General features: G+C 47.0%; 4 protein-coding genes and 2 long non-coding RNA genes across 13 annotated transcripts in view; 4 read left to right on the top strand and 2 right to left on the bottom strand.

Annotated features, from left to right (window-relative positions):
- Window positions 1–849, bottom strand: part of PATL2 (PAT1 homolog 2) — a 16305-nt gene extending 15456 nt beyond the window's left edge. For 3 of the 5 annotated variants that reach the window (XM_050967427.1, XM_050967428.1, XM_050967429.1), the window contains exon 1: window positions 701–849. In XM_050967427.1, the coding sequence (XP_050823384.1) occupies window positions 701–817 (117 nt within the window). In that variant the 5' untranslated portion in view covers window positions 818–849. Of the gene's footprint in view, window positions 1–484; window positions 602–700 lie in introns of those variants that run through there. The other 2 variants (XM_050967432.1, XM_050967431.1) reach the window with 2 other exon arrangements.
- Window positions 850–20511: 19662 nt separating this feature from the next.
- Window positions 20512–22913, top strand: LOC127058057 (uncharacterized). The gene is made up of 2 exons (XR_007776274.1): window positions 20512–20575; window positions 22534–22913. It is a non-coding gene; the product is annotated as an uncharacterized LOC127058057 (long non-coding RNA).
- Window positions 22914–23727: 814 nt separating this feature from the next.
- Window positions 23728–30217, top strand: B2M (beta-2-microglobulin). Its single transcript, XM_050967453.1, has 4 exons — window positions 23728–23851; window positions 25825–26103; window positions 27349–27377; window positions 28528–30217. Exons 1-3 carry the CDS (start codon window positions 23779–23781, stop codon window positions 27360–27362), a joined length of 366 nt encoding a protein of 121 aa, XP_050823410.1. The 5' UTR covers window positions 23728–23778; the 3' UTR covers window positions 27363–27377; window positions 28528–30217.
- Window positions 30218–36030: 5813 nt separating this feature from the next.
- Window positions 36031–55699, top strand: TRIM69 (tripartite motif containing 69). Its single transcript, XM_050967441.1, has 6 exons — window positions 36031–36647; window positions 41926–42021; window positions 47640–47873; window positions 49027–49049; window positions 50743–50867; window positions 52688–55699. The coding sequence occupies exons 1-6, from the start codon at window positions 36141–36143 to the stop codon at window positions 53227–53229; spliced, it is 1527 nt and encodes a 508-aa protein (XP_050823398.1). The 5' UTR covers window positions 36031–36140; the 3' UTR covers window positions 53230–55699.
- On the bottom strand, window positions 49839–56109 carry LOC127058056 (uncharacterized). 3 transcript variants are annotated; one of them, XR_007776271.1, is made up of 3 exons: window positions 55677–56109; window positions 52441–52626; window positions 49839–51380 (listed from the first exon to the last, which is right to left on the bottom strand). It is a non-coding gene; the product is annotated as an uncharacterized LOC127058056 (long non-coding RNA). The 3 variants fall into 3 exon arrangements; XR_007776272.1 differs by having other exon boundaries at window positions 49839–51322; XR_007776273.1 differs by having other exon boundaries at window positions 49839–51103.
- A 5695-nt stretch (window positions 56110–61804) lies between these two features.
- The window catches only part of TERB2 (telomere repeat binding bouquet formation protein 2), a 22445-nt gene continuing 14616 nt past the window's right edge, over window positions 61805–69633 (top strand). Inside the window, exons 1-3 of one of the 2 annotated variants that reach the window (XR_007776269.1) lie at window positions 61835–61931; window positions 63705–64530; window positions 65162–65759. Coding sequence is in view for 1 of the 2 variants with exons in the window: in XM_050967448.1 (XP_050823405.1) it covers window positions 61868–61931 (64 nt within the window). In the remaining variant the exon portion in view is untranslated. Of the gene's footprint in view, window positions 61932–63704; window positions 64531–65161; window positions 65760–69633 lie in introns of those variants that run through there. The other variant, XM_050967448.1, reaches the window with a different exon arrangement.

The raw sequence follows: 69633 nt of genomic DNA, 5'->3' as shown, positions 1-69633 counted from the left end.
ACGGAGTGATCAAGTCAGTCACACTGGTCATCTGGGGCTACACAACCATAGCCCAAGAAGCCCCATCCAGTGGCTGGGCATGCATGGGCACTTGACTCAGCACCACACCAGGGGATTCACCTGGGGCCAAGGGGAGTAGCTCTGCCCTTGCTGGGAGTTCCCCACCCACGAGCCTCACTGCTCTCCTGCCTGGGGCACCTGCCAGGGCCAGTGGCTGCCTGGGGGCTGGTAACTGCCCTCTGCCCTGCACAGCCAGGCACCTGGGGTCTGAGAGGCAGAGCCAAAGGGAAGAACAGCTGGAACAGGCCAAGGGGTGACTGCCAGGCAGGCCAGGGGGCTCCAGGTGGGGCAGGGCAGCTGTCCAGGAGGTGATGTCCTGGCACTACACAGAGGGAGCTCTCCCCTGCCCCAGACGCCCCCAAAGCGGGAGATTATGGGCTCCCGGTGTGGGGGAAGAACCGAGGCGGCAGTAGAGAACACTTACAGCCGGCTCACTGCTCTCCGCCATCGTCGCCGTCCCCACCCACCGTGATTTCCCTCTATGGGGCCGGGCTCCGGCCGCCTGGCAGCTTTTAAAGGGCAGAGGCAAGAAGAGTGAGACTGCGCATGCGTTGAGCGTCCTCGACCCTACAACATGGCGGCGTGCAGTCTCGCAAGCAGGAGAATACACCTGCGCAAGTGTGAGGCTGCGCTGGCTCACCTGTAGCCCCTCTCGGCCGTGACACCGTCCAGGAGCTCCCACTCCTCCCCCCCCCGTTTCTGTGTAGTGGTGCAGTCCGGGTTCCCCTGTGGGGGGCGGGCACTCCAGCCTGTGCATTAGGCGCGTGGCCAGGCTCTGCCCTGGCTCCTCGCAGGTAGGAGTTGCACATGCAGCCCCAGGGCTCCCCAGGACCCCACCTCCAGCTTGGCTGCATGGAGGACCAGGGTAGGTTCTGATGCCGTGTTGGCCTCAGTGGTACCTGTTCTGGGGGCTCCAGGGTTGCCCTGGCCACAGTGCATGGCTGGGCCCTGGGCCCCTGCAGTGGGGGACTTTGTTGACCCCAGGGTTTGAAAACACCAGGCTCCAGGGGGTTCCTATCAGTGGAGCTCTGGGTACCCACAGCAGTCAGGGTTGGAGCAGTGCTTAATTTGTGCTAGGGCTGAGCCCCAGCACCTCTGGGCTTGGCAGTTCATAGCCACAGCACCTCTGGGCTTGCTGCATCAGTTACAAATGCAAAAAATTGCTTGAGCACCGCCACCTTTTTCATTACAAATTAAGCACTGGATTGGATGCTCTTGCTGTCATTACAGTGGCAGCGGCTGCACCCATGATTGCCTACAGTCCAGCTGCAGTGAGCAAATTCACCCAACTGACTTTGGGTGTCACACAGTTAGCTACAATTCAGAACCCATCATCTCAGCGCATACAGACTGAGTTGGGGGCATCTGTTCTGTGGGTTCTAACTTGCTCACATGTAAAACCAAGGGTTTAACTGGTGAAGCAGGATTCAATTAATCATATTGTCTCATTGTTTCCTTGTACTTCCCCCATCTGTCTGTGGCCACCTCTTGTCTTATATGTAGACTGTAGCTCTTTGGGGGCAGGGACTGTCTCTTTGTTCTGTGTTTGTACCACACTTACCGCAATGGGGTCCAGGCCTGTGACTCAGATTCCTAGGCATTACCACAAAACAAACAAACAAAAGTTGTCACCCAGATAACCACAGCCAACTTTGTAGAAAGAGATGGTATTCCTAAAAATACCATTGGTAGAATAAAATACACACACTATGGATCTAAATCACAACTTGAAAATACATTCTCTCATTTAACACCCCTGAGATTGAGTAGCATTGGGCATCTTTGTCTGCCCCAGGTTGTACTGATTATTAAACTTCTGCAGGAGATGGGACCAGCGGAGAATGACTCATGTAGAACTGGAGGAGGAAAGATGCAGCAGAACTCTTCCAATAGTACTACAGCTTTTGTTACCTAAGCTTGACTCTGGCTTGTATTCACTGCCTCAGTCTTCAGCTCGTTATCTGCAGAGAGCAGTATTAAGGAAGGACTCACCAGCTGGGCAGAGTTTAACCCCAACCAGTGTTTAAAAATAAGTCACCAGTTAACAAGTGTAATCACCATAGCATCTGAGATATTTTAGTATGGTATCAGAGATAATGGATGTCAATAGTGGTATGTCTACACTGCAATGTAAGCTCAGACTCAGATTCAAACTCTACCCCCCTATCTATTCTGTCTATACACAAATCTCTTGGGCTCAAACTTGGACCCAGGGTCCTAGGACCCCACAGGGGTGGAGGATCCCAGCCCAAGTCCAGCTAGGACCCAGGGTTCAAGCCCTATTGTTGTGCAGCGTGGACACAGCAATGCCAGAATCAAGCCCTGTGAGTCTGCCAACCCTATCTCACAGTCTCCTGGTTCCGTGTTCTTTGTCCCTTCTATCCCACCAGTCACCAAATGACTCCCAGACAACAGAGGCAACCCCTTTTGTTCACCAACAGCTCAGTGCTTAACCCTTCCATTTTATTCTTACTGCTGAGCTGCAAACACAGTGAACCTTTGCCTGCATTTGCAGTGGCCACCAACCAGAAGTCCTTTGCTAAGTGCACTGCTTTCTGATCACGGAAGCACAGCCAGGTTTTGGTAAATCTCTGGTGTGAGGTGAGCAAAACATTCAATTTTAGTAAGAAACAAAACAATTTTAGTAAGAACCAGGAAACTCAAGTAGACTAAGATGGGATATCTTATCCAACATGTGTTCAGCTCTTTAATCAGCAACACTAGTGCTTTATGGGTAATACAGACTTTTGGGGTGTATTTAAAATGTCATGTTTGGTAAATACAAGAAATGTCTTTAAAGCATATTGACTTATTTGCAGACAGAATCCTTTCAGAGATTCCATATCTGGCAAATTAAGCTACTGTTCAAGCAACCTTCACTTGATACTGACAATTATTGTCTGGAATCTAGTCTTCCATTTTTTATTATTATTTAAGAAGAAGTGGTGAGACAGCTGAGTCTCTGCTGCCTCAGATCTCCCTGAACTTTGTCAGTCAGGGATCTGATCTAGGAATGCCATGGAGACTGCAGAGGTTGGACTTGTGGATGGTCTCCCACTACTGATGGAGGAAGAGGATGTTTGAAGGGTGGGCAATTTTAGGGCTTTATTTTCTGATTCGTAGTTTTTGGTTTGGGATGTGAGAAGAAGCTGCTGTTCTCACAATTTAATATATGGTAGAGCCATTTCTTGTTTTATATAGCAATCAGAATAAATACAAACATTAATGAGTGAATCAGAGTGGTACCCATCAGTTTAGGATGATAAAGATTTTGTTGCAGACAAATCAGGGGGCATGGTCTGCCTTGGTCTCAACATTCCATGCGGTATCACTGGTGATTATGTTTATGAGATAGGTTGGATGCCTTGCCCCTGATCCTGCAATGAACTTTGCACAGGTAGACCTCTGCAACTACACAGAGCCCCATTGGTACGGAGCAGGCATGCTGGAACCGGGGAGCCAGCGGGGAGAGGGTAGAGCAGTGTAAGGGCAGGGGCTCGGGGGTGGGAGGGGCCATGGTTTGGGTGCCGGTGTTCCCTCCACACACACACTTTTAGAGAGATTCCGTTGCCCCTGGTGCTGGGGCTCACCCACTGAGGCTCCACATGTCTGCCAGGGTCTGGTCTTCACGGAGCTCACTGCAGGGCTGGGAACTTTGAGGCTATCGGATAGCAGGGTGATAAAGAATGTCCCTGGCTCCTTGCAGTGTAGCAGGCCCACATGCACTGTGATTTTGAGGAATGCAGCTGGCATTAGCATGTGGAATGAATCCCTGGTGGGGCAGGAATTCATCTTTTTCCTTCTGATTACATTAAGAGTTGGTCTCGGTGCCCCTGAGCTGTGGAAGGGACACTGTTGGTAGCAGATCCTCTTCCAGGGCTAGAGGGATCCTGAATCTTCCTGGAATTCTGTAAACTTAAAGCAGAGACTTCAAAGTAAAAAGGCAAGAATTAGTGAGAGAAAAAATGGGGCACCTTCCTTATTCCCATCATAGGGCAGGGCAGGAAGGAAGGGGGTGAGCTAGTCATGGCATGCAGGTGAGTTTACATGGCTAGAGTTGGGATTGGGTTGGGAAGGGGCCTCCTCAAGGAGTGAGAGAGTTTGGTAGCTATAATGAAAAATTCATGGCATGAGTCAGGTTGGGATGCTTGTTAAAAGTGATGCTCTGTCAGACTTTCTCTGCTACTCACTGGCTTAGCCCCTCGATCTTGACTCTTCCTCCTGTGTCCACCATGGCTTCCTCAGCACATCAAAGAGACCAGAGCTTGATGTGGGATGGCTGGCTCAAGTGGCTTATACTGAAACTGGGCCTCACCCACAATACTGGGCATCTGGTCACCATAGTGTAAGGCTTTGTCACTTGCCCCAAGGAAGCTTCTCTCTGCACTATGTCAGACGGACACAGGATGCCATGTCAGAGTTGGATACTCCTCACTTTCAACTGATTCCTCCTTCTGCTATCAGGGTTTGGTGCCAATATACACAAGAGTTTCTCAAGGCTTGTCTACCCTGGCAAGTTTTGTTGCCAAAAACTGCCTTTTGACGACAAAACAGCGATAGCATGCACACTACAATAGGACTTTTGTCGAAAAAAACGCCCAGTTTTGGTGTCAAAAAACTTCCACCCCTGCAAGAGACTTTGTCTTTTCTCCTCCCTTTATTGTGGACAAACAGCCAGTGTAGACACCACACCTTATTTTTTTTATTTGATTGGCCTCCAGAAAGTGTCCCACAATTCCCATGCTGCTGCTTTGGTCAGCGGTTTGAACTGTGCTGCCCTGCAGCCAACCTGCCCCTCCCCTTGCAAGTCCTGGGAACGTTAAATTCCATTTTCTGCCTGCTGGCTTCCCAGCTGAGCATGTCTGGCTATTGAACCAAATGCGCTCTCACTTGGACCCCAGCTGAGCTCTTGGATCTGATCAGTATATGGGGAGAGGAGTCCGTTCAGTTGCAGCTGCAGTTGAACCGTAAGAATCAGGACACATATGGGCAAATTTCTCAAGGCTTGTGTGAAAAGGGCTATGATCGGGACACGCAGCAGTGCAGAGTGAAGATAAAGGAGCTGAGGCAGGCGTACCATAAGGCATGGGAGGCAAACCATAGCTCCGGTGGTGCACCTAAGACCTGCTGCTTCTATAAGGAGCTGAATGCTATCCTCAGTGGTGACCCCACCTTTATCGCCGATAGCTCCATGGATACTTCGGAGGCAGCAGAAAGGGGGAGGAGGGTAACCCAGAGGCTGAAATTCTGGATGAAGAAGTGGCGCTAGAAGAGGATGTGGAGCTCCCAGCGGGGTTGCCTGGTGGGACAGGCAGCCAGGAACTTTTCTCCACTCCAGAAGTGCTCTGTGGGGAGCAGGAAGCAGATAAGACACTAGGTAAGTTGCTGTGGCTTGTGTAGGGAATCAAAAAGTGGGAGGCAGGCAGTGTTTTATGTGAGCTAGACACAGGCCCGGTGCAAGGAAGTTTCGCGCCCTAGGCGAAACTTCCATCTTGCGCCCCCCCCCAGCCCTGCAGCAGCTCCTCGCCCTGAAGTGTGCCCGCCACCCCCGTGGCAGCTCCCCTCCCCCTGGCCCGAGGAGCCCTGCGGTACCTCCCCACCCCAGCTCACCTCTGCTCCGCATCCTCCCCGAGCATGCTGTCCTGCTCTAATTCTCCTCCCAGGCTTGCAGCGCCAAACAGCTGATTGGCGCCATAAGCCTGGGAGGCAGGAGAAGTGAAGTAGCAACTGTGCAGTGGAACCCCTGGGCTGCCGGTGGCACGCTGATCCGTGGCAAGTTTGTAGAAATTTTGGTGGTGCCCAGAACCTGCCCCCCAAACTCCGCCCCCACTTGCCAAAGGCTCTGGGAGGGGCTTGGGGGGAGAGCTCTGGGGTACAGGACCTGAGCTGGGGATTAGGGTGCAGGAGGGGTGCAGGCTTTGGGATGGAGTTTGGGTGCTGGGTGCAGGCTCCGGGCTGGGGCAGGAGGTGGGTATGCAGGAGGGGGTGAGGGGTGCAGGCTTTGGGATGGAGTTTGGATGCGGGGTGGGGGTGTAGGAAAGGGTGAGGGGTGCAGGCTCTGGGAGAGAGTTTGGGAGTGGGAAGGAGTGTGTGGGAAAGGGGAGGTGGTGCACGCTCTGGGAGGGAGTGCATGCTCTGGGAGGGAGTTTGGGGATAGGAGGGAGCGCAGGGGGATGAGGGTTGGGGCTGAGGATGAGGGGTTCATGCTGCAGGGGGGGCTCAGGGTTGGGAAAGAGCATTAGGGTGCAGGAGGATGAGGGGTTCATGATGCGGGGGGGCTGAGGGCTGAGGAAGAGGATTAGGGTGCAGGGGGATGAGGATTGGGATTGAGGATGAGGGATTCATGATGTTGGGGGGCTCAGGGCTGAGGCAGAGGATTAGGGTGTGGGGGGCTGAGGGGTTTGGGGTGTTGGAGAGACTCAAGGCGAGGGCGGAAGCACAGGGTAAGGGCAGCCTGCCCTGCCAGTAGGTGGTGGGGGGCACTAGGACTCTGGGACAGCAGACAGCAGTTCTGCCAGAAGCCGCTCTACTCCAGCAACAGAAGCAGGCAGGGGAGAGGTGCTGCGCTGCTTTCTGTGAGGCACGGACGCGGCGGGGCGTGTGGGGGGGAGACCCGGGGGGTCGGGGCCGGGGGAGAGACCGAGCTCCAAATATTGCTGGAGCAGAGCCCCCGGCCCTGAATATTGCTGGTGCTCGAGCACCGCAAACAGATAGAACCTGCCCCCTATAAACGCTGGGCTGCTGGCTGCCCCGGCGGCGCCCTGACCCAGGGGACACCCTGGGCTGCCGGCTGCGGATGCTGCCGGGAGCTCCGAGTCCCTCTCGATCCCAGCAGCAGCGGCCACTCAACCACTTAAAAAAAAATTGGGGGTGCTTTTTGGCGGGTGTTGATGGACATCGAAACCTGCAGGGAATCCTCCAGAGAGAGGCTCTGGAAAGTTTCCAAGAAGTACCTGCTAATCCTCTGCCACAGATTTCAAGGGATTACAGCCTTGTTAGTTTCCCCATTACAGGAAACTGTACTATGCCATTTAGCATTCACTGGAGCTGGGACCAAAGTGGCACATAGCTGAGCTGCATATAGACCGAGGTAAAAGCCGCAAGCATGCAGTAGTTGTGCCCTGGTTTCCCTGCTCACCTGCAGCAGTGAGACATCAGCCAGCAGGTCGGCTTCCTGTGAAAAAGTGTGTGATAATTTTAGAATGAATTACCTGCAGATCTGCCCTGCAAGCTGTGACTGTTTTGTCCGTATGCACAACTACCTTGTGCCCACTCCTGACACTCACCATGACTGGGGTGCTCGTGGAGCTGTGTGCCTGCCTAGAGTCAGTGAGAAAGTGATTGCTATTTTGCAAAAGGCCCTTTTTACTGAAATGTTTCAGTCATTTGCTGGAATGTAACAATCCCTCTTCTGTGCATTGTCCACAGCAGCCAAGACCTTGAGGAACATACCACGCACCCCTGCCAACTGTCTTCGGACGATAAGGAAGAAGCCAAGATGCAGCAAAGAAGACATGTTTAGGGAGGTGCTGCAGCAGGATGAGATACAGACCAGGGAACGCAAACAGTCCTGGGAAGCCGAAAGTCAGGACAAAAAAGAGAATGCAGCATTTGCTAGGCAAGTGACAGAGCGGATGATAAAAGTTATGGAGGATCAGACAGAGATGCGCAAGTACTGGATACAGCTGCAGACTGAGCAGATCTGTGGTTGACCTCCAATGCAGCACATGCACAATTCTTTGCCATCCCCACCCCACCAGGGCCGGCTCCAGGCAGCAGCTCACCAAGCACGTGCTTGGGGCGGCACCTTGTAAGGGGCGGCCAATCTTCAGGTGGCGGGGCGGCGCTCGGGTTTTTTTGTTTTTTGTTTTGGTTCAGCAGGGCGGCGCTCAAGGGTTTTTTTTGTTTGTTTTGGCTGGACGGCGCTCGGGCGGTTCTTTGTTTCAGCGGGGCGGCATGGTGCTCAGGGGGTGTGTGTTTCGGTGCTGCGCCGCTTGAGGTGATTGCTTCAGTGAGGCAGGGTGGCGCTCGGGAGGGGTTACAGCAGAGTGATGCAGCACTCGGGGGGGTTATTACAGCGGTGCAGCACTCGGGGGGGTTGTTTCGGCAGGGCAGGGCGGTGCTGGAGGGAGTTGTTACAGCGGGGCAGTGTGGCGCTCGGGGGGAGTTGTTACGGCGGAGCGGTGTCTTTTTTTTTTTTTGCTTGGGGTGGCAAAAAAGTTAGAGCTGGCCCTGCAGCCCCCTCTGTGCTCACAGATTCTTTCTCGCTTCACAGCACTCCAGAGTTTCACTATCACTCCACCCCCTCTCACAGCTTGCCCAATGATAGCTGGAGCTACACACAGTTGTGAGGTTTTACGCTTTTAAACTATATATATTTAATGGTACAGCGTTTTTATTTTGTGTTCTACAAAAGTGTATAATAATCAGTTCACTCTTGGGAATAGGCTTCTAAAGGATTTTGTTGAATGAATCTTGGGCCCCAAAATTGTACATGGATGTACCAGGGAAGCAACTCCAAAGCAGACACGTGTTACTGCTCCTCATTGTCAAAGTGGTTCCTCAAAGCCTCTCTGATGTTAACAGCAGCCCTCTGGGCTCCTCTGACAGCCCTAGCGTCTGGCTGTCGAAACTGTGCAGCCAAGCACTCTGCCTCAGTGTTCCACACCTGAGCAAACGTTTCACCCTTAGATTCACAAAGATTATGCAAAGTGCAGCACGTGGTTATGACTACTGGAATATCCTCAGTAAAGTCTAGCCTGCCATTGAAAGCTCGCTGGAGGTGTCTTGAACGGCCAAAGGCACATTTGACTACCATGTGGCACCTGTTCAGCCTGTTGTTAAAATGCTCCTTGCTGCTGTCCAGGTGCCCTGTGTAAGGTTTCATGAGCCAGGGCTGTAAGGGGTAAGCCAGGTCTCCCAGGATTAACATGGGCATTTCCACATCCCCCACTGTGATCTTGTGGTCTGGAAAGAAATTCCCTGCCTGCAGCTTTCTCTACAGGCCACTGTTCCTGAAGATGTGTGCATCATGCACCTTTCCAAACCAGCCTGCACTGATGTCCGTGAAATGCCACCAGTGATCCACAGCACCTTCTTCTGGGAAGGCATCGATGGCTCCCAAGTTCTGACCCATTTCCCGCCTGGCAATTCCTATGACCTAAAAGGTCGAGTGGAGGAGGTGAGCGATATGACATTGTAGGCAGATGGGTATGCTTCTGTCCCTCTGTCCCAGTGTACCCAGCTTGCAAGGGAATGTCACCGCCATCTGGGCTGTAAGCAAAGGCTGTTGGAGGTGCGTGCCACATAGCGAGTAGGTGGGGAAAGGTGATAGGACAAGCAGCTGGGGGTTTTAGATGTTTGGAGTAAAGTCCAGATTTGTCTGTCCATGCAATGTGTCAGAGCCTTGAGTTTCTATAATCAGCTGCATTTTAAAGATAAATTCACGGGTGAGTAGGGAGCTGATGAGTCACTGCAGGAAGGCTCTCAACTTCACCAGATTCTCCTGTCTCCCTGGGCCCTGGTGGATGTATCCAAGGAGGCAGAGCTGAAAAGAGAATGAACATAGTGGAAAAGACAACAAACTAGTGCCTGATCTTTACACCTGCAGGGCTCTCCTTGGCTTGACTATGTGAGGGCCTGACACTATGTGTCGTGTATACGTAATCTTCTCTATATGCTGAAAACCATGAACAACAACAAAGACAAAGGCCGTGTGAACCACAGCGCCACTCTCTTTGGGTTTGGAGATGGAGGAGGTGGCCCGACCCAGAAGATGCTGGACAGGCTGAAGAGAATGAGTGATACAGATGGGCTGCCCAGGTCTGGGGAGTCTCTGCTCTCTCTCCTCATGTGTCCTTCAGAGCTCAGTGCCAACTGCTGACTCTTGAGAGATTTCTGCTAACCCCTTTGGTCCTAGCATTCTGCAGAGTGGGGCTGGAGGGAGCTGATGATTCACGGCTGGGGCTGTTGCTTTCCCACTTGCAATCCATTAACTCATGCTCGGGAAGAAACCACAGGGCTCCTCGTTCCCTCTGCAGTGAGCAGCAGCTGCTAAGCCTGTCCTGTTACTATCTGCATTTCTCCCCCATAGGGTTCAGATGTCCACACCTGACCATTTTTTCTCTATGCTGGAGAAGGAGAAGACCCAGTTGTTCACCTGGATAGGAGAACTGTTGCTGGAGCTACACAAAGGCACTTATACCACCCAGGCCCAAGTTACCACTTCCCCGGGATGGGAAGGGAGATAAGGCAGTGGGTGGAAACTATCTAGATCAATGTTAACTCTGACCAGTAGGGAAGACTTCCACTCTGAATCCATCTTCTTGGTGTGCCATCATTGGTGCAATTTAGCGCCATAGTAGGACCCGATAAAGACCTTGTGATTCTCTAAAGTTTTGAGCCCATGTAATTTTCCCAGTTAGTCCAATATAAGTTATCAGTACAGAGCCCTATGTGCTACAATGATTGGTGCTCTGACTGCACCATGAAAATTAACAGAAAACTCCCATCGTCTAGATCCCTAGTGTAGACAAGATTCTTGCAGATGGTCCGTTTTGAACGCCATTTCTGTTTAAGCTCTGTTCCAGCATAGACACACCCTGTTTCTAGTCGGTCCGCTTTCTAGGTCTCATGTACTGGCACAGCATTGGTGGGTTGGGGTTTTTAGCACTGCTTTTGGTTAATTCAGGTTTTCTTCTTTACAGGCCTTAAGTCTCAGCTTTAAACTATTGACAGGGTCTCTTTGAACTGTGTTTGAAAACAAGAGGGATGCTCTTGTTTGAGCCAGAGATGAGCTAAAGCTGCTCATTGGCTCTCGGTTTGATTGCTGAGCCACCGGGGGTTTTCCCCATAGTAGGAAGGGGCATTCAGCCCTCAGTTGAGGGTGTCTCTCTGCCTGACCTCTGTAAACACGGTACAGAGAGGCAGCCACCCAAACCCGGTTGTTTCCAAAACTGACACAGCAGCATTGAGTGCTGCTATTGATTAACAGAGCATTGTGGGAAGTACCATCTTTCAGAACAGTTAGCTGATTTCTGAGCGACTAATCTCTGCTGTTACAGTGGGAGGGGCTCTGGAGAAGGTACCTGCAGGGAAAAGAGAATCTCATTTCTATTTGTGAATACTTAATAGAATATTAGGGTTGGAAGGGACCTCAGGAAGTCATCTAGTCCAACCCCCTGCTCAAAGCAGGACTGATCCCCAGACAGACTTTTACCCCAGTTCCCTGAATGGCTCCCTCAAGGATTGAGCTCACAACCCTGGGTTTAGTAGGCCAGTGCTCAAACAACTGAGCTCTCCCTCCTCACTGCCCCACCCCTGCAGTAATAGATACTGTCTACATCCCAATGCCTGATATAATGTTTTGCTACTGATGGCAAAAATCTCCTCTGATACAGCTCTTCCTGTTTTCTCCTACTTTGGGATCGGATAAAGAAAGGGAATTGGGAGTGCGAGGGGATACTCCATGATGCTGAAGTGCTGATAGTTTTGCTCTGACCTAGAAAAATACTTTCCAGTATCCTTCCATCAAACTGCAGCATCTCTGGAGGTAAAGTAGTTTGTCCGAGTGCCACCATTGATTGGATAAAGCTGCAGTGATAATTGGAGCCTTGTACCGATACAGAAATTTGGATCTGCATCCATGATAATTAACTTGCATCTGACCTGCAATCCCCACTCCCCCTTTTACATGCATCTGCACCTGCACCCTACCTCACTGGTAGAGCTCTGCGCACATACAAAAATTTGGATCAGCATCCAGTCCACAATCTGCAAAGATGGTAAACAATGCAACCGCATCCACGGATGCAGATATCTGCGGATATAAAGTGGATAACTGCAGATTTGCAGGGCTCTAGCGTTAAGCACACTCAGGTATATAGAAAAAAAGCGGACACAGTGTTTTCATTAGATGAGATTGTAATAAACAATATATTAAGTAGCAAACCAAAAAGTAGCCTCATTCATTTATAGCTTAGACCAAACCCCAGACAGTCTCTCAACAGACTGATTTAGAAGAATTCATTTTATGGACAAGTATGTCAGTTGCCTGTATATCACAGGCTATTAGAAATACCCCTCTGGTCCTCAGGAGGCTGAACTGTTGTGTGCCACAGGCAGAGACCAGGAGACACTGAGGTGCCACCAATGCCCAAGGTTGCTGTCAAAGCAGGAAACTGAAGGAACAAGTATATTTGTTTCTGTGAATTCCCAAACCTGTGCCCAGGGAATCCTCCCAGAAAAAGACTAGGAATATCTGGCTCAGGTGACTGCTAAGAGAGCTCAGGGTCTTCGAGCCGGCTGCACTCTCTCTTGTCTCCAGTAGCAGCAGAGCAGGGTCCGGCAGAACTGATGTTTTTGATGGATGGAGTGAAAGTGGTGACCTGAAACCAGAAGGCCACAGTTACCATGTGCATGTGAGAACTGCCTGGCTGTTGCAGTCCCCATCAGCTGTCGGCAAGATACAAAGGGCTTTGTCCTCTGGAATGAGGGTGGCATAGTTCTTTCATAGTGATACTAATCCATAGCTGTCTTCTGGTTCTTGCCTCTGTTCCCCGTGCTCAGGCTGCTGCTCCTGAATCAGTTCCATGACGTGTTGCCGGGCAGTTGTATCCAGTTGGTTGTGGAGAATGTCATGAGATACTATGCAGGTGAGGAGTGATTTGTACTAAGAGGCTTTTCCTGCCAAGTGGGTTGGGTTCATTGTAACACCCTCTGTCAGGTGGGTTTTGAAAGGTGGTGTTCCTGCTTTCTGATCTGACTCCTCGCCAGGTTTGGTTGTGGTCTGGTTTTGTTACAAGCCCTAGAGGCACTGGGGACTCCATATTAATAGGTGGTGCTCTTGGTGTTGGTAATAACAAATGGGACCCAATCTGTTTTCTTCCCCTGCGCATCCTGCTTCCGCCGAGGCTGGTAGGCGGAAGGATGCCCATAGTGCCCTGGGCCATGGCCCTGCTGCACCCAGCCAGTCTGCATTATGCCATTTGTTGATACCCAGAGAAAACAAGCCGCAACTATGTGGTTACACAATCAGAATCTGGCAAGCAGAGGACCCCCCCTCCCCCCCCACAGGTGGAGACTCCGTGACCCCAGGAGCCCTGTGAGACTGGAAGAGAGCGTGCATGTGAAGGATTGGTTTGAGCAGTGGGGATGGGGAGGATTGTTGGGAGGTTGCTAGAAATGGCTGCAGAGATGCATCAATTCCAAGGATAGACGGAACCATTGTGATCACCTCACTGACTCGTAGACTTTAAGACCAGAAGGGACCATCATGATCATCTAGTCTGACCTTTACATTTCTGGCCACAGAATCTCACCTATCCCCCTCCTGTAGTAGGCCTCTAACCGCTGGCTGATTTAAAGACTTCAGGTTACAGAGAATCCACCATTGACAGTAGTTCAGCAAGTGATCTATGCCCCATGCTGCAGAGAAGGCAAAACCCCTCCAGGGTCTCTGCCAATCTTACCTGGGGGGAAAATTCCTTCCTGACCCCAAATGTGGAGATCTGTTAGACCCTAAGCAAGTGGGTGAGACCCATCAGAGTTGGGTTTGAATTGTTTGATTTGGCCAATGTTGGTTACCCCCTTGTGTTCTGTGCCCAATTTCAGCGTTGGTCAGACTACGTAGAGCAGTACGTCAACTCTGATTCTACCTCTCCTGAACTTTGGGAACACCTGGCCCAGAAACTGGTTTTCCTGCCAAGGTGATGAACAAGCTGTGGCTGTGAAAAGTGACACACAGGCCAGAAGTACCCATGTCAGCAGAGGGAGAAAGATCTTACTCGGTCACAGTGTTGGCTGTTGCAGTCTCTTGTTTGTTTTTAGTACTCTGCCACTTCAGAAGACATTAACCTGGGAGTAGCACAGAGAGACACAGTGCTGCTGTTTATTCCAAGAGCCCACCCTTGGCTCCTGCTCTCCAGTGACTGAGAGAGGGCATAGGCTACAGGCAGCAGGGAGGTCAGAGGTTTGGGGAGTCACCAGCCCTAGTTTTTGGCAATCGTGCCTTTGCTTACAGAAGCCCTCTAGCTGAGTGCGGAAGGTGCTGAGTCAGTGCTTTTCACTAGCAGGGAGCTGGTTGCAAAATAGCTGTGAAAGGCTCCCACTCTGTGTAAACAGCTGAGATCAGTGGGTTGGCTTATGGTAGGCACATGAGCCTAAACGAGTTTAATTTGTGACCAGTCCACTCTGAGCAACACTTTGGGTTCCGAAGGGCTGGCCTGGAGCCACCAGATACGTCCAGCCTAGTGGGCAGAGGCTGAGCACTAATCCCAGCAGCGATTCTCTGGTTTACAGGAACCTGCGGCGGATCCGTAAGTGTCAGGGTGGTCGGGAGCAGCAGGAGAAGGAAGGGAAGGAGGGAAACAGTAAGAATGTGGAGAATGTGGAGAGCTTGGACAAGCTGGAGTGTAAATTCAAACTGAACTCCTATAAGCTGGTGTACGTGATCAAATCGGAGGATTACATGTACAGAAGGACCGCTCTGCTGTGTGCTCAGCAGGTAGGAGTTGAGTGAAAGGAATGGGATGAGCAGCTGGTGTTTCCCTGAACCTCTTGCTCCCAAAGGGCGTCTGGGGAGAGTCAGATAACGTTTCTGGGGTGGGAGGGGCGTTGTTCTCCTGTAACATTTAACACTCTTCATATTGCTTTGAGGATGAGACGCAACACGGTTTAGTCCACTGGGCTCTATAAACTTCCTCTGAATGCTCTTGAGATGTAACCTTTCCTTTTCTCCCCCTCCATTTCCCAAACTCTCCTGTTAGAGTAGGCAGCTGTTAGCATCCTTTTATTCATCAGTTCCTTGCCTAGGGGCACCTCACATTGGTTGCTAACCCCCTTGTCAGGGTGGGCCTAAAAAGGGGGATAGCAAAGAACTGAAAAGCTGACACATGTTCAGACATTGCCCTCCAAGCTCATCACATCAAGGAGCTGTGCCTTGTCCCTGTAGTCACTGAGAGTGGGAGTCTAGGGTTGTTCCCGGGCAGCAGAGCACTGCAAACGAATATACCAGCTGTTTGAAAGTGCTGGGTCTGTGACTAGGATAGCCGCAGTGATGTCATAATTACAGAAAGGTCCAGGGTGGATCAAAATTGGAAGCCTTCTTTTTTTTTAAATTAAATAAAATTCCTTTTTAAAAATTTTTGTTACTTACAAGTTTTTCTTTTTAAAAATGAGCCAGTTTAAAATGAAATCAGAATTTAATACAAAACATGTTGGGGCCTAAACTTAGAAGATTGTAATAAGACATTTAACTAACAAATAAATATGCTGAATCCATGACCCTCTCTTAAAAACAAAAACAAAAAACCACTTTGAATTAAAGGCTTCTTTTCTATATAAAGAAAAAGTCAGGGAAAGCATCTAACTTCTGAGGTCAAGTTTCAAAAATATGGTACAGTTGGTTAGCCTAGGTAATTTAGGAGATTGGAAATTTAAGCCGCAGTTACTTCCATTTAGGCATATTTGAAAATTTTCTCAGACCAACCTGAAATGATCAGTTTAATTCACTGACTGTAGTTAATCCCTCTATTTAATAAATTATTTAATTGTCAGTGTGAAGCATCTTTTGATAAGATAAGTTTGTGTCTAAAACATTTAAGGTTGTCTTGTCTAATACAAATACATTTTATATACTGTTTTGTTTGTTTAAATTCCAATTACTGTTCTAAAGCAGATTGACACAAAATCTGAGCAAAAATTTAATTATCTAGTAAATAAGCAATATATCATTCACTATTTTCTAACATACTGAAAGTGTTTGGTTAATAAGAATCTGAAAATATTAAGCTATATAATTGTTTTAATGTATATAGTTATGGTGTACACTTCTAGGTAGCAAACAGATGTACCGAATCTACCGTAAAGTGTTTATTTAGTTGTAAGTCAAAGAGTTTTAATGGTTATATCAACTAATGAGTGCATCTTACTTTAAAAAATAGCTGAAATACAAATGGAAATGCTGATTTAAATCAGCCCACCCTGGAAATGTCTCAATGCATATTTTCCCAGGACTCAGAAGTTCTGGTTCTAACAGAATAGCACAGCTATGGGAATATGTATAGTAGTTACTGGGACTGACCACTGTAATTAAGTCAGTGTTAAACTTCAACTAACCCTTTATAAATTACTCATACCTTTACTCAGATTCCTTTTTGGTTTGCAATTTCTTAGGCTCTCTTTCAGTCCCAAAATAACTTTATTTTAGTGGGGTGCCGTGTGCATGCACGCGTGTGCTGTGAGAGGTTGGGAACAAATATATGCATCTCAGCATCTCTCTCTTCTAATCCAGCTGGAATTCTTGCATGCACGTGAGACTGTTTCTGTATTGTTTTTTAATAAACACCTGCATTGAAGGCTGACTACAGGCTTGCATCACCTGACATTGCCATTAATCGGGGAAAAGATAGGAGAAGCTTAGCATTATTGCAGCATTAGGGTTATAATCAAGCAGTCATGTCAGAAACTCCTGGAAGTTACTTCTGTTGAGTATTTAATTCTGCTCTGATGCACATGTATTTTTGTGTGTCACTGTTTTGATCATTAACACAGCGTTGAATCCATGTAATAAAATATACAGGATAGACACTGTGGCAGAGTTAACATTCTAGTTCAGAGTTCAAACTCAAAAATCATCAAATGTTTGTTGATGACTTCTGAGCACTTGATTTCACAGACTTAATTTTCATTAACACTAGGCTTTTGGGGATTTCCAGTTGGGGAATAAGGATGGCTGTGCCTGCTTGTTCAGACACTGCCTTCAATTTACTGAGGCTTTCCCTTGGTCAGTTGGCAAGGTCAGTGTTTGTATTGCCAGTTCCCCAGCAGAGCTAAACGTCCCAAATCTGTTGGCCTAGGGAAATGGATTTGTTTTCGCTTTTTAAGTGTTTTGTGATCCTGAATGTTGGTGGCTGTAGCCTTTTATTTTTTTGTCTCTCCCGTTTCTGTAGTCCCATGAAAGAGTGAGCAAGTGGCTGCACCAGCAGTTCCAAGCCTGGGCGGACAAATGGACCAAGGAGCATGTGACCCATGAAATGGCAGCTGAGACAAACAAGTGGCTAATGGGAGAAGGGTTGGAGGGTTTGGTGCCCTGTACCACTACCTGTGATACAGAGACCCTGCACTTTGTGAGCATTAACAAGTACCGTGTCAAATACGGCACAATATTCGAGACACCGTAAAGTCGCTGAGTGAGGGAAGATCACGTGGTGTGTGTATGTGTGTGTGTATCAAGGAAACGAGGAAGATGCCTTTCTCTCTTCACTGTGTATCTCTGTAACTTGGCCAGTTGACTAGCGCGAAGCTGCTGCAGTCTGTCACCAGCGGGGTTGGGTTTCGGAAAACGAATCTCTACAAACCTAAGCTGGAACTGTTGCCATCAGGCCTCTGACTTCAGCGTGCACTGTGGAGGGAAGGACCCTTTTCAGAACTGAGTGATCCTAGAGAAATGCAGCTTGCTCGTACTCACCAACAGTTTTGAGACTAACTCCTCAATGGCCTGAGCTTCAAGGGAAGAGAACTGGATGTTGCGCACATCCTAACCGGAGTGGTGCATTTAAAGTTACATGCTCAGATATGTCATCAAACCAGAGGTGCCTATCCCAACTGGATTCTCCTCTGTTAGGCTGCTGCAGGTTTGCCAGGATCTGCAGGTTTGCCAGGATCTCACCTGGGGTCACTCAGCTCTGCAGTCCGGCTGTCGAGAACACCATCTCCTGGATCTGACCCGTGACTCCTCCCTCCTTCACCCTGCTGGACTCCTGAGTCAACTCCTGATTCAACCAGTTCAGATTGGTCTGTCCTTTCTAGTGCCAGTGAGATTGTTTTGTACCTGCTTCTTTACTGGTCTCTCCTAGTGCCATGCCCCAGCTTTTCACACAGCAGAAACAACACAATTTTAACATGTTCCCCTTCCTTTTTGTAAATAAATGTACATATTGTCATTTTTTTTGTTTTTTATTAAAGGAAGTTTGCTTGATGTGCTAGCATAACTGTACCAGCTTCTTGTGTACCATAGTACCAGGTGGCTTGAGAGTTAGTACCTACAAACAGACCTATGGAGACAAAGGGAGTTATCGTTGTAGTGCTTTTGTGTGGAAACTTTTCTCTCCTTTCTTTTGTAAATAAAAATACGTCTTTGTTCTTATTGAGGAAGACACTCGCTCACTCACGGCTCTGTTCCTCTTCTGAAAGGCACCATGCAGCATGCAGTTGGCAGTGCGCAGAGGGGACATTTGACCATTTTATTATTGGCTTCACAATCTGAGAGGAGAAGGCGGAGGCAATGTGTGTGTTTTGTGGTGAACATGACTATGTTCTAAGCAGCCTGTTAAGATATATAAATATATAACTTTGAATTTTTTTAATTATTTTTTTGAGTGGGTAATTTTTATCCACCTGGTGTTCCAACGCAGAGAACCTTCGCTTTTGGGAAGTGTTGCTGAGCTACCTAGCTGGGGTTGATTGTGCTTATGTATTTTCCCTCTCAGTATTGGAGAAAACATCAAAAGTACCGTGTGTGTGTGTGAGTGAGTGAGTGAGTGAGAGAGACAGAGACAAGGCGGGTAGGCTGTGTGATGCATTTCACTAGTGAAATCCACAAATGGGATCTATATATTTTTTAAGTATAGAAGTTTAGTGCTGGTAGATATTTAAGCATTGGAAGATTTTGGTTTTCAGCCACGACAGACCCAACTGCACTGTCTCTCTTCCTCAAAGGAGGCATCTTTTCCTTGCACAAAACAATGCTGCCAGTTGTGCCCGAACAGCTTCCGTTGTCTCAGCTGGAGAGCTGTGAATGCAGCTCTGCTGCTTTTCAAAGTCCCCTTCTGAAATCTGTTGCAGGGATTTCAAGACAGCTGGTTTCCCTCTCAGAACTGAGTTCTCTTACCTTCCCTGGCAGAGAGATGGAGAAGTTGGAGAGAGGGTTGAGGGAGGGCAATCGCGCCAGCCTTTGTGCAGCCTGGGAGAGCAGAGTGGTGAAAATGCATGGCCTATAAGGGTCGCTAGTCATTGGCAGCCAATGCACAGAGAGTAGTTCCTGCCATGGTGATGAATGGGAACCTCCTATGGAGAGAGGAAAAGAGAGTACAGAGCCCACGGGGGAGTTTTCAGAGTTTGCCAGCAAGAAGTTACCTGTCCCGTTTCTCCTCCTTTTGCTGTGTTCAGACAGGAAGGGGGTTTTATTGTGTCCTCTTCCATTTCAAAGGTTTTACACATACTCCTCTGTGCCTCACCCCACCCTCAGGTGTTTCTTTTCAATGTATCTTAAGCTGACCTGGAAGTGGAAGTCCGGATGATTTAGACTTTACCAGCTTGGAAGTAACAGCTGCTACTGCTTTGTGGGTGTTTTGTCCAAGAGTCTGTGCCTGCATGTTGTTTGAGCGGAATGGGGTTAACATGGGATTCCTGCTGTTCAAGGTACCCAGGGAAAAAACCCAATAAAACAAGGAGATCTCCTCCAGCAGCAGGGTTTTCACCTACAGCTTTCATCCCTCCCGATGTCTGACTTCTGAGCTCCAAGCTCTGATCCCAGCCTGTACAATAGCAAAGATGTCTTTTTACTTTAAATTGTTTTTTGTATTCTGTAATGTGATCCTTGGCCACCTATCCATGTGATGATTTCTATGCAAATGTTGTAAACTTGAGGAGTAATGGTCTCAAGTTGCAGTGGGGGAGGTTTAGGTTGGAGATTAGGAAAAGCTTTTTCACTAGGAGGTAGGTGAAGCACTGGAATGGGTTACCTAGGGAGGTGGTGGACTCTCCTTCCTTAGAGGTTTTTAAGGTCAGGCTTGACAGAGCTCTGGCTGGGATGATTTAGATGAGGATTGGTCCTGCTTTGAGCAGGGGATTGAACTAGACGATCTCCTGAGATTCCTTCCAACCCTGATATTCTATGATTCTATGATAATTCAAAAGAAGAATGGGAGGCCTTTCCTTGAATTTCAAATAAACAAGATTCCTTTTGCTTTCTAAATATCTCCTATGCAGGAGGTTACAGTTCAGTTTCTTTTTACAGGAAACCCTTTCAGTCCGGGTTGTTTACTATGAGATCATCACCGGGAATCCCCATCTGAACAGCTTTAAGCCTGTGGAACAAACAGGCAGGGCTGGACCTTTATTGCAGCCAGAGAATAAGAAGCCAGAGAGAAGACATGTATGTGAATAATTCTTTTGAAATCATTAGGACTGTTTACCTGCATGAAGTTCAACATGTGAATAAAGCCTGCAAGATCAGGGCCAAAGGCAGCAAATCCCAGCTGAAGACTGGCTGTCTGAAGGGACTGGTAACAGATATGGAGATTGGCACTCAAATCCTAAATCGAATGAGCTTGTCCCTGCTACTGTTGAGATGTGTGAGAAGACTCTCATTAATACCAATAGGGCAAGAGCAGCCCTTATGACCTCATTACAACACAACTGTATCTCCTAATATCTCTAGGCTGGAATGCTGTAGCTCTGTAACAACACACAGCAATGCAACACAAAGTAAGGAACAATCTTGAACTCATGCAATGTAAGTGACAGTAATAGCAACCACTTAATTCATAACTTGTTTTTCCCTATTGATATAACTTTGGCTAAGGTTTTTTGGTTTTCCACAGGCATATCCCATCAGCCTGCAGGGTGTTCTGTGACAAGATGGGGTGGGAGTCACAAAGATATTTAGGTCCCTGTGATTCCAGCAATTGCTTCCTAGTGATGCTGCCCACTGCAAAGTTTTCCCTCTTATAGGAACTTTTTCCTACTATGTGTGTCTGTCTGCATGTGGTCCTTTAAGCTTGGCAGAACTGCCAAGCTACTGTGCAGCTGGCCTCTGTTTGCTGCATTTCTCTTCCAGCTGGTGAGTTCCTGATACGTTTTTTCTTTTTTTATTGCTGAGGAGAATGACAGGTTCTCAAAATCCCACTGAAATTATATGGGGCAGAATGTAAGTAGCCTTGAATGTAGTCACAATGCTCCGGCTGACCCACTAACCTCTGTGATAAGTAATAGGGGAATTCCTAATAGTCGAAATGAGCAGGATGTTGGTTTTATGTCTCTACTTGAAGTGGTATCTCCTATAGCACAGTTTCCCTAACACCAGATTAGGGCATTGGTTCACTGCTGTACAGCCATTTTCAGGGAACCAAAATAGCTTCTTGTTCTGGTGCTGCCCATCAAACTCAAACTATTAAGATAGGTGACTAGCCAGGGTTAACAAGGCACAACTGTGTCCTGTGGAACTCCTTGCCAGAGGATGTTGTGCAGGCCAAGATTATAACAGGGTTAAAAAAAAAAAACTAGATAAATTCATGGAGGACAGGTCCATCAATGGCTATTAGTCAGGGATAGGGAGGGCGGGGATGGAATCCCTAGCCTCAGTTTGCCAGAAACTGGGAATGGACAACAGGAGCAGGAGGTGGATCATTTGATGATTACCTGTTCTTTTCATTCCCACTGGGGCACCTGGCTTTAGCCACTGTCAGAAGACAGGATACTGGGCTAGATGGACCTTTGGTCTGACTCAGTGTGGCCGTTGTTATGTATTCTAATTGTGGGTGAAAAGGAGGCAGCTATGTTTTTACCAGGTCCCAAGTGGGAGTATGTGGCACTTATAGTTTTACCAACCCAAAGTGGTAAAAAATTGTGAGTCAGTCAGCTGAAAACTAGACTGGCCTAAAAATCATAAGACTTTTAAAAAATAACAACAGTAGAGTCTTTTTTTGTTTGTTTTTTTTAATTTGGTTTGATTTCTGAGCCTTTACGTTGCCTTGTGCAACATTTTCAAACTTATCTCCACAACTATGAGGGCTAGAAACTTGCTTTAAAAAATGAAAAAGTTGAGATATTTGCATATTCACATGACTAGCACTTGAAATCCAAATATGATAAGACTTTCAATCAATTCACAAGAGTTGGTAAAACTGATCTCTTTAGTGAAAGGGGTAGAAATATAGGGAAGTAAGGTGAAAGGCTGGCTTACCCTGAGAAATGTTGCTTTGTATTGAATTGGCTGTAATCTTGATTCTTGCCTAGAAAAGGGAGGCTCTGTAATCTGAGGCTCTTGCTGTTTGGGAACAAACTATGCTGCTCTGGTAAAGGCAGATGGACCATGACCTCAAAAGGAATAGAATTTTTCTGCTAGAAACTAAAAATGGATGAGTAGAGGATTTTTATGATTCTGCCATGAACGTTACATCCCCCTTCACCAATTAGGAAAAAGAAGTGACTAAGCAGGGAAACCAGGAAGTAACTTTCACTCCCTGAAAGGGTCAGTCTTGGGCTAGTCTGGAGGGACCAAAATGTATTAAACTAAAAGCAAATCCCAATAAATTTAAATAAAAAAACAAAAACAGGGGCCCAATTCTGCCCTCATTTGTAATCATGTGACCTTATGCCCTTGATGAGGGGCTTGCTTGGGTATAACTGAGCGTGGACTCTGGTTCTTTGTTACTCTATTTTCTAAGAATCTCTCCTTCTCTTTGTTTTCAGTTCCATGCATAGGTAGCATTCTGCACTGCAGGGAACAGCAAACCACACGCACACACACTCCAGCGACCAGTAAACCACACAGGAAGAGGCTAGGAGCTATGTCAGTGTCATGTGACAGTTAATTTGTCATAAAACTCATCCTGGCAATAGGAACAATAATGTTGAATCTTACTTTGTATCTGGAAATATAAAAAGTTAAACTGGAGTTAAGTCTGTGGATGGATGAAGAATTTAATAGTAAAAATTGTTTGATGTGATAGACTGACAATACCCTGGACAAATCTTCTGGAATTAAGATAAACTTTACTGAATGACGTTTAACCTTATGCATTAGGTTTAATAGCTTTGGGGTCTATTGTATTAAAAATGCAGTGACGGTGTGTTATTGTGGCATTGTATGTGCTTTCTCTAGTAGGAGGGAACAGTAATGTAATTCCTATTACCAGCTCTTTGAAGACACCCCCCAAAAGGTGCACATACACTAGTTCACAGGGGGACTCTTCAGGAGCTACCAGACCAAGAATCAGAGGGGTAGCCGTGTTAGTCTGTATCAGACAAAGAAAGGCATTTTGGATAAATAGCCAGGTTTTAAATTGGCTCGGGGCCTTCTTCCCGATCCAGAAAACGGACAGACCCTTGGCCTATAGATGCCCCAATCCTTAGGGAAGGGCTGTGTGCTCGTGCTGTTGAACCTGTAACCAAGGGCACCACCCCTCCTTTATGGGGTTTTAAAAGACGGCTCGAAGCTGCCATCTGTAAAAGGGGCTAAGGAGACTGCCTGCCTGCGCACTGCGCTGTGAGCCCCCGGGCTGCGCAGTGCTGGGGAGCGGGCGTTTTTGCAGAGATCCCAGGTGCAGGCGCTGGAGGAGGGGCTAGCAGCAGGTGAGGGGGCGGAGGCGCTGAGCAGGGGCCCAGCTGGGAGAGAGGCGCTGGAAGGAACGCCCAGAGCCGAGCCCAGGCTGTTCCGCTAAGGGCCAGTTGCTCCGAGACTGGAGCCTGGAAAACGAAAGCGAAACGGGAGCTGGAGCCCCCGGGAGGGGGGGCTACGAGCAGCGCGCAGGCGCTGGAAAGCCCCGCTCTGCTGGGATAACCTGTCAGCGACATGTCTGCCTGGTGACGAGTGATGCAGGAGGCCTCGCCCGGCTGTGATTGGCCGGAGGCCGGCAGGGTATAAAAGGCGCTGGCTGGGCACGGGCGTGCGAGTCCGCTGAGAGGGAATTGGAAGCAGCGGGTGTAGCTGGAGCCATGGCGCGGGGTCGCGGCTTGCTGATGCTGGTACTGATACTGATCGGTCTCGGCGGCCTGGAGGCGACCCAAAGTGAGCCCCGCTCCCTGCCGCGCCGGGACCGCTGAGGGGAGGGGACGGGCGCATAGAGCCCCGCTCCTGTCCGTGCAGTGTCCGAGTCAGCTGGGGGGGTCCCGCTAAGGGGCCTTAGCCGGGGACAGCTCCCCGGGGAGCCGGGCCCTGTTCCGAACCGGGCGGCGTGTCGCGCCCCAGATGCGCTGGGCGCGCTGAGCCCGCGCTGCCCGCGGTTCGGGCGGGGGCATCTCCCCAACACCGGCACGCCTGGCTGGGTTGTTGCGGGATCCGCTGGGGCTGGCGGCTCTGGCTGGCTGTGCGCCAGGGGCTTTCCGAGAAGGCGCCTGATGGTGCTGCTCGCCTGGCTTTCGCTTTTGGTCGGGAGGGGGGCGCGTCTCCTGCGGTGGTGGGAGGACGCTGGGTGAGCCCCAGCACCGGGGCTAGCTCCTGGCGGGAGCCCCCAGGGCTGCGCTCATACTGGGGGTGCCCTGCTGGGGCGCGGTGGGGGATTTCGCCTCCCTCCGTGACTCAGCCTGGGCCAGCAGGAGCCAGGTTCTACTGCCCTGCTTGCAATAATAGGGTGACTAGTCTAGATAGTGTGAAAAATTGCCCCAGGGCAGTGGGGTAGTAGGCACCAATGTAAGGCAAAGCCCCAAATAACGGGGCTGTCCCTATAAAATCAGGATATCTGGTCACCCTAGCAATCAGGGAGGTGATGGTCCTACCTGCCTGCTCTGGGGCTGTGCTGGCCTAGAGACTCTAGCTGTGTCTGTGCTGCGGGGATGGCTGGCATGTTGGTTGGGCTAAGGAGTTTTTCGCACCCTGATGGAAATAACTAGACTGATATGTTGTAAGTGTAAACCAAGCTGTGCCCTTATTGTACTGCAGTGCCAGTCCTGCTTGCGCTCCAGTAGAACCTCAGTTATAGATACCGGAGTTTTGAACTGATCGGTTAACACACACCTCATTTGGAACCTGAAGTATACAATCAGGCAGCAGAGTTTTTTTTGGGGGGAGGATACTGTATAGTACAGTACTGTTAAATGTAAACTATTAGAGAATTAAGGAAAAATCTGATTTTTTTTTAACAAAGTAAGGAAGCTTTCTATGCTTGTTTCATTTACCTTAGAATGGTTAAAAGCAGCACTTTTTCTTTTGCATAGTAAGTTTCAAAGCTATATTAAGTCAACGTTTGGTCCTAAACTTATGAAGGAGCAACCATAACATTTCAGCTTGTGACCAGCCTCCATTCATGTGGTGCTGTAACTCTGAGATGCTACTGTACTAGAGCTTTTAAAGGAGGGATGGGCAAACTTTTTGGCCTGAGGGCTGCATCTGGGTATGGAAATTGTATGGCAGGCCTTGAATGCTTATGAAATTGGGGGTTGGAGGATGGGAGGGCTCCAGCTGGGGGTGCGGGCTCTGGAGATGAGGGGCTGGGTTGAAGGAAGGGGCTCTGGGCTTGGACTGAGGAGTTTGGAGAGTGAAATCAGGGATAAGGCAGGGGGTTGGGGGGCAGGCTCTGTGCATCGCTTACCTCAAGCAGCTCTCAGAAACAGTGGTATATTCCCCCTCCAGCTCCTGCATAGAAGTGCAGACGGTCAGCTCTGTGCACTGTCGCTGTTGTGTCTGCAGGCGCAGCCCCTGCAGCTCCCATTGTCTGTGCTTCCTGGCCAATGGGAACTTCAGGGGCAGTGTGCGGAGCCCTTTGGCTGCCCCTGGTTCTGGGAGCTGTCAGAGCAGGGCAAGCTACGGAACCCACTTCCTGGCAGGAGCTTGAGGGCTGGATTAAAACATCTGGCAGGCCAGATGTGGCCCTTGGCTGTAGTTTGCCCACCACTGTTTTAAAGGCTCAAACTCTAGCAAGTTGCTGCTGTTCCCTGGTTTGGCTCTTTGAGTCATTAGTGTGCAGCTGGTGGAGTCTCGGTGGGGTGAGACAGTGACAGCAGTTAGGATGTCACTCAGCTCTGTTCTTTTCTCAACCCCTTCAGGGGCCCCCAAAGTACATGTGTACTCCCGCCACCCAGTGGAGAATGGCAAGTCAAACATCCTGAACTGCTATGTGGAGGAGTTCCACCCGCCGAACATTGAAATCACCCTGCTGAAGAATGGAGTTAAGATGGATGCCATGGAAATGTCTGACCTTTCCTTCAGTGACGACTGGACTTTCCAGCGTCTGGTGCATGCCCCGTTCACACCTAATGGGCAAGATTCATATGAATGCCAAGTGGTGCATAGCACCCTTACAAGTCCCAAGAAAGTTAGATGGGGTGAGTATTTCTCTACTTGCACCTTGTTCACTTCATCCTTCAGGAATTGTACACTGGATTTGGATTCTCTTTCTACTGAGATCCTGCACTCTGCCAGAGAATGCAGCTTGTCTGCTTAGTCACAAGTCCAGTGTCTTTATTAAGCGTAATATAATAGGGTGAGTTCCTGAATTCTTGTTTCTAGAGGCCTTTGGCCTCTTCCTAGGCTCCAGTGAAATAATTTGTTTCTAACTGCCAAAGGGAACATGTAAATGAATATACTGCATTGGAACATCTGATAGTAATGGAAAGAGGGAGGGACTAATTTCTGGAACAGTCCCTGGAGCTGTACCACTGTAAGGTTTCCCGTGTAGCCACTCTTTGCTGGCAGGAGAGTGCTCTTCTGCTGGCATAATTAACACCACTTGCTGGAGGTGGCTTAGCTAGGTTGGCAGGAGAGGCCCTTCTGCTGACAATAGCACTGTCCACACCTGCACTTTCGTTGGTGAAACTTATGTTGGTCCAGGGTGTTCTTTTCATACCCCTGATCGACCAAAGTGCTAGCGTAGACATAGCCCCAGTTAGCAGAGCTCTGGGGAAGGTGTCCACAACCCTGCCTGCCCGCTCTGTACCTGGTTTTCATGTTATCATAGTGACTTAATGGTATCTTATTCTCTTATACTCATCTGTTCAGGCAGTTTATTTAGAGAGATACCAGATGTAACTTTTTTATGACTTGCCTGTTGAAAAAGGGTAAGTTATTAATAGAACTGTTTTTTGTCAGAGAAAGCATTTTCAACCCCAGCCTGGTCTTCTACTTTGTCCTGTTTGCAGGCTTTTCCCTATGTCTTTTATTATTTATTTATTTATTTATTTATTTATTTGACACGTAATCACTAATAGTAAAAGGTCCAGAACTTTGAATTTGCCTATCATGCTTGTGATGCCAAGGTGGAACAGAATCCAGTTGACTTCTGCTTGCTAGGAGGAGGAGAAAACCCAATTAGTTTAGGTAAACTAAGCAAAGATGCTTAAGGCAATTGGCAAGAAGATGGGGGGTGGGGAGTGTCAGTTTCTTTTCTGGCCTAGTCCATAATCCCATAGCATGAGCAGTGGTGGCTTATCACAGGGCATCTGTTTGGCTGCTGGAGTGATAGAACTCTCCCAGCTCTGCATTAGAATTGTTGTGATTGGTGGGAGGGTTATTTGTGCAGAATAGCCACATCTTGGAAGTGAAGTCTAACATCCTGTCATCCTCTTTTGCAGACCCAGATTATTAACCTGCTTCTTATATGGTAAGTTATGGATCACTTTCATTTCTTGCTGTCAAAGTGAGTTTGGTGCTAGACTGATCCTTGGGGCTTGTCTACATTACCTGCTGGATTGACGGGCAGTGATCAATCCAGTGAGGGTTGATTTATTGCATCTAGTCTACACATGATAAATCGACTGTCAAGCACTCTTCCGTGGACTCCAGTACTCCACTCGGGCGAGAGGTGGAGTCGATGGGAGAGTGTCAGCTGTCGACTTACTGCAGTGAAGACACGGCGGTTAAGTAGGTTTAAGTAACTCGACTTAAGCTACGTTATTCACGTAGCTGAAAGTTGCGTAACTTAGATCAATTTTCCCCCTTCTCCTCCCCCCCCCCCCCCGCGCATCCACTTCCTTCCCCTGGGCTTCAGCCTAAGGCCTCATCTACACTGGAACACCTGCCATGCTGAGGCATAAAAGCAGGGAGAAGATGAGCAGGCAGTGCTGTCTCTGGCATATTAGGCGGCATGCATGTGGCCTGAAATTGTTCCACTTCTTAGCACTGGTAACAATATCATGCCTGTACGGAGACTCCACTTGCTTGTCCAAGGATTAGAGAGCAGTGTTATTTTTGTAAAGCGTATGACTTCACTTGGCACCTGGAAAGAAGGGTTCTTTATATGTCACTAGATCTGCTAGTCACCAGACCCGATGGTGTTTTCTCTTGATGGGTGGGAAGAGGTGGATTTGACATTTGGCAGTCCTTGCTTATGGTCTAGCTATATCTCCCAGGAGGGCTGGCCAATACTGCATTAGAGTTAGAGGGACAGTAGTCGCTATAAGGCTTCATTTTGGGGAGTGGAGGGGGGCCTGGGGCAGTTTCTTGCCAGGCAATGCTGAAGCAGCTTTGAGTTGGTGAATGATAACAAATGGCTTAATGTACAGCACCAGCAAATGCAGTACACCAAATGTCAACAGGTAAGAGGTTTACTGCCTCAAACTGTCTAAGAAGCTTGGGCATGTGATAAAACAAATCTTTGGAGGTGCAGCTGCTCTTAGGTTCTGGACTTTATCGATTCTGTTAAGGTTTATACTAGTTGTTTGCAGATGGGATCTCTGAGCCAGGTTCTCCCTTTCAGATTGCTTATTATTTGTTTTTTTAATTAATACATAATCTTTTCCCCCTCTTTTCAGGTCTGAAGAACTCTGCCTTTCAATCTGAAATCTGCTTAAGCCATAACCTGTTTTCCTCTGTGCTCTTCACCCGCACACTCATTTTTATATTGGAGCTGAATGTATAGCTTTAAGATGATGCTAAATAACTTGTTTGGGGGTGGTCTTCTGTAATTAATAGTGTGAAATGTTAGATTTGAGCCTGGGGGCCCTCTGTTTATGGCACTGTGACATTAGAGCTGGCCTCACACCAAAATTCTCAATGCTCTGTCTAGTTAGGTGGCGGGGGGAAAAAACCACTTGGGTAATCTGGTGGTGGATATGTTATAGAATCAGGTCTTGTGCAGAGATAAGCCAGTCTTGTAGTGGGCACTCTGGCAGGTGTGCTACTGCTAGTTTAAACTGGCAGTTATAAAGTAAATCCTAAACATATCTCAGGATCTTTAAGACCCACGGATCCTCCTCCTAATCTAGACATGCTGTGCTCATGGTATTGAGAGAGAGATTGAACTGCAGATTTGGAAGATTTTGTCTTTCCAGTAGCTTGAGAACATAAGAGCTATAACAAGGTCCCAGCACAACCTATCTGTAGGCAGCACCAGTCCTTGCCAAGCATGTGGGTAGAATTGAGGGCTATCAGCTTGAGTGCAACACATATTGCCAAGCCCTTTTAGGTGAGCAGTAGTAGAGCTTTCAAGAACAACTCTTGGCTACAGCATTTCTTACTATAAATGCCAATCAATAAAATTATTGCCAGTTTAAAGCAATAAATCACTGTATGCAAGTCTGTTAAATGTTTTTGGACAATCTATATGGATCTGTTTTACTAATTAAAAGGAGAGAGTAACACTTTGTATGGTTCTTAATTGTATATAATGTTTTGTCTTAAATACATTTAAAAAAAAATCAACCCTGTGGAAGTTGTGATTTCTTAAGTTGGAGAGGACACTTCTCACCTTGCATTGGGTACAGCAAGGCATGCAATATAACCTGTCAATGAACTAGTGTCCCTGCTGTAAGAGCAGCTGCTCAGTTTTTTTTCCCCTTACTGATAAAAGTAAAAGGAGGAGATTGTGTTCCTGATCCATATGATCATTGACTTCTCAGACTCGCCTTCAAATCCAGCACAACTCTGCTCCCAACAATCCTTTGCTTTCTCCTGGCACACTTCCCCTTCTCATCCTCTTTGCATCTATTGCCCCTTGTGACATACATGGCAATTTCCTGCAATACCCTTAGAAAAACTTCTTTTAATTTAATACAATTGACTCCAAATGTACTAAATCCAAATGTTCTGTTTTTATTGTGGATCTGGATAATCAATAAACTATATTGAATATTGTAGTAGACAAGAATGGTCTTTGAGGTCCGTAGGAGTGACATGGAGATCCTAGGAGCTGAATACAAATACCATCTAAAGGTTGGGCTTCAGGGGAAAAGGGCAGAAGATATGCTCTGAGGAGGGGGCACAGTTGTCCACTGATTATCAGACCCTGAAGGCTGAAGATCAAAGTCCCAAGTTGCATAAAGAAACAGGGTGATCTATGCTGTCTGGGTTCTTATAACAGCCTCAGCTCAGAAGGACGGACTCCAACCGCAACACCTGTGGGAGGTGATCTCTGGTATGTTTTATTAGCATGCATTTAGGTTCTTTTATTATTTAGTATATTTTCTGAAGTGCTTTTACTTTATTAAATATGCTTGCTTAGAATGAGCTGTGTGTTAACTTAATTGGGCACTTAGACTATTTTATCACCTCCTGAAGAGAGCAAAAATGCAAACACCAATCTATTTGAAGCAGTCTGGCTTGTTGGGCATAACAGTGTAGGCAAGGAACCGTGCAGTCTGGAAAAACGCTGGTTAGGATGGGAAGAGGTATGGGTTTGTACGTACAAGACATGACAGCTGAGGAGCCAGAAGCCTGGACTGAGAGGGTGTGCTGGACCATGGAGGGGAATACAGGTGCAGTTTCCAGCCTCTGCCCTGGCACAAACCCCTATATGCTGCCCTCATGCCCATTCTTCTGGGCGAGTCAAATGAATCATGATCCCTTTGTTTCTGGAACACCGAACCTCACTGTAGGGAGGGACAGTAGAGTTACCAGACAGCAAGTGTGAAAAATTGGGACAGAAGGGGTGGGTGGCGGGGGGTTAATAGGAGCCTATATAAGAGAAACACCTAAAAATAGGACTGTCCCTAAATGTGGGACATGTGGCTATCCTAAGGGGCAGAGCTGTGGGAAGAAGAGTGGCTCAATGGAATTGAGAGACTGTCACTAAGGATGGTCTTCAGACAACTTAGAAGAACTCAAAATCCTTCTGAAATGGAAAGAAGAGACTTGTTTGAAGACAAATGAAACAAATACATGGTGAGTTACTTAACAAAGTCTCATTGTTGAGGTTGCCCCAGATACTACCAGAGCAATACAAATGCCCCACCTATAGCTCTGAGAAGATGTTATGTTCATACAGACTAGCAGATACTCTACTTTAAAGCTGTTGCCAGATGCCACTGTGTAGTTCAGCTGCTTTGAATTTCTTGTAGGGGACAGGAAATGGGGGTGTGTGGATGGGGCAGGGGTTGGGGGGTGGAAAGTCAGGAACGGGGAGTTGGATGGGGCAGGAATCCTGGGTGGGACACAGATAGGAGGTGAGGATTGAGCCACCACCCCCACCCCTACAATTTACAAAACCCAATGTGGCCCTCAAGCCAAAAAGCTTGCCCACCCCAGATTTAAGCAGTTGGGAAAGAGACAAAAATAGAAACTAGATAAGAGAAACTCAATTTCTCTCAAGTTTTATTCAAATGAACAATCTACTTTATAGAACTGTTTTTTGCTTTAAGATGACTTGCAAAAGAACACAGCATATATGCACACTTGTGAGAAAGTATAAGTTTAGTTGTGCTATGTGATAGAAAGGCAGGCTGGTCCAGGCCTGGTGAGCTCATTCCACCAAGAGTTCAGGTATGTCAAGAAACAAGATCCTGGAAGGAATGGCACCCAAAACAGAGGTTCTACTCCCACCAGAAGTTGTTTGGCTTGAAGGAGAAATTACTGGGTGAAATCCTATACCTATTGTGATCATATTGCCCCCTGCTGGCCTTATTTTCTGAAAAAGCCAATATTTTTGTCCAGTGTATATTTAAAAAAAAAGGGGGGGGAGGGGAGTGCCCAATAAGGAACTAATATGGGGCAGTGCCAGAGACCAGGATGCAGGGCACCCTAGTGATTGCAATGTTTTCCATGTGATCTGACGGTGTGACTCTAACAAGCTTGAGGCAGAACAAGCATGTATGAAAGACATGGAATTCCATCCTTCTGGCTTGAAAGGATGTGACAACTTTTTCCCATTTAATCATGAAATTATTTTTAATAGGCAAGGAAGACAGACATTACTTTAAGGTTTTGTACTTGAAGACAGTATTTGCTTAAAGAGGCTCTCTAATTAATGGAAATTTTAACCTCAGGCTGGGTAAGAAAACTTCCTGAAAACATGGGAATAAAGAAGAGTCTGGTATATTCCAGTTGTCGATGGTCTATAAGAGACAGGAATGTATCTGTATTTTAAAACGAAGAAAAGTGTATCAAATGATTAAACTCCATTCTACTTTTCCAGCCACCTAAATTAGCAGGGACAGAGTGAGTATAAATGTACACCTCTACCCCAATATAACGTGACCCGATATATCACTAATTCAGATATAACATGGTAAAGCACCGCTCGGGGGGGGGGGGGGCAGGGCTGTGTGCTCCGGCAGATCAAAGCAAGTTCGATATAACACGGTTTCACCTATAATGTGGTAAGTTTTTTTTGGCTTCTGAGGACAGTTTTATACTGGGGTAGAGGTGTATTTGGTTACCAATCACTTTCCTGCATTCTCACACATTAGCAGAGGTGCTAATCTTTGGGTAGCAAACACTGTAGGGAAATATTTGGCCTTTACCAATAAATTGTATCCTTTGAAATTTTAAACAAAAAATCCACTGGAATGTTTCTACTGAGATGCGAGGCTTAGCAAAAGCTTGTTTTTACTGCAATTACATTTGGGTCTAAATTTATCTGAAAGTTCACCTTTAATTACTTGATATTCAAGTAACACTTTTATTATTATGTAAGTAGTAAGTATGAATATGGTACTACTACTGCCCATCTCTCTAGCTATAACTTTCCTCCCCAGGTTCCTGTGACCTCACAGATTCTCACCAAGCAGTTTGCACAGCACTTTTAGGATATTTAAGATTGTAGAAATGCTGAGAATTATATTAATTAATTACTTTTATTAGAAAAAATGCTATGTGCCCATATGCCTCCCACTGACTAGCAGACTTACCAATAGTTGTCCCAGGTTTAGCAGAACTGTCCTGCTTTGACACCCACCCCCCTGTCCTGGTTGAAGTGGGTCCTGCCCCACAGGGCTTGGCTCCCCACTTCAGGTATTACAAAGTGACCCCTGTCACACAGAGTCACAGTGATGGTCAGGTTTGGCCTGGCCTGCTGATAGGATGACCGGACAGCAAATGTGAAAAATTGGAATGGGGTGGGGGGTAATAGAAGCCTATATAAGAAAAAAACCCAAAATTGGGACTGTCCCTATAAAATAGGGACATCTGGTCACCCTACCTGCTGATGGCATATGTATGTGTGCATGTGTGTGCCCAAGCTACATTTGAGTGAGTGGCATTGTGCCCTGCTGCACGGGGTGAGGGGTCCAGGCCAAACCTGAGCAGTGCTGTGCACTTGGGCCTGGTCATAATGGTGGGGGGGAGGGGGGAAAGTTGAGCCCTGCCAACCCCACAGGATAGGAGCCCAGGAGTTGCCGCTGTGGGGTGAGTGTGTAACTTCCCTCCACCTCCCCACCCACAGGGCTTCCCACCCCTCCCTGCAGTTAGGACCCATCCCAGACTAACCACTTGAAATGTTGGGCAGTGTGAACTAGTGTGTAGGGTTGCTACCTCTCAGCTACAAGAACCCAGGACATCCAAACCATTTCATCCAGGACAGCTACCCCAGCCAAGGGGCCAGCCTGGGAAAACATGGATAGGGGAAGCCCTACCTTGCGGGTCCTGTTTTTTAGAACCTTTCCCTCCATGGGAGGGAACTGAGTAACTGCCATTCTGCCTCTCGCTAACTGTCGTCCTCTCTCAGAAACCTTCCCTGCACTTAGGGTGACCAGATGTCCTGATTTTATAGGGCAGTCCTGATTTTTGGGTTTTTTTCTTATATAGGCTCCTATTATCCCCCATCCTCTGTCTCGATTTTTCACATTTGTTGTCTGGTCATCCTGCCAGCACTCCATGCACTCCTCTGAACACCGCCAGTCTGCTTCAAAGTCAAACTCCTCAGCTCTCCCAGTGCCTTCCTCCCGCAGCCACCCTCTTCCAGCATCTGCCCCCTGGTCCCTGGGGAACTACCTGCCCCTCACCACATGCCCACCCTCTTCCAGAACCTTGCCTGTGCCATTTTCCTGTGGCATGGCTCACTAAGGGCCCTGCTGGGCCAGAGCCGGTGACTTGACAGCTACCTCGTTCACAAGTCTCCTGAGTCCTCCACATGGGCCTAGTCTAGAGTTCACCAAGTGCCATCTTCTGAGGGTAAAACTCCTCCCTAGTTCCTAGGATTTGTTGATACCAATTGTGTTGGGATAAATCTCCACAGACATAGAGACCTAGATTCTGGGACTCATGGACATCCATCACCTTGCTGAGGGGTGTGGTGGGGAGCATGTGTGCAGTATATCTGGGTGGGAAGGGGGCATCTCCTGTGGAATAGCTGGATGTGGGGGGTAGGCTGAGTACCCTGAGGTGTCTCTGGATGGGGTGATAGGTGTACCCTGGGACTGGGGTGTCTTTTCAGCAGAGCTGCTGACTTTTCAGACTGCCTGAGGCTTCCTCCAGCCTTTAGGCTCGTCACACCATTCCTTCTCTGCCATTGCTGTTTCCTGCAGCTCTGCACCTGGTGTGCCATTCACACAGTCTGGCCTGAGTTTACCTTCTCCTTAACTCTGGGACCACAGAGCCATGGTGCAGGCTGCCGACAGATTCAGGGCTCTGCTCAAGATGGCTGCACAGCCTGGGGCTTGCAGCTGACTGGGAGTAGGCCCTGGGTAAGAAAAGATAAGAGCAAAAGAGGAGCCCTCTCACTTCCTTTCCACAGTGCTGGAGGAAGAGGAAGCTCCTCTGGAGGACTAGGATGAGGAGAAGGAGGGGGTGGCTGAGAGAATGGCTGAGGAGCTAATCCTTTGAGCCTACCCATGGCTGGGGGTAGGAGGAGCAGTGAAGGGGATGCATCCTTAAGGGGCCATGAAGCATGGAGAAGTACCTGAGAGTGATTTCTCCTTGTGAATCTTGCCAGGGCCTAGGGTAGGAGCAGCAGAAGACCCAGTGCCTAGTACAGGATTCTCTCTGTATGTTGAGATTCTGCAGAGGATTTTCAGTGAGTCCTAAAGTGTTGGTGTGTGTTGAAAAATCCTGAGTGGCCAATAGCAAAGTGTAACCTACTGGTTCCAGATGTTTTTTTAGTTGTCCATTCTGGCTGTCCTAAGAAAGATGATAAAAGCCTACTAGTGCAAGCGACTAAAGGCAGTGCTACCTTAGTTCGAATAGCTGTGACTCATATTTTGAGTACTGAAGATCTGGGATTCAGTCTCCATCGCTGACCAGTGTGGAGTGGAAGGAGTCATTACCATATCAGAGATTATTGGTTAGGGCAGTTGAGCTACAAAACTGAGGATTGCTAGTTTAAGACTGTAGAAAGATAATTTAGATTGGCTTTGCTTTTAAAATGATTTCCTCACTGAAGAAGCAGTGAGAAATACATCTATGGACCTACATTTCCAAATGTAACTTTTGTGTGCACAGCTGGTATATGATGGTGTCTGGGGTATATCTGGAAACGGGCTTCTCAGATCTATGTGTGGATTGTAGCTGTGTAGTGGTGAGTTGAGGTGTCAAGGACATACTTAGGGATAGTTGTTTCTGTTGCATATTTCTCTGATATATGTAGGAGATATGAGGTGTGTGTGTGTTTGGGGTATATCTTAGTGCTGGGGAATATCTGAGGGGGTCTGAAGCGTAGCTGGGACATGCATTTGTGTGCAGTAATACATCTGGTGAGCAAGGTTTTGTCGGTACTGGGGTCAGATCTGTGAGGCCGGGGGTTGGGGAATGGTTGTGTGTATGTGGTGATATACGGCGGGGCTATGTGTGCTTTTATTGGTTGTGTTACTTTGTATGGTTGTTCCTGATTGGGTGCACATCTCTGGGTTGACTGCTGTCTGCAGTCTCAGATGTTTAGTGGGAGACCGGGGAGTGAGCCTGAGGGCTGTCTATCAGGTAAATTTGATTACTCCTTATGTAGCTGCAAGGCTTGCCCAGTGTCAGTATGTGCACTATGCTGATGCGCCAATGTGGGTGGCTAACACGGTGCTTGGATGTGGGTGCGGCCTTGGTCATAGAGTCTCACCCCAAGGCCTCTCTCAACAGGAGAGTTTTGCTGAAGATCCTCCTCATGCCTAGATTACCCTTGATGAGGTCTGTGCCCTAGGCTAGAAAGGGGAGTCTCATTCCAGTCATTTCCCTTCTGACAGGATGGTCTTTGCTTGGTAGTTGATCTAAGACATTTCCCTCCAGCACGATGTCATCTTTCTCCAGTACAAACGTCTCCTCTTCCTCATCCACTTCTGTAAGTGACAATGAAAGCAAAATAAACCTCTTACTCAGCACCAGCTCCTCTGAACTGCCCTCAAGGCCACAAGCTGAAGATTTCACCAAGGAGCTGACCTGCCCTCTGTGCCTGGAATGGTTTAAGGAGGCAGTGATTTTGCCTTGTGGCCACAACTTCTGCAAACCCTGTATTGAGGAAATCTGGGGCAGGGCGGAGGTCTGCCTGTGCCCAGAGTGCCAAGCACAGTCCCCAGATAGGCAGTACATAGGGAACATAGTGCTGGAAAAACTAGTGGAAAAGATCAAGGGCTTTCATGTAGGGAAATGCCAGCAGAAATGCAGCAAACACGGTGAGCCTCTCAAGCTGTTCAGGAAGATGGATGGGAAACTGGCCTGCTTTCTCTGCAGAGATGCCCAGAAGCCTGAAGATCAAAGCTCCCAATTCCTACTCCTCCCAGACGCCGTGCAGCTCTATGCGGTAAGGCTCAGTCAAAGGCAGGCGTGAAACATTCTCTGCTACTTTAGCACATTTCACAGACAGTCCTTTCCACTGAAGAGAATGTGGAACATTTGATACGTCATAGTGTTGCCAACTCCTACAATGTTATTGAAAGTCTTGCCATATGAGATATTATTCTTAAAGTCCTGGCTCCTGGGATTCTGTGATCTTGTGAGACTCTCAGCTTTCATTTCAAAGTAATAACAGGATCCTAGCCTTCATGGTTCTGAAGAAACACTTGAAAACATGACCCAAGGGAACCCCAAAGGCTCCAAAAACCAGGACGTGAATAAAAAGAACCCGACACTTATTATTTTTTAAAAAATAATTATTTTAAGCCACTCTCTTGATTTTAGGGATCTGAGTTATGATTTTTACATGTTAAGCACTGTCCATGCTGCAATTAAAGCATGAATATTTATGCAGTATGTCACTAGCCAGAGGATTTTATCTTCATCACCAGGGCTTGAAGTGCTCACAGCTCTGGAGGTGGGGTGACAGTTTAAGCCTCCTAGGTTATAGGGCAGCTTGAAATTCTGAGGGATAAAAGCGAGACCCAAGGGCTGCATTTACATTAGTAAATTTCATAGCTGGAATTCACTGCCAGTGGTAGCAACAGTGGAAGCTGTGGATGATGCAGGTATTTTTACCATCATATCATACAGCTGTACTAGGTGATAAAATTGCTTGATCCCTGTGCATATTCTAATTTCCAGCAGTTGCACTGTCCCAGTGCTGAAGGATGGACTATGAAGTGTGTCAGTTATGAAGTGGAGTTAACACTCCACTGTGATGAACACTACTGCTCTTGGGCTAAATTTTGCCTCCTCTTTCCATGGCAATGGAAGTCTCTCTTGTAGTGGCCCAGAACCAGCATAGTCTGTCTGTGCAGGGGACAGAACAGGATTTGGAGATCCCATGCAGGATAGGAATATCCCTGCACAGTATGAGGCCTAGTTTCAAGTGGGGCTCCCTCTGGACCCCACTATACCAGGAATTTGGGAGTAGGGTGATCTACTTACCAAAAGCTAATAACCATGTGCTGCTCAGGCTTTTAAGATGATTGGCTGATATCCTCAAAGGTTCTGAACCCACATTGTACTCTGAAGGAAATGTGACTCATTATCAGTTTTATTAATGGGATTAAAGCTATTAACTAAACAAAAATAAACTGAGAAAACATCTAAGCTACTATCGGTACTTCTAAACTAAACTAAAAATGGTGCATTACAACAGTCAAATCAAAATCAAATCCACATATTAGTCTCAATATTGGATTGGAATTGAATAGTTGAATGCAAAAAATAATCAATCCTTATCAATTCTAGAGAAGATTCTAAGAAGGTGGTTCTCTGTTTTGTTTTAAATCCCAACTAAAGAATTGTACCTAAACCAATCATATCAAGGATTTAAAGCTCATCAAGAGCTTAACATGGAAGCCAATTACAAAGCTACCTTCTTAGAATTCCTTTCTTATGTGGTGGCTAACAAGATCCGCTTCTTTTATAATACAGACTGTAACACAACACTTTTGTACACATCCCAATAAGTAATTTTATGATCCACTATTTAGAGTTGTTTAAACCAGGGGAACTTTTCTTTCTGGTGCCTTCATTGTGTGAACTTTCTGAGGGTGCTTAGACACACATGCATGGTCATAACTACACTTTCCCACAGTAAAATTAAAAAATATTAAGCAGCTGGGATGTCTTCCAGCTATTAAAAGTACAAAAAGGAAAAATAAGATAACAGGAGCTCATTACCTCTCATTCTTGCAGTCTTATGGATTCTTGCAGGCAAAGAGCCAGACGGTGATGTTTTGCTGGTGCAGCGCTACACGTTAAAGGGCCTTATTTGGGTGCTGATCAAAAGCTGTTTGTTGATGTCATTATTTCATGTCCCCAAGGTGGCCAGTCTTGGAGATTCTGGAAGGTCAGCCTTGCCTCATGTGGCTTGTTGACCCGAAAGGCAAAGCTCCTTGGCCTTACCCTTGACCCTTATAGTTTGAAAATTTTGCTTGCTCAGTCTTGCAAGGCCTCCCTCCAAGTTCTTTGGACAAATCAAGTTCTGGGCCAACCTTGGAGCCATGCAACTTTCTCCAATGAGGTTTCAGTTGAGTAATTTCTTAGCAAGTATCAACCTGGAAAAGTCCTACTTAAATCAGTAATTGAAAAAAAATGTGGTGTTTTGCATACCACAGAGACTGACATCTGTGATCCCTCAAAATTAGCAAACATCTGGATTCATGAGACCACTTTGGGGAAGCTGGCCTGGTTGTAACCAGATGAAAAGGTCTTGAGGTAACATTGTGTCACCAGTTTACAGGAAAGTTCAATATCAAAATCATATAAAAATAACTGATTGAAAAAAGAACCCTAGTAACAACCAATCACTCAACATTCACCCAGCAGCAAAGTTAAAGATAAATTCTTCAAACCTATGTCCAGTTTCATCACCTCCAGTTCCTTTAGAACTGATGCATGTACAGTAATTTTTTCTATTTTAGCCCTGGACTATAAGTCAAGCAGCTTATCTTTTGGCATCTTCATCTTGTACACAAAGGGAAGTTACTTTAAAGCCTGTCAAGATGAAAGCCATTTAAAACATAAACTGAATTTGCACAGGATCTGTACTCTCAAGCTATTCCTTTCACATCTTCATGTAGTGGGAGCACAGGTTCTGCGGATGCTAGTCTAGCCCTAAGGCTGGAGTGTCAGACACCAATTGGCTTCATTGAATGACTTGGGGTTTCCAGTAAGTCCCCTGCACAGAGCAAGCTGCTCAGGGTGTATACTAGTGGTAGGATTTGGGCCTTTGGCAGTTCACAATTATCCAGTGTGACTGCAGACTCTAGAAAACAATACTGCAATTGATTACATAAGGCCCATTCAAAAGGGATCTTCCCAACCATAAGGGCTAAAACCTTCGTTTAAAAAAATCCTGAAAGCTGAGGTTCTTTAGATCCTAATGGGTAAGATCCATTCACCAGGGCAAGTTTTTAATTCACAATTCATCAAACCCCGATTCAGCTTTCACTAATCATGTTTTGATTTGCACAGATGTTTGCCCAGGAAGAGACATTTGTTCCTTCTCAGATTTGTCCAGCAGGGAGGTCACAAAAACTCAGTGTGTGATGTCATGATAATTTTCATGACAACAGACTGTGATGCCAGAAACCCACAGTAATGACTGTTGCCGAATTCATCAGCAAGAAGACAGAGCATGAGAGGGATGAAAAGCTCCTCTATAGATACATTTGCATTTAAAGCAAAGGGATCTGAGACATATACTGGCTGAGGCACTCGATTTGTGTTTAATTATTCAAGATTATTCAGCTGAAAGTCTCTCTTTAAATTCTGTTCAGGACTCTAGTTAACTATTGCAAAGTGATTGAGATGCTAAGGGAAGTTGCTGGTATCACCCCAGTGAATTGAGCTCTCCGGAAAGGTGGGCTGTAGGAATCGCCTCCGCTTCCTACCTTTTGTATAGCCTCAGGAGTGGAGGGCTTGTGCTCTCTGGGATAGGGGAGAGGTGGAGCCCTAGGTGAGTGGCTCACTTGTCTCAGAAGGCAGAGTGATCTGTTCTTGGAGCACTTCAGGGAGACATTCAAAGTGAGTGTGGAGTAGATAGCATGCATGATGCCCTTCTTAAAGGGGGAGAGGGAATGCTACACTGATCCACAAGGACAGTAACCTGGGTTTGGCAGACAGTAACCTGAGTTTGGAGGGCTACCGCAGCCATCAAAGAAATAACATTTTAAAAGAGAAGTACCAAATATGATCAGCAATGGGTTATGTATTTATGGGCTAGTGTCTGCCATTCTCTCTTCCTCCACAAGGATTCCACCGCACAGCAGCGCTCCTATCTGTGGCGAGGCTGTGGATTGAGGTCACCTAACCCAGTGGCTCTGAACCTTTCCAGACTACTGCACCCCTTTCAGGAGTCTGATTTGTCTTGCATACCCCCAACTTACACCTCACTTAAAAATTACTTGCTTACAAAACCAGACATAAAAATACAAAAGCACTCTGCTATTGAAAAATGGCTTACTTTTTCATTTTTACCATATAATTATACAATAAAACAATTGGAATATAAATACTGTACTTACATTTCAATGTTCAGTACCTAGAGCAGTATAAACATGTCATTGTCTGTATGAAATTTTTGTTTGTACTGACTTTGCTAGTGCCTTTTATTTAGCCTTCTTTAAAGTTAGGCAAATATTTAGATGAGTTGATGTACCCCCTGGAAGACTTTTGCATACCCCCAGGGGTACATGTACCCCCGGCTGAGAACCACTGACCTATTTCCTGCAGTTTCTCTGTCATAAACAGACAGTTAAGGGTTAATGCCTCTTTTACCTGTAAAGGGTTAAGAAGTTCACCTAGCCTAGCTGACACCTGACCAGAGGAAACAATGGGGGAATAAGATGTTTCAAAAGAAAGGAGGGAAGTTTTCCTTTGTTTAGAGCTTCAGTTTCAGTGGGAGTGAAAAAGATCAAGGAACCAGCCTCTTATCAGAGTAGTAAGTTTTAGAAAGGGATAAATAGGTTTGTGTTTATTTTCTTTGTAACTTGTCTTGGTACCATTAAGGGAATTATCAATTTTGGGTATTCTTGTGTGTATTAAGATTTTTGCCCAGGGGAACATCCTCTGTGTTTTGAATCTGTTGTCTGTGAGAGTAGCTGGTATGCTAATCTCTCCCAGAGGGTTTTCTTTTACCTCTCTTTTCTTTAATTAAAAGCCTTTTTCTTAATACCTAACTGATTTTTTCCTTGTTTTTAGATCCAAGGGAGTTGGATCTGGATCCACCAGGAGTTGGTGGGAGAAAGGAGGGGGGATGGTTAATTTCTCTTTGTTTTAAGATCCAAGGGGTTTGGATCTGTGTTCACCAGGAAATTGGTGAAGTCTCTCAAGACTACCCAGGGGAAAAAAGTAGTGCTTGGGGGTGGTGGCAGTGATACCAGCTCTAAACTGGTAATTAAGCTTAGAAGTGTCCATGCAGGTCCCCACATCTGTACCCTAAAATTCAGAGTGGGGAAAGAACCTTGACACTCTCCATAGATTACAGAGAATAATCTAAGTCCTTCTGGTACTCCTAATCTCAACTGATTTCCAACATAACAACTGGAAAAGTGCAGGAGAAAAATTAGGTCTCATTAGGGAGGCCCATCTCCCAGACATCCATTTAACTTCAGCTAGTATAAATAACTAGATACGTTACAGCATAATGCCTGTGTTTGTCACGCCAACAGGAAAAGCTGATCTCCACCAGAACTCAGCTGGAGGCCACAGTGCAGGAATTAAAGATTCTGAAAAATGCCCAGCAAGAGAAGATCTCTTGTCACAAAGTGAGTAGCATTCATTCAAAAAGTCCTGATTCTAATGCGCTTCAGGTGGCATTCTTGATGGGAACAGCACTCAGGGGTTTCTTATTGGAACAAAAAGTCTAGAGTGACTAGTCAGTTTACTACTAAGAACAAAATGATGTGCGGTCAATATGTGGAGGTATATATTAAGCATCTTAATGCACATTGAAATGTGCCTGCATTAAAAAAATCCTTTGCTGCATGGGTGTTCAAAGAAAGCTCTTGGAGAGAACTTCATTGGCTTTCCCCACTAAGTCCCTCAACAGCCCATTTTCCAGAATCCAAAATGCATGTTCAGCTGTTTTGGGCATCCTCGAATTGTAAGGCTGGAAGGGACCTCAAGAGGTCATTTCATCCATCCATTGCACAGAAATCCCAACGGTCTGGATAAGTCTGATTAACATCTGAATGTTGGGGCCTTACCTGAACCAAACCTCTGTGGGTTTGAGGTTTTCCCATCACTGCTGAAGGCCTCACACCTGACAATGCACCCAAGACATCCTCTATTACCCACAAAAACTGCACACTGTGTTAATCTCTTAGCAATGGAGCTAAATGGGAGGAGAGTTTGGATCATTAGCTTCGTGAATGTGCAAAATAAAGAAACTGCTCCATCAGGTCTAACCGGGAGACAGTTATAAATATCTACCATTCGTCCCAGATCTACTTATTTCTAGAGCCCTGCCAAGTGTACGTTATCGGTTCTAGAGCTGGATGGGAAATGTTTTTCTTGTCCCACACATATTTTCAAGACTTCAGAAATTGTTCCCATTCCAGAGCAGGATGAAACCAAGACTTCTCACAGTGTAATATTAGGGGTCAGGGCATTGCCTGAGATGTGGGAGACCTAGGTTCTTGTCCCTCCTGTAAATCAGGCAGAGCAGGGGATTGAACCCAGGTCTTTCATATCCCAGCAAGTGTCCTAATCACCAGGCTGTTGGCTAGCCTGAGGTACAGGTTCTCTAGCTCTTTCGCTTTGCCCAGAAATTCCTTTCTGGGCCTCAGAAACCTTCCCAACAAAATTTTCACCAAAATTGACCCTTTTCCATTGAAAGTTTCAGTTTTGATGAACATGCATTTTCTGGCAAAAAACATTTCATCAAAAAATTCCCGACCAGCTCTAATGGGTTCAAAAAGGCTTGTGGAATATTTCTTTGGTTATGATTCGCAGTTCAAACTAACTCAAAGTGAAGTCATTCAGATTCACTGAGTTTCACCAGGTCTCACCGGAAACCACAGTTGCTCCTGAAACAACCTTACTTTTATTGAAATATTAATGAGTTTCAAGACAGCAGCACAATCAGGAAGCACCTGTTGAAGATGGGTCAGACTTTTGTAACATGAGGTTAGCTCAGCTCTGCCTCTTTTGCATCCTCTTTTGCTTCTTGAGGATGATGCTTTGACCACTAGTAACATTTGTGTTTTGCTTTAATAGGGTGCCTAAATATAATGCTTCACAGCATGAATGGATCACTATAGGAGTCAGGAAGGAATCTGCAGCATTTCACAATTGCTCAGGGGCATTTTTCTTTCTTCCTATGAAATATCAGTTCTTCTTTGAGTGATTGCACATGTCCATTCCACTCCAGGAGTGTGTGTTTCCAGTACACAGTTGTCAGAAATCTTTGTCTCAGCAGTACCCATGGGGGGCAGTGGATGCACCCTCTGATGCCTCGTGCAGGTGTGCGATGGCATAAACGGTAGAACTATCCTTGACCCCTCTCAGTTCCTTCTTACCGCCCATGATGGTTGTTAGAATCTGTGGTCTTGCCTTCACAAGTTTCCCCCTTTTGTATATAGTTGATGCCTGTTTACCATGGGGTTAGTGTTTGAGTGTTAAGTTTTCTTTCAGAGTATTTTTACATTTCAGTTCCCCCTTTTTGGGGTTCTGCTGCTGGTACCTGGACATGCCTGAATCACTGGGCTTCAAGCCCTGATTTTCTTGTAATAAGCCTATGCCCATGAATGATCCATACTCCAGTTGTCTAAAGTCTCTTGGTGACTCTCAGGTATGAGATCGGTGTTGGATTTGTAGCAACTTTAAACTGAGGAACACAAAAGACAGGAAGGCCAGGCTGAAGATTTTGCTAACAGAGGCAACTCTGCGACCCTTGGAGCCATCCTACTCAGACCTTATGCCAAGCACTTCAGGTCTTCTGTGAGGAACACTCCCCCTGTGCTGGTCGAATCCTGGAACTGTTCACCCTCCCCAACACCGAGGAAGAAACATAGGCCCTCTAAGGAACTAACTGGGAAAGGGAGTCCTCTGGGTCCTAAATCCAGCAGACATGCGGACAGAGGTGCAAGTAGTGTACACTCCAAACTGAAGCACTCCTCGAGGCAGTCACCAGATCACAGGGTGGTTGACTCCAGCGCTGATGCAGTCCTCATTGAGTTTGGCCCCAGAAGCAGTTCCTTTGTCCTCGTCAGTGCCCTCGTCAGTCTAAGGCTATCCCAGGGTTGTACATGCCAGAGGCTTATGTGGTAGCCATGTGTGTGTGTTTGTGTGTGTTCTCTCAGTGTGCTGTCTAGCTCTGTGCAGACAGGGGGTGCAGCAGACCTCGATAATACTACCCAGAGTTGTTAAGTGCGGAGGATAGAGTGTCATTGCTTCGGTAATGCTGTTTAGTCTGCTCCGTGCTTCTGACTTTGGAGTTCCAATGTTATTAATAGATAGCTCAGCATGTTAATGTAGCAGACTTCAATGTTACCTATAAAGGAGGACCACAGGCTCAGTTCAGTGGCAAAGGCTCTCAGTCAGGTTTGTTGTCAATGATATGGACTGCTGCATTAGATCTGAAAGCTCATCCAAACATGATAGTGTGAAATTGCCTCAGGCTTCTAAGGTGTATGGGCTCATGGACATATATAGTCCAGCACATCGGAGTGTGTCTCAGGAAACTGCAAGGATGGCTGACTTTGGTGTACTCACAGACCCGTCTCTCCCTGGACATGTTGGTGCAAGTACTTTCTCAGATCTTAGCCTCTCTGGACTGGTGAACAATCCCTGCCAATGTGTGTGTGGGGTTCCCTTTGCTCCTCTTCAGCCAACATTAACCTTAGTAACAGACACTTCTGCTCTTGAATGGGGAACCCTCCTGGGTTCCCTGCAAAAACAAGGTGTATGGTCCACTCAGGAGTTAGCTCTGAGTATAAATGTCAGTGAACTGAGAACCATTTGGCTGGCATGTCAAACCTTCCTTCCTCATATCAAGGAAAGAAATCTGCTTGTTCTTACAGGCAATACAGTGACCATCTATTATCTCAATAGGCCAGGAGGGTCCCGGTAATCTTTACGCTGCTAAGAGGCAGCAAGCAATGGGACTTTTGCATTGCCAATTCAATTGACCTCAAAGCTTCTGATCTTCTGGCTGTGCAGAACAGCTATCAGACCAACTAAGCGGCTCATTTACGAGTCACCATGAATGGTCTCTCTATCTGGATGTCACTTAGGGCATTTTCCTCCTGTGGGGAACTCCCCAGGTAGACCTATTTACAATAAAAGCCAACAGGAACTACCAGCAGTTTTGTTCTCGACAAGGTCGCCGTCTGGGGTCCCTCACAGATGCTTTCCTGTCACCCTAGGCAAAGAAGCTCCTGTAGGCCTTTCCTCTGATCCCACTCCTACCCAGAGTGTTGTTGAAGATGGGGCAGGAACACACCTGAGTCATTCTCATAGCCCCATTGTGGTCTCAGCAACACTGGTTCTCCATTCTCTTGTCCCTGTTGGACATAGCACCACTCCCTCCACCATTGGACCCAGACCTAATTACTCAAGACCATGGTTTCCTGCTCCATGCCAACCTGCAGGTTCCCCACTTGACAGTCTGGAAGTTTCATGGCTAGATCCTCAAGAAAAGGAAACGTGTTCAGGATGTGCTTTTAAATAGTAGAAAACTATCTGCTAGAAACACTAACCTGGCAAAATGGAAGCGAGTCTCCATTTAATCCTGATGAAAAGAGGTTTCACTGGTCTGATCTTCAATACAGCATATTCTAGACTATCTGTTATTCCTAAAACAGGTTGCTGACTGTTGGTTCTATCAAAGTCCATCTGGCAACTATTTTGGCTTTCCACCCTCCCATTGATAATTGTTCTGTAGTTTCCAATTCTATGTCAATGTGGTTTTCGAAGTGGCTTGAACAAGTGTAGCCATATGTACAGATACCCTGTTCCTCTTTGGGACTTAAATCTGGTAGTGTCAAAACTAATGAATTCTCCCTTTGAGCCTTTTGCTACCAGTTCCTAACTACATCTCTTGATGAAGGTAGCCTTTTCGGTGGCTGTTACATCAACTAGAAGGGTAGGAAAGCTACATGCTCTAATATCTGGCACTGAATACACTATTTTATTTAAAGACAAAGTTTAGCCATGTACCCATCCAAGTTTGTTTCAAAAGTGGTGTCTAACTTCCATATCAATCAGGTAATATGCCTTCTTTCTTCCCAAAACACATGCGCATAAAGATGGTAGAGACTTCACACTTTGGGTATTAGGAGAGTATTAGCATTCTACCAAGACTGGACCAAGCAGTTTAGATCATCCTAACAGCTGTTTGTGGTGATGGCAGATGGATGAAAGTGCTCCCAGTCTGATCTCAGAGGATATCATCTTGGACATCCTCATGTATTTGCTTGTGACATGACTTGGCTAATATATCTCCACAAAGCAGGGTAACACCACATTCAGCAAGATTTCAGGTGACTGCCACGGTCTTTCTGGCTCAAGTGCTAGACATTTGTAAAGTAGTGTGTACTGGTCTTCAGTACACACCTTTGCCTCCCATTATACAATCTCCCAGCAATCTAAAAATGATGCAAAGTCTGGATGGGTAGTCCTTCAGTTACTATTATTCCAATCCCACCTCCAGATTGAACTGCTTGTGAGTCTTCTAAAGTCAAATGGACATGTACAATCACTCACCCTCCTACCCCTCTATATCAGAGTCTATCTGGTAAGAAGGAACTGAGAGAGGTTGGAGGTCATAGGTGCCGACTCCATGGGTGCTCTGGGGCTCAAGCAACCAATGAAAAAAATAGGGGGTGCTCAGCACCCGTGAGCCAACATTAGGTGACAGGAACATGTACATGGCAAACAGTGAAACCAGAAAGCAGAAAGGACCCTCTGGGAAAAATGTAAGTCAGTGACTGTATTGGGGTTGGCTCTGCCTTTATGCCATTGCATGGCAGCATGAGGCAGCAGATAATGTATGCGCTGCCCCAACGGGTACCTCTGAGGAAAAAATCTTTTATAATAGTGCACTGGGTGTGCACACATTTAAAGTGGAGTGGACATGTGCAACACATCTCGAAGAACAAAAGTTAAGGAACATGTTAGTAACCATTTTGTATTTGTCCTGGCTAGAGCTCAATAGCAGACTTGAAGGACCAAGGGTCTGTCCTTGTAAAGCAGGTTCTACAATCCTCTGAGAAGGTATAAATGGTTCACAGGATACACTGGCAATTATAAAACATGAAACAAGTGATTTGTCACTTGTGCTTTATGAGCTGGTAGCAATTAGTTATCTTAGTAAATATTTTTATCTGAAACTGCTCAGTACAAGATATTTCTTGTTTAACAAACCGTGTGTGTTTTCCAGGAGAACAAATTTCATCTTCAGCATCACATCTCCTTAGAGTTTCTGAAACTCCACCAGTTCCTTCATGGAAGGGAGAAAAGATTAATGAATGAGCTGCAAGAGGAGGGGAAAATCCTCCTCCAAGAAATGGAGGCAAATCTAAACAAGCTCCAGGAAAAGTGGAAGCGAGCCAAGGAGACGGTGATACGCATTCAGTCCCGACTCTACCAGCACAGTTCTATCGACTTCCTTACAGTGAGAAATCTGGACTTGAACACTAACACAGAGTGAAATGTAGACTGACAGAGTAATAATTTGGGGAACATGAAGTTCTATCTGCAGAGCACATGGGAGGGAGAACTGGAGAAGGGTGATCCAAGCCACCATCAGTGGTTTTTACCTCTTGATATTTCTAACCCCAGATGATTCCTAATGTGATGCTTTAAAATATTTATTTAGAAATATTTGTCAGCTAATGCCTGGATTTTATTATGAAGGAAATGTACATGAAAATAGGCTAGTTGTTTTTGTTAAGAGTTCTGCTTACTCCTCACCTGAAAACCTGATCCTCTGTGATAATCCTGATACCAAGACCTGCATTGGGACAGACAATGGATTGTGATTTTGGTTGGGGAATAAGTAATAGGAGCAGATGAAACCTCAGGAAGAAAGGATTCTGATTGACTTGTGCTGTGTAATAAAAGCTGAGAAATTCAAAGAAGCTAAAATGTGCCCAACTCCTATGGACTTTCCTTGGTATTTGGGTGCCAAATTCCGTTTGGCTCCTTTGACAATCCCAGCCAAAGAGCACAGGAAAGGAAATAGAAAAATTAGGATATATTCATGGAGCTGTTTCTAAGCATCACATTTCCCATAATTCCCTCTAAGGGATTGGTTGCATCTCCAGTATCAAAACCAGAACAAGCTGCGAAATACCAAATACACCTTTACCTTGATATAATGCTGTCCTCGGGAGCCAAAAAATCTTACTGTGTTATAGGTGAAACTGCGTTATATGGAACTTGCTTTAATCCACTGGAGTGTGCAGCCCTGCCCCCCTGGAGCACTGCTTTACCGCATTATATCCAAATTCATGTTATATTGGGTCATGTTATATCGGGGTAGAGGTGTATCCTGAGAAGAATGTTTGCTGAAATCACCCCTCAGACCCTGGCCTGGAGGGAGAAATGGAACAAGCTCTGGAGGAAGGATAGAGACAGTTTCAGAGGAAGAGGCTATGGCAGGGCAAGGTCATCTCCTTTGAGAGTTCAAAAAAACTGTCAATTTCCGTTCCACTGCAACAGATAGCTGCCTGGGGGGGGGGGGTTCTCAATACTATTAACATGTGCCATGCGAATTAGAGAGTTAATAAACGTCTCTACTTACCTTTCTCTTTCTCCTTTGACAGGGCATAAAAACCTTCATGGAACAGTAAGTACGAGTTTATAGTATTCTTCAGTTTCTGTTAGAACTGGGCAAATAGTTCGTAACAAATCATTTAGTTGACAAATTTTGCTTCTTTCTGTTTGCAAAACCATTTGTCAACAAATTGTGAAATTCTCAAATTTAGCAGTTCATAATTATTCACAAATTTCTTCAACACATGATTGCTGGTCTGCAGATTATTTGCAAACAGCACCATGTGAATATTTAGAAAGTGGAATTTGTGTGGGGTCGGTACCATATGTAAGTCACGTGGTATTGTTCTCATTCCCAGATTGGATGATTTATGCTATTAATCAATGAAAGAGTGTAAATTCTGAATTGCATGATTGGGTGTGAAATTGCACTTTCTATTGCTGTTGATGAGTTTCACCACCTGACATTTAATTTTGGTGAATATTCAGGTTTCAGATTTGCTTATTTTGAGTATTTGTGCCTGTCACAATGTCTGGTATGGGTCACAGCTGAGAGGGTCAGACTGTCAAAGAACTGGGCAGACACTCCCTCACTGGCAGTATAACCTATAATTAGATTTAACCAAATCAGCAACAAATGTGTGCTTCTAGATTACTATATTAGCTTACTATGGAGCCACAGACAGTCCCCCTAGAGACACTCCAGACTATGCCACCATCAAGATGAACTGGATGTCTGTGATGAAAGCTTATTAAAACCCCAAATCACCATCTCTAGGTTCTTACAGCCACCCTAAAGAGACTGTCACTTACTCTAGGTCAATGGATGCTTAAAAGCTCACTCCAAAGACAATGCTGTCAGTCAATTTCTTTGTAAACTAACCAGAGATTTATTAGCTAAGAAAAAGAAATGAGAGTTATTTAGAAGTTAAAGCAGGTAAAATGTGTTACAGAGGAATTAGAGTTTGTAAGTCCAAAATGATAGCAGGGATGTTCAATCTGCTAGTTTTCTATATGTCTCTCTGGCTTTCCCAAATAGTTTTTGGGGACCTCCATCCTTTTGTTCAAAATTTCCTTTGTCAGAATTCATCAGTCCAGAAGTAGGGCAGGAAAGAGGTGGCCAGGGGCCTTTTTCCCTTTTATATATTGACCCTTTTTGAGGGGAAAAAACTTTGCTGAGTCATAGGGTCAGGCAGTTCAGTCGTGTCTGTGCTTTGCCATTGGTCCTTCATATGAATTGCAAATTTTTGCTTGCACCTTCTGTGCACGTGCCCATTTGAGGTGTCTTCAGGAATGACATGCAGAGGCTCTTGTTTACAGTTCCTTTGTTATTCCTGAAGAGCTAACCTGTGGGCATTTCTCAGACTCACAACATGTTTGAGTTACAAATATAGAGCAAAATGTCATAACTACACACACAATGTCAATACACACAGTATAATAAGATAATAATACTCAGCAGATTATAACTTTTCCAGTTATACCTCACAAGGCATACTTTGTACAAGATGTATCACAATTTTGTAGAAGTGGTGACCATATTAGATTAGACATAGCAGTCTAATTAATCACAGTGCCGATACAGCTTGTTTGCTAGAATGTTCACAAAAAGGGGAAACAAAAGGGCTTGAATCCAGTCAAAGAGACTTTCTTTAACATTTTACCAAAGACAATGTTTTCTGCAGCATTAGTGCACCTGTAGCCTCTGTATTTACCGGACACTGTAAACACAATCTAATGGGCAGGGTGCTTTGTGTCCTGCACAGCTTAGAGGAAAAAACAGGCACCTTATCTCTGGGAGCACTTGTCTGTCATGAACTGAGCCTGGGACAGTTCAAGGGTCCAATTCAGTACAACGCATGGAAGGAAATGAAATCCATCCTTGGACCAGGTAATGAGATATTGCGTCATTATTTGCTACAGCCCATTTGACCCATTCCTGTCTTTTTTCAGTCCTGGTTTTATTTTTCTTTTTGTGTTGCTGTTCCATCCTGATTTTCAAAATAATAATGAGCTATTACATGCAGTTTCCCCCCTAGTTTCTAGTCTATTTCAATCTGTAGTTCACATGCAATAACAACATGCTGATATGCCTGGAGTCCCAGGACTAGAGGGAAAGGTTTAAATCTAAACAAAAAATAATAATTTAAATTTAATTTTTGAAAGTTATTAAAATATTTCTAGTACTGTTAGATTTTGTAAAACTCAGATGGATGCTGGGAAGATAAATTCATTCGTGTGTATGATCAAATACTATGATGAGAGCACCACAGAAATGCCCAGGAGGGAATTAATAGTTTTGGGATTTGGATGATGTGCAATAAATATAAGACCTGGAGCCACACCCTGAATGAGGAGAATGAAAAACAAAAATGGAATAACTAGTCATTCACTCTATGAAGTCCTGTGGAAGAAATAGCACATGATTATGTACTTAAAAACAGTATCATGATGCATACACACAATGGAGCCAAATGAAGATTGAACAGAAACCTTAATTCTGATATTTCCTAACATCTGGGTGGTTGATTTTACAACCTTAATGTTTTTTTAACATTTTTTGAAGGATGAAAGGGCATATATAATAATATCTTTTACATGAAAAAAGCACCATAAAGAAATGTTAAGGTTGCAAAGCTATAGTAAATTCAGGAAATGACAAACCTTAACTTCGCCCTTTTTAGTCTATGCTTTATGATTTAGCATTTTATTATGTGGCCGTATCCTGCGTCTCAAGTAATGCAATATAATATCATACTTCCACCTTGCCCCCTCCCCGCTCGTGCCCCCGCCCTGAGGCCCCCCCCGTGGCAGCTCCCCCCTCCATCCTGAGGCGCCCCCCTTGCAGCAGCTCCCCATCCTCCACCCTGAGGCACCCTCCCACCCCAGCTCACCCCTGCTCTGCCCATGAGCACGAGCAGCCCGAGCATGCTGTGGCTGCTTCATTTCTCCCGCCTCCTAGGCTTGCGGTGCCTAAGCTGATTGGCGCCACAAGCCTGGGAGGCGGGAGAAGTGAAGCAGCTCACCCCTGCCCCGCCTCCTCTCCGAGCACGCCATGACCGCTTCGCTTCTCCCACCTCCCAGGCTTGCGGCACCAATCAGCTTAGGCGCCGCAAGCCTGGAAGCCGGGAGAAGCGAAGCGGCCACGGCTTGCTTGGGGAGGAGGCGGGGCAGGGGTGAGCTGGGGTGGAGAGTTCCCCTGCGTGCCGCCCCCCCTTACTTGCTGCAGGAGGCCCTCCCTGAGCTCCCCTGCCCCAGCTCCCTCCGCCTAAATGCTGATGACAACCTGAGCGGCCGAAGATCTGTCCGCTGCAGTCGCTGCTGAAGAAAATGGCACCCCCCAAATGCTAGTGTCCTAAGCGACCGCCTAGGTCACCTAAATGGTTGCACTGGCCCTGTCCCAGAGTGTCTCTTCCCCAAATAGATTTTCCCCATAGTTTTTCCTTTGGTTTGGTTGCACCTACCTTGCTGGGTCTTTTTGGAACTATTTGGTGATGAATCCTGCCATGTGTAGAGCTCTGCTTCCTCTGTTTGCTCTGCAGTGCTTCTTAGGTCTGATTCTTCTGCTTGCTGATGAGAGGCCTCCAGGCAAAAGGAGAATTTCTCAGTTCTGGGACAGTTTTGGCAGCATTCCCAGGGCCCTAGTTACTCTGTAGAAAGTACCATGTTAAAATGCTTTCTCTGATAACCATGTTTTCTCTTTTTACCAAGGCCTTTCCTTGGTAACTCTGGACCCGAAGACAGCGCATCCAAACCTTGTTCTCTCTGAAGATCTGCGCTGTGTGAGACACGTTGACACAAAGCAGATGCTCCCAGATACCCCAGAGAGGTTTGATTCCAGTGTTGCTGTCCTGGGATCTGAAGGATTCACTTCAGGGAAACATTATTGGGAAGTGGAGGTGGAGAACAAGACCAAATGGACTTTGGGGGTGGTCAAAGAGTCCATCAACCGGAAAGGGAACAACACATTATCACCCAGGGATGGATACTGGCTTATAAGACTCAGGAACAGGAATAAGTTTAAAGCTTTGGATATACCTGCGAGAGGTCTGACCCTGAACACTAGCCTGTCTAGGATTGGGGTGTATCTGGACTATGAGGGGGGACAGGTGTCCTTTTATGATGCTAATAAGATGTCCCATATCTACACTTTCATGGACACTTTCACAGAAAAGCTTTACCCGTACTTCTGTCCCTGCTTGAATGACTCCAGTGAGAACAGTGAACCCCTGAAAATCTTCTTCAACATGTAGGAGCAGATTTGCTGATGGCTTCCCCCATGAAGCAGGTTTCCCTAGACACCAGTAGGTCTGAAACAAGGCTCATAGATTTAGTAACTGATGTTACTAACAATGTGTTGAATATAGCAGGGTGTTTCCCTTCCAACACACCCAGCATCACAAATGCTTTTTCTAGCACTTGCTTTGACGGTTTCTTAGGGTTTTCCAGGTTTAGGGGCAGGAGTCTGGGGAGTGGGGAGGGTTTCTGGTAGTGGCTTGGTGAGAGGTTGGGACTTCTGCCATGAGTAAGTCCTGATTCAGTCTCACTCTATTTGTTGATGGAAAACGTTCTTGAGGCCTGGCAAATACTCCAAACTTGACCAGGTCCACTGGCTGGGACAGGATCCATTGGGCTGGGATCATGAAAATGTGGAAGGTGAGTTGATCAAGTCCAGGAAGGACTGGGTAGGAAACCAGCAGGGAGCCAGATCCGAGAGAGTAATAGAGCCAGCTGCAGGGAAGGGTGATATTTGGGCTGAGCTGTCTCCAAGGGGTTACCTAAGGGCAATGGAGTTGGGGGAGGTATTTGGGAGAAGGAGCTGAGGATTAGTATACTTTTCTTTACTTGTTCTAAGGGTTAAAGAGATCCTCTTAGGCAAGAAAAGGGTCAACATTTCCCCTCTAAATAATACAGGCTCAAATGGCCAAGGCTGGGAGAGAAATGTGCATTGGGACTCCTTGACTGTAAAAGTTGCTCTTTTAAACCAAATTTTATTCCATTCAGTCTCCTCTTGTCCACCACAAACCAGTACAGAACTCTGCATAGCAACCAATACAGATAGATTTGTTTTAAAATAATACAATTAGAAGGGGGCAGGAGCAGAAACTAATGCAAAGAACAGCAGTGAATTTCTGACAGCTGCACAGAGGCTATTGCTAAACATAAAAAGTAGCAAATGGAGACCAAGAACCGTACTGAAGTTTGAACAGCTAAGAGGTCACTGAAGTCCATTGGCATGAGCCAGTTTTTTAAAGGAATTTAAAAGAACATCTTTTTTCCAATGGAAACAATCTTAAGGGATGAGTAAGGGAGCACAGAAGCAGTCAAACCATGTCATGACTAAAATACAGGGCAATGAGAAAGATATTATAGAAAAGAAACACGTTCACTTGAGGCCTGACCCTATTCTCATTGAAGTCCATAGCAAAACTCCCATAGTGCTCAGTGAGTGTAGATCATGGCCATGGCAAGTAACAATTGTAGAGCCCTCTAAAGAAGTGTGGAAATATTGGAGAACATATGAGAAGTGAAAATGTCCAGATTCCGGACATCTATGAAGGAGCAGAAGTCTTTGATCTAATTAGAGCAGAGGTGGGCAAACTATGGCGGGACCATCCTGCCTGGCCCCTGAGCTCCTGGCCTGAGAGGCTAGCCCTCGGCCCCTCCCCTGCTGCTTCCCCTCCCCCACAGCCTCAGCTCGCTCGCTCCGCCGCTGGCGCAAAGTTCTGGGCGGCAGCGCTGCAGAACTGGGGCCTGACCCAGTCTCTGAGCTATGTGGTGGCAGCAGTTGCATGGCCCAACTCCAGACAGGTGGCGCGGCTGTAGCGCCGTAGCCACCAGTGCTCCAGACAGCATGGTAAGGGGGCAGGGAGGGTTGGATAGAGGCCAGGGGAGTTCGGGGTGATGGTCAGGGAGTGGGGGTGTGGATAGGGGTTGGGCGGTTGGGGGTGGGAGCAGGGGACTGAATGGGGGCAGGGGTTCTGGGAGGAAGTCAGGAAGGAGGGAGGATTGGATGGGGCAGCAGGGGGCAGTTAGGGGTAGGGGTTCCAGGGACAGGGAGGAGTGGTTGGATGGGGCAGGGATCCTGGAGGGGCCATCAGGAACGAGAAGAGGGGCTGGATAGGACGGCACAAGTCTGGGGGTGGTCAGGAGACAGGGAGTGGTGTCTGTGGATGGGGCAGGGGCCCCGGGGGAACCGTCGAGGGGGTTGGATGGGGCAGGAGTCCCGGGGGGGGGGGCAGATAGGAGGTGAAGGCCAGGCCACAACCCTCTCCCCTAACTAGCTCTCCATACAATTTACAAAACCCGATGTGACTCTCAGGCCAAAAAGTTTGCCCACCCCTGAACTAGAACCACCTGTCAACACATTACAATTTTGTAGTCATTAACATTCAGGAAGCCCATAGATATAGAGCAGTGCTTTAGGGTAGCAGTTTTATCAAATCTTAATGACAAAGAAATAATTCTCATCCCTAAAATTGCTAGAGGAAGTTAAAATGGACCCCTACAATTCTGCCATGAACACTTGGTTTGATACAAGTGTTACTGAAATGTTGGGTCTGCCTAGCTGAGAGCCAATGACAGCCAGACAGGGATAAGGAAAGGTTGCTTTATTTTGCAGAAGAAAGGAGAGTTCTATACCTTGGTACAAAAAAACTTTACTTCATACAAAAACCAAGAATCTTTTATACACACTTACATACAGGCTTCGGTCGTGCTAGCATTTGATTGGTGGTTAGCAAATCCTGCACTTTTGCAATCTGCTCAGCAAAATCCAGTTTAGGACCATCTTCAACTGCCTCAAAACCAATAAGGGAAGACAGTTCAAAAGTTCAGGCTACTGTGTCCGTGAGATGTTTAATTTCCCCTAATGGTTGCCAGCTATTATAAAGCTACTAGCAGTTAGGGAGTCGCTGCTGACTGTCACAGTCCTCCCTTTGGGCCTGATAATCTAAATTGTCAGGCCCGTTACGCAATTTGCGATTAAGCTGGAGGGAGAGATATTGGGTTTTTTTACGGACAGTAGAGCCCTTAGTAACAGCACTACACAAACATTTTGCACATTGCAACATTACCCAAACGACACATAGAAAGAAAAGAAAGAAAATAATTCATTTGACAATTTTACGGAAAAGGTCAGTAAACCATGACCTAAGGTCTGGGAGGAGGTCCTTAAAATTAAGATTATGATCAAGAGATACAGTGTGGAAAACAACAGCTGCATCCTTGATGGCCTGCAAATTCTTCTCAATTAAACCAGAGCGATTAATATAAAAACAGCATTTTTTCCCAATGAGAGCACAGGCCCCCCCTACTTTAGCATTTATGGCATCTAGCACACGCCTATTTTGCAGTGTTACTTTTGCTATGTCATTAATTTTTTTGTTGTAACCTTTGGAACATGTCCAAGGAAGCATTAGCTGCTTTTTTAAGTTTTGCAGAAATGTTTACCACTGCTCTTCCCAGCTTTGCTACCCTCAGTCCAGGAATAAGTCAATGTAGAAAGGAATGAAATTCTGTTTGCCTGATTGCTAGGGGGTTTTCGGCATGTTTAATCCAAGCCCCTTTCAAGGGTGTGAAGAGCTTGTGAGAATAAATCCCCAGGTTGAGGATTTGACGTGAGTCCAGTGTGGTGTTTACTTGAAAGTCTGGTAATACTCTGGCCACACCACACCAGCCATGCCAACTGGCGGGAGAGCTTTATAAGCATTATGGCCACAAATAAAACACAGACCAGGGCTCTGTAAATAAAGGATGAAGAAGCTTCCTGTTACTCGGTGGCGCCAATTTACCCTAACATCTCGATGTTTGGAGTTGTCAAATACCCAGCCCTGGCGCCACCAATGGAATGCATTTAAATGTCCCATGGTGTGGGTGTTGTTTAAGATACCCCCACAGTATGTAACAGCAAACAAGTGTGATGTAAAGCTTACTAGTGCCCCCTGGCATTCAGAAATTTTTACAAGGGATGAGTGAGGTGATAAAATGCCAGAGGAGACGTCCATATAATATGTATGGGTCTCATTTATGGGACCCAAGGGAAGGAATGAAGGAAACCACTCCCCTTGATAACGTTTGCCTGTCAATTTTGCAATATAGGCCTTTTGAAACTGGCAGGGAGGTCTCTGGGTGTCTACACCAATTTTTAACGGGCAAAAGGTTCCATTTTTAACACTAAACTTAAGGGTTTGATCGCAGACTTCTAAGGGGATGTAACCCAGTTCCTTCCCGGTCCCGTCAACAGCCTTAAAACATAGGGCCAGCTTATACCCAAACCCAAGATTATCGAAGAGAGGGACCCCTTGGGCCTCCCACCTATGATGCCAAACCTCAGACATTTTTTCATACTTATTGGACTGGTATTTTTTTTTTACCACCACTTAGCTTTTCACACCACTTGTAGGGAGAGAGTTTCAGAGAGGTTTAAAGGTACAGCCCACAGTCCTATTTCTTCCTCAGAACGAGTTCGGTGACACGACCAACAGTCAGACAAGTGTCCCAGCGTGGCCAGTCGCTGAAGAGGTTTAGCTGCTGGGTGTGGGCTAGCTTGTACAAGGGGCAGGCTTAGAAATAATAGCCACCGCAGCACTGTCTGAGAACCCATAGTCACAAAGACTCAGGATTTTGTTCATCAGAACAAAAGCTTTAGTTCCTTGAGAGGTTCAGTTTTTCAGGTATTGTTTGTTCCTGGCTCTTACGGGTTGCGGTGGGAAGAGCTGGCAGTGCTTCCTCGAAGTCCGATGTTGTCTGCTTTTGGCCCCGGTCTAGGGGCTAGCTTGATTCGGGTGTGGTGGATCCAGGTATTCTGTTTTCTTACTCGAATTGCAGTGTGGGAGGTAAGAAGGACTTGAAAAGGGCCAGCCCACCGGGGATGGAGAGGCTCGATTTTTCACTTTTTTACATAGACCCAATTCCCTGGCTGGATCCAGTGAGCAGGTACATCAGCGGGTAAGGACTGAAATTGGGCTGCATACCTGCTGCCAGCTCACATGCTCGGGTGAGGGCTACCAATTCTGCCGCCTGGGCTGAGGTGGAGGGTCCCAGGGGTGCAGATTGTAATACCTCAAACTGGGTAGATACTGCAAATTCAGATATTCGTTGGCCCTTTACGACCTGTGCTGAGCCATTTGTATATAGTTTTAGGTCAGCATTTGGAATGGGCACATCTGAAAGATCTAGTCGAGGTTTTTTTTGATAATGCACTACTTGAAGACAATTATGTGAAGGCTTATGATTGTTGTCCGGAAAAGGTAAAAGGGTCGCAGGGTTCAAGGTATGGCATTGCTTAATTTTTAAATTGGTTCTGGACAATAAAGAAACTTCCAAATGGGTTAGTCTTTGAGAGGTTAAATGCTGAGTGCCCTTTTGGACTAGCAGTAGTTGGACCGCATGTGGAGTCTGTAGGACCATCAGACGGCCTAAAGTAACCTTCTTTGCCTGGGGTACCAGAAGGCCAGCAGCAATCACCGCCAGAAGGCAACCAGGAAAGCCTTGTGCCACCGGATCCAATTTTTGGGAATAGTAGGCCACAGGTCGTTCCTTGGGCCCAAAAGTCTAGGTCAGGACACCCGCGGCCATCCCTAATCGCTCATGCACATAGAGAATGAAGGGCTTCTGATAATCAGGGAGCCCAAGTGCTGGGGCTGAGGCCAAGGCTGTTTTAACCTCCTGAAAGGCTTTGATAGCCCCAGAATTCCAGTGCAGGGGTTTCTCGGCATCATGGGTTATCTGCTTATAAAGGGGCTTTGCCATTTTTTTAAAACCTGGAATCCAAGAATGGCAAAATTCTGCAAGGCCTAAAAATCCCCGCATTTCACGTTTAGTTTTTGGCCGTGGGATGTTAAGGATTGACTGGATACGGGCACTAGATAAAGCTCGATGTCCCAGGGTCAGTACATGACCGAAGTAGGTTATCTGGTCCTTGGCAAGCTGAAGCTTAGAAGGGGACACTTTATGTCCCTTATCTGCCAAGCAATTTAGCAAGTAAATAGTGTTTGTTTCGCATGTTACTTGATTAGGAGAAAAAACCAGGACATCACTCACATACAAGAGATAAGTGGACCCACCAGGTAGCTTAATATTAGCTAAATCCCGTGTCAGGATAGAGGAGAAAATGGTTGGTGATTCAACATATCCTTGTGGTAGCCAAGTCCAGGGCAGCTGTTCTGCCCTCCCGGTCTCTGGTTCCGTCCATGTAAATGCAAAGATATCCCAGCTGTCTTGATCTAGGGGAATACTGAAAAAGGCATTACACAAGTCTATTACTTGCTAGAATGGCAGTCAGGATAGTGTGAGGGTTAGGTACCAGGTTGTGTCTAGCCTGAACGACTCTATTCACTGCATACAAGTCCTGGACAAATCGGTATATCGGTTTTTGCTCTGGATCCGTGTCAGGTTTTCTGACTGGCAGAATGGGGGTGTTGAAAGGAGACTTGGTGCGAACTAGCACTCCCAACCGCAGGAATATGGTGATAAGGTTCCGGAGGCCTAGCAGAGCTTCTTGGTGGATGGGATACTGACGAATTTGAGGAATTACAATGTCTGGCTTTAAGGTTATATGCACTATTTCTGTCTGGAGAGTGCCCAAGTCTGTTTTTAAAGTGCCCCATAGGGAGGCTTTTACCTCCTGTCTGAGTCGCTCGGGGAGGATCGGGTCCGCAGGCAGGATCAAGTCCTCTGAAGCCTGGGTCAGAATAGCACACAGCTGGGGAAGTTGGTTTTGAGGTAACCGGAGGACAATCCTGTCATCTGAAAAAAAGATCTGAGCATGCAATTTACACAACAGGTCTTTGCCCAAGAGGTTAACTGGGGAATCCAGAGCTAGCAAAAAGGCATGGGAGGCGGAGACCCCAGAAATTTCCACAGTAGCCTCCTGCAACACAGAACAGTCAAATGGCTTTCCTTAGAGGGTTTCCGCTGAGACCTACCCATCCCCTTTTCTGGCACTCAAATAGAGAATTAAACAGAAAGAAGGAGGGACTAATGGTTTAATCCAAAAAATCCAAGCCAGCAATCTCTGCTTACACTGGCTGCTACAGGGGACGGAACAGAAGGATCTTAATATGACCTTAGGGCTTCCTTGCACGCTATGGCTTCCACCCTGAGGAATTATGAACACGAAGCTCAGTTCTGCCCACACACCTAACACCTAAAGGTATAAGACAGAAATACAGTAACCAAGTAACCAGAATATAACCAAAACCCGGGAAGTGTTTTTTTATTTTATTAGGGCTCACCTTATCGGAGCACGAACCCCAGGGGCCACGGTGAAGTGAGGAAGAGGGGCTAAGCACCCCGGTGGCGCCTCTCCTATTTCGCCGCAGCCATCCGGAGTCCGATGTTTGAGCTAGGACGGTCCCATCTGGGGTCTCCAGAAACTGTTACCAAAATGTCAGGTCCGCCTAGCTGAGAGCCAATGACAGCCAGACAGGGATAAGGAAAAGTTGCTTTATTTTGCAGAAGAAAGGAGAGTTCTGTACCTTGGTACAAAAAAACTTTACTTCATACAAAAACCAAGAATTTTTTATACACAGTTACACACAGGCTTCAGTTGTGTTAGCATTTAATTGGTGGTTAGCAAACCCTGTACTTTTGCAATCTGCTCAGCAAAAACCGGCTTAGGACCAGCTTCAACTGCCTCAAGACGGATAAGAGAAGACAGTTCAAAAGTTCAGGCTACTGGGTCCATGAGGTGTTTAATTTCCCCTAATGGTTGCTGGCTATTATAAAGCTACTAGCAGTTAGGGAGTCACTGCTGACTGTCACACAAAGACACATCTTTAGCAATGGAAAATACTCAGGGCATGATTGTTCTCTGATTTACAGCAGGCTTACATTAGTAAGAGAGAAAAATCCAGTCCTTAGTTTCAGTGCTGGGCACTTCTTGTTTTACATTGTTTTTCAGATTTAAAGTTGAAAAGTTATATATTTCTGACAGGTTTTTTTCCTGGTTAACTGTTGTTGCTCATTAAAGTCATAACAATGATGGGGATACTGGTTTAGCAGACACATTCTTACACATTCCTTTTTTGCATCCTGTTAGAATTTAGAGTTTATAGTCATTTTTTTGTTAATGTTAAAAATATTTAGCACTTACTGCAACTCATCTGAAAGCTGTGTACTAGTATTCTCTTTTCTGAACTGAGTCTGGCCCGGCGGGACTTGTGAGGGGCATTCCTAAATAAACATATAATTTACATTTTCCCAGTGGAGTTTATACACATAGGCTCTTGCTGTGTTACTTTGCCTGAAAGCCAAGTTGTTTGTTGTCTTTGTTTGACTGATCTCTTGACTATAACGTGTGGCCGTTAATAACAGAAACGTTTGCAAAAGAGAAATACAATGAATATGCCGCGAGGGGTGAGCGTGTTTGTTTAATGGCCACTGTGATCAAATCGCACTACTCACTCTCCGCAGCCCCCAACAGCCCCAGGAGAGGCAGTGGGCGGAGCAGCGCTCCAGGCACCTCCTCCTACAGTGCGGAGACAGCCACTGGGCTGGGCAGCGCTCCAGGCCCCGCCCCCTCCCCCAGGAGACAGGCGCTGGGCGGGGCAGCGCTCCAGGCCCCGCCCCCTCCCGCAGGAGACAGGCGCTGGGCGGGGCAGCGCTCCAGGCCCCGCCCCCTCCCCAGGAGACAGGCGCTGGGCGGGGCAGCGCTCCAGGCCCCGCCCCCTACCGCCCGGAGACGGGCGCTGGGCAGGGCAGCGCGCCAGGCCCCGCCCCCTACCGCCCAGAGACAGGCGCTGGGCGGGGCAGCGCTCCAGGCCCCTCCCCCTCCCCCAGGAGACAGGCGCTGGGCGGGGCAGCGCTCCAGGGCCCTCCTCCACGCGCTGCAACCGAACCGAGGGCCCGGAGCGCGCTCTGAGGCGCTGCCTGGGCGCGCGTGTCGGGATGTTCCGGGGCCGCAGCGCCTGGTTCTCGCAGAGCGTCAGCCGGGAGCTCCGCGATTTGTGGGGTGAGGAGGGGCCCGAGCGGCCGGTTATTCTGGGGCCCTTTGGAGCGCCCCCGCGGGGGGTAACCGCCCCCAGCACTCACCGGCGGCGCGGCTGGGACCGGGTCGCTGAAATTCCCGCAGCCAGTGAGTGCTGCAGAGCTCGCGGGAGCGGGGGCGGGAAGGGATGGGGCGGGGCGGGGCAGAGGCTGGAGCCTCAGGCAGCTTTCCTGGATGTACGTGACTAGATGTCCCGATTTTATAGGGCCAGTCCTGATTTTGGGTCTTTTTCTTACCCCCCACCCCCATCCAGATTTGTCACATTTGCTCTCTGGTCACCCTACCTGGTTCCCTATGCAGCTGTGTACTTTGTGTATGGGTTGGCAGGGCCCTGGCACCCCCTGCTGAGGGGTGTGGGTGGAGGCAGTGGCACACGCTGCTGAGTAGACCAGCTGGAGAGGGGGCAGTGGCACACCCCGCTGATGGGAGGCAGGCCTGCGGGAGGGGGGTTAGTGGCACACCCCGCTGATGGGAGGCAGGCCTGCGGGAGGGGGGTTAGTGGCACACCTCGCTGAGGGGAGGCAGGCCTGCGGGGGTGGGGGGGATAGTGGCACACCCCGCTGAGGGGAGGCAGGCCTGCGGGGGGGGGGGGGGGGATAGTGGCACACCCCGCTGAGGGGAGGCAGGCCTGCGGGGGGGGGGATAGTGGCACACCCCGCTGAGGGGAGGCAGGCCTGGGGTGGGGGGGGATAGTGGCACACCCCGCTGAGGGGAGGCAGGCCTGGGGTGGGGGGGATAGTGGCACACCCCGCTGAGGGGAGGCAGGCCTGGCGGGGAGGGGATAGTGGCACACCCCGCTGAGGGGAGGCAGGCCTGGCGGGGAGGGGATAGTGGCACACCCCGCTGAGGGGAGGCAGGCCTGGCGGGGAGGGGATAGTGGCACACCCCGCTGAGGGGAGGCAGGCCTGAGGGGGAGGGGATAGTGGCACACCCCACTGTGGGGAGGCAGGCCTGGGGGTGGGCAGTAGTGGCACACCCCGCTGAGGGGAGACAGACTCGTGGGGGGAGTCAGTAGCACACCTTGCCTAGGGTGACTTGAGGGGCTGGGCCTGCACCCTGCTCTCTGGGGCTGTGTGGGCGGGAGCACTCTGGGGGTGACTGGGTCTTGGAGTTGGGGTGCTGGGCAGGTGCCTGCTGCCAGAGCAGCCTCCCCTCTCCTGGCTGGGCTCTGGCCATTGCCAGGGCTGAATGGGCAGCAACGAATGTCTGGCTGGGGTCACCCATGATGTCCCTGCCTGGTTTGCCCTGGGGGGAGCTGACCTCCTTTCACAGGGCAGCCTGCTGCTCGGCCCCGCCGTATGGCTTGGGGAAAGGGACGTTGAGGCTGGCCCCTGGCGAGGGGTTCCAGCTCCATGGGGCAGCGAGTGGGGAGCGTCACCCCTAGAGCTGCGTCACAAGGGCTGTTCCCAGCTGCAGGCATGGCTCTGTGGGCACCGTCACAGCCTGTGTGAGGGTGTCTTATACTTAGCACAGGGCCAAGTGATGACAATGCACCCCAGAACTTCTATATGGTAGTGCTTTGAGACCATCAGAGCTCACTGGGGACCGGGCTGACTGGCTTCTGGCACAGCCTGCTACAGTGGGTAGGAAAATCAGCTGTGATCATGGGTTACTTCAGTCTAAGGCATGGCCTACACTATGATTTTTAGGTTGAATTTAGCAGTGTTACCTTGATTTAACCCTGCACCTGTCCACATGACGAAGACCTTTTTTTTTTTTTTTTTTTTTTACTTAAAGGGCTCTTAAAATCAATTTACTTACTCCACTTCCGTTGAGGAGATTAGCACTGAAATCGGCCTCGCTGGGTCGAATTTTGGGTAGTGTGGATGCAATTTGATGGTATTGGCTTCCAGGAGCTATGCCACAGTGCTCCACTGTGACTGCTCTGGACAGCGCTCTCACCTCAGATGCATTGGCCAGGTAGACAGGAAAAGTCCCGTGAACTTTTGAATTTCATTTCCTGTTTTGCCTGCATTGTGAGCTGATCAGGACAGGTGACCATGCAGAGCTCATCAGCAGAGGTGACCATGGAGTCCCAGAATTGCAAAAGAGCTCCAGCATGGACCAAACTGGAGGTACGGGATCTGATCGCTGTATAGAGAGATGAATTCGTGCTAGCTGAACTCCGTTCCAGTAAACAAAATGCCAAAACATTTGAAAAAGTCTCCAAGGATATGAAGGACAGAGGACTTGCAGCAGTGCTGCGTGAAAATTAAGGAGCTCAGGCAAGCCTACCAAAAAACCAGAGAGGCAAATGGCTGCTCCGGGTCACAGCCCCAAAGATGCCGTTTCTATGATGAGCTGCGTGCCATTCTAGGGGGTGCAGCCACCAATATCCCAACCCTGTGCTTTGACTCCATGAGTGGAGTATGATGCAACACGGGAGCGGGTTTTGGGGACTAGGAAGATGATGATGAGGTTGATGATAGCTCACAGCAAGGAAGCGAAGAAACTGGTTTCTCCAACAGCCAGGATCTGTGTCTCACCCTGGACCTGGAGCCAGTAACCCCCGAACCCACCCAAGGTGGGCTCCCGGACCCTGTAGGCAGAGAAGGGACCTATGGTGAGTGTACCTTTGTAAATATTAGACATGGTTTAAAAGCAAGTGTGTTTAATGATTAATTTGCCCTGGCATTCTCAGCCAGTACAGCTACTGGAAAAGTCTGTTAAAGTGTCTGGGGATGGAGCGGAAATCCTCCAGGGACACCTCCATAAAGCTCTCCTGGATGTACTCCCAAAGTCTTTGCAAAAGGTTTCTGGGGAGGGCAGCCTTATTCCATCCTCCAAGGTAGGACACTTTACCACACCATGCCAATAGCACATAGTCGAGAATCATTGCAGAACAAAGCATTGCAGCGTATGGTCCTGGTGTTTGCTGGCATTCAAACAACATCCATTCTTTATCTCTCTGTGTTATCCTCAGGAGAGTGGTATCATTCATGGTCACCTGGTTGAAATAGGGATATTCAGAGGTGCCCATTTCTGCTGGGCTGTTTGCCTGTGGCTGAACAGAAATGTTCCCCGCTGTTAGCCACGCGGTGGAGGGAGGAGTGAATCCATCAAAATGTGACCTTGTAACAAAAGCACATGTGCTATGTAATGTTAACAGCATGGTTTACCTTGAAAGAGTGTACCCATTGTTTTATAAGATGTCTCTTTTTAACTACCACTCTCCCTTTTTTTTCCTCCACCAGCTGCATATGTTTCTCCTTCCCAGAGGCTAGTGAAGATTAGAAGGTGAAAAAAATGCACTCGAGATGAAATGTTCTCTGAGCTCATGTGTCCCATACTGACAGAGCACAGCAGAATGCGTGGAGACAGACAGTATCAGAGTGCAGGAAAGCACAATATGAACACGAGGAGAGGTGTCGGGCTGAAGGTGATAGGTGGCGTCAGCTTGCTGACAGAAGGCAGGAGTCAATGCTCGGGCTGCTGAAGCATCAAACTCATATGCTCCAGCGTGTGGTTGAACTGCAGGAAAGGCAGCAGGAGCGCAGACCGTTGCTACAGCCCCTGTGTAACCAACCGCCCTCCTTCCCAAGTTCCATAGCCTCCTCACCCCGATGCCCAAGAACGTGGTGGGGAAGCCTCCAGCCACTCCACCCCAGAGGATTGCCCAAGCAACAGAAGGTTGGCATTCAATAAGTTTTTAAGTTTTAAAGTGCAGTGTGGTCTTGTCCTTCCCTCCTCCCCTACCTCACCGGTGCTTCCTCCTCCCCCACCTCTCCTGGGCTACCTTACAGTTATCCCTCTAATTGTGTGATGAATTAATAAAGAATGCATGAATGTGAAGCAGCGATGATTTTATTGCCTCTGCAAGCAGTGATTGAAGGGAGAGAGGAGGGTGGTTCGCTTACAGGGAAATAGAATGAACCAAGGAGGGGGGCAGTTCATCAAGGAGAAACTAACAGAACTTTCACACTGTAGCCTGGCCAGTTATAAAACTGGTTTTCAAAGCTTCTCTGATGCGCAGCGCGCCCTCATCTACACTTCTAACCGTCCTGGTGTCTGGCTGTGCATAATCAGCGGCCAGGTGATTTGCCTCAACCTCCCACCCCACCATAAATATCTCTCCCTTACTCTCACAGATATTGTGGAGCACACAGCAAGCAGTAATAACAATGGGAATATTGGTTTCACTGAGGTCTATCTAAGTCAGTAAACTGCTCCAGCATGCTTTTAAACATCCAAATGCACATTCTACTACCATTCTGCACTTGCTCAGCCTATAGTTGAACAGCTCCTGACTACTGTCCAGGGTGCCTGTGTATGGCTTCATGAGCCACGGCATTAAGGGGTAGGCTGGGTCCCCAAGGATAACTATAGGCATTTCACATCCCCAACAGTTATTTTCTGGTCTGGGAAGAAAGTCCCTTCCTGCAATTTTTGAAACAGCATCATGTACCTTTCCCAGCCATCCTATGCTGATGTTGGCGAAATGTCCCTTGTGATCCACCAGTGCTTGCAGCACCATTGAAAAATACCCCTTTCGGTTTATGTACTCACTGGCTTGGTGTTCCGGTGCCAAGATAGAGATATGGTTCCATCTATCGTCCTACCATAGTTAGAGAATCCCATTGCAGCAAAGCCATCCACTATGGCCTGCACTTTTCCCAGAGTCACTACCCTTGATATCAGCAACTCTTTGATTGCATTGGCTACTTGGATCACAGCAGCCTCCACAGTAAATTTTCCCATTCCAAATTGATGTCCAACTGACCTGTAGCTGTCTGGCATTGCAAGCTTCCAGAGGGATATTGCTTGTGAACTGTGAGGGTTGCTCTCATCTTGGTATTCTGGCGCTTCAGGGCAGGGGAAAGCAAGTCCACAAAGTTCCATGAAGTGCCCTTACGCATGCAAAAGTTTCGCAGCCACTGGGAATTGTCCCAGACCTGCAACACTATGCGGTCCCACCAGTCTGTGCTTGTTTCCCGGGCTCAGAATCGGCATTCCACAGCATGAATTTGCCCCATTAACACCATGATGTGCACCTTGCCAGGGCCCGTACTTTGTGAGAAGTCTATGTTCTCATCACTGTGCTGCCATCATCTCCTCGTCTGCTTTTGCTTTTGCAGGTTCTGGTTCGGTATGTGCTGCAGGATAATGCGTGTCGTGTTTACAATGCTCATAATTGCTGTGGTGATCTGAGCAGGTTCCATGTTCCCAGTGCTATGGCATCTGCAGTGAAAAAAGGAGTGAAATGATTGTCTGCTGTTGCTCTGATGGAGGGAGGGGTGACTGATAACATGGCTTACAGGGAATTAAAATCAACAAAGGGGGTGGCTTTGCATCAAGGAGAAACACAAACAACTGTCACACAAAATGGGCCCCTCAAGGACTGAGCTCAAAACCCTGAGTTTAGCAGGCCGTTAATTTTACGGAGGGAGTGGGGAGCAAATGAATGCAAAACAAATCTGGTCTTTTTCTTGTTTTGATCCACTCCATTTATCTTATACATCTTAGGCTGGCAGCAGACGGTGCAGTACGACTGCCAGCCATCATCATTTCCTGGGTGCTCGCCAGAAGATGCTGCTTTATGATTGCTAGCCATCATCATCTCCTGGGTGCTCGCCAGAAGACGGTGCAGTACGACTGGGGAATGACCTGGCTGAGTCACTCCCATACCTGCCCAGGTGCCCCTGACCAATCTCACCAAGGTCGGCTAAAAGAGCACCCAGGAGTATGACGGTGGCTGCCAGTTGTGATGCACTGTCTGCTGCCTAAAGGCAATGAGCTGCTGCTGTGTAGCAATGCAGTCTCACGTCTGCCAGCACCTAGGAGACGTACTGTGACGGTGAGCTGAGCGGGCTTCATGCTTGCTGTGGTATGGCATCTGCAAAGGTAACACGGGAAAAAAGGTGTGAAACAATTGTCTGCCGTTGCTTTCATGGAGGGAGGGAGAGCGGGGGCCAGATGACGTACCCAGAACCACTCGTGACACTGTTTTTGCCCCATCAGGAATTGGTATCTCAACCCAGAATTCCAATGGGCAGCGAAGACTGCAGGAACTGTGGGATAGCTACCCACAGTGCAATGCTCCGGAAGTCGACGCTAGCCTCAGTACTGTGGACACAGTCCACCGTGTTAATGCACTTAGAGCATTTTGTGTGGGGGGACACACACAATCCAACTGTATAAAAACTATTTTTAAAAAAATGACTTCTATAAATTCAACCTAATTTCATAGTGTAGACATACCTTAACTGACACCTTCATAGACTCCAAGGCCAGAAGGTACCATTGTCATCATCTATTGTAACTTCCTGTGTAACACAGGCCAGAGAACCTCCCCAAAATAATTCCTTGAGCTACCTCTATTAGAAAAACATTTACCACAGTCTTTGTTAAATTGTCCGAGTGGTTAATTACTCTTACTGTTAAAAATTTCAGGGCTTTGGAGCGGAGCCTAGAGCTGGAGCGCAGTGCAGCTCCGGAGCAGTGGAGCTGCAGGTTTTTGCCAGGAGCTGGAGAGGAGCTGGAGCACAGCTCCAAAGCCCTGAAAAATTTACACCTTTTTTCCTGTCTAGACATGACATGCTGCCAGTATTAAAACATCTTTGGCATTTCTAAATATTATTGATAGCAATATTCTAACTCAAGGTGTTGCATCCAACACAGGAGAGTTCTGTATTAGACCTTGTCTTGCCGGATAAAGTGGAACAGATTGCAGAACTAAAAATTAATGGGTGCTTAGGTACACATGATCATAACTTAATCACATTTATACTGTGAAAACAGAATAAAGTCTAGACCACTAATACACACACACACACTTGGTGCGTTTAAAAGGGCTGATTTCACAAGCTGAAAACAGTTATGAGCCAAATCAGCTATGAGGAAGAATTTAATCAGAAAAATATGAATAATAATTGGGAGTTGTTTAAGAACACTTTATTAGATGCCCAAAAGCCCACAATCAAGGAAGAGTGCCAAGTTGGTTAAAAAAGAGACCTGGTTTAAAGGGGAAGTGAAGACAGCTATAAAAAAATAAAATATAACAAATGGAAGAAAGGACATTGACAGTAATATTTATAAATTAGAATGGGATAGGCAACCTGTGGCATGGGTGCCGAAGGCGACACACAAGCTGATTTTCAGTGGCACTCACTCTGCCTGGGTCCTGGCCACCGGTCCAGGGGGCTCTGCATTTTAATTTAATTTTAAATGAAGCTTCTTAAACGTTCGGAAACCTTATTTACTTTACATACAACAATAGTTTAGTTATATGTTATAGACCTATAGAAAGAGACCTTCTAAAAAGGTTAAAATATATTATTGGCACACAAAATCTTAAATTAAAGTGAATAAACAAAGACTCGGCACACCACTTCTGAAAGGTTGCTGACCCCTGAATTAGAAGCTAGGAATTGTAGATAAGTGATAAGGGAAGCAAAGGGACAGTAGGAGAACTCTATGACTGACAGTTGATGTAATTAAGAAAGAGTTTTTTAAGTGCACTGGGAACAAGAAGACTCCAAACAATGGTCCTAGTCCAATACTAGATGGAAATAGAATAATTATCAATAATGATGTAGAAAAGGCAGAAGTGTTCAGCAAATATCTGTTCTATATTTGGGGAAAAAACATGATGTAGTCATATCATATGACAGCTCTTTTTCCATTCCATTAGTATTGGAGGAGGATGTTAAATAACAGCTAAGCTTAA

Source organism: Gopherus flavomarginatus, chromosome 9 (assembly GCF_025201925.1).
Source record: "Gopherus flavomarginatus isolate rGopFla2 chromosome 9, rGopFla2.mat.asm, whole genome shotgun sequence".
Classification (NCBI taxonomy): Eukaryota; Metazoa; Chordata; order Testudines; family Testudinidae; genus Gopherus; species Gopherus flavomarginatus.
This window is presented reverse-complemented; position numbering and strand designations above follow the sequence as displayed.

Coding starts and splice junctions, on each gene's coding strand:
- B2M (XM_050967453.1), top strand. CDS start 23,779: ATGGCGCGGGGTCGCGGCTTGCTGATGCTGGTACTGATACTGATCGGT. Junction 23,852..25,824: donor CGGCCTGGAGGCGACCCAAA/GTGAGCCCCGCT, acceptor CAACCCCTTCAG/GGGCCCCCAAAGTACATGTG.
- TRIM69 (XM_050967441.1), top strand. CDS start 36,141: ATGTCATCTTTCTCCAGTACAAACGTCTCCTCTTCCTCATCCACTTCT. Junction 42,022..47,639: donor AGAAGATCTCTTGTCACAAA/GTGAGTAGCATT, acceptor TGTGTTTTCCAG/GAGAACAAATTTCATCTTCA. Junction 49,050..50,742: donor ATAAAAACCTTCATGGAACA/GTAAGTACGAGT, acceptor TGTCCTGCACAG/CTTAGAGGAAAAAACAGGCA.